The 70,060-nt window shown below is 51.8% G+C and overlaps 1 protein-coding gene and 1 long non-coding RNA gene across 9 annotated transcripts; one reads left to right on the forward strand and one right to left on the reverse strand.

Moving 5' to 3' along the window:
* Positions 1-5,399: 5,399 nt before the first annotated feature.
* Positions 5,400-40,171, reverse strand: ELN (elastin). Of its 8 annotated transcripts, XM_036225915.1 has the most exons (38): positions 39,789-39,814; positions 37,031-37,242; positions 33,228-33,239; positions 31,068-31,130; positions 30,119-30,148; positions 29,573-29,605; positions 27,484-27,513; positions 26,141-26,176; positions 25,569-25,661; positions 25,215-25,298; positions 25,051-25,131; positions 24,314-24,361; positions 23,311-23,382; positions 22,946-22,975; positions 22,371-22,442; positions 21,746-21,787; positions 21,268-21,327; positions 20,929-20,982; positions 19,504-19,599; positions 19,367-19,420; positions 18,564-18,791; positions 17,453-17,506; positions 16,802-16,933; positions 16,533-16,571; positions 16,064-16,150; positions 15,104-15,160; positions 13,979-14,074; positions 13,837-13,896; positions 13,109-13,240; positions 12,386-12,424; positions 10,792-10,935; positions 10,647-10,706; positions 10,295-10,402; positions 9,567-9,605; positions 9,300-9,353; positions 8,858-8,902; positions 8,435-8,461; positions 5,400-6,410 (listed from the first exon to the last, which is right to left on the reverse strand). In XM_036225915.1, exons 1-38 carry the CDS (start codon positions 39,797-39,799, stop codon positions 6,367-6,369), a joined length of 2,658 nt encoding a protein of 885 aa, XP_036081808.1. In that variant the 5' UTR covers positions 39,800-39,814; the 3' UTR covers positions 5,400-6,366. The 8 variants fall into 8 exon arrangements, with proteins under 8 accessions (XP_036081808.1, XP_036081809.1, XP_036081812.1 ...); XM_036225916.1 differs by lacking the exon at positions 33,228-33,239; XM_036225919.1 differs by lacking the exon at positions 23,311-23,382.
* Positions 33,053-38,717, forward strand: LOC118606713. Its single transcript, XR_004952578.1, has 2 exons — positions 33,053-33,256; positions 38,423-38,717. It is a non-coding gene; the product is annotated as an uncharacterized LOC118606713 (long non-coding RNA).
* Positions 40,172-70,060: the final 29,889 nt, after the last annotated feature.

Genomic DNA, 70,060 nt, shown 5'->3' on the forward strand with positions numbered 1-70,060 from the left:
TTTTTATCCTTCATTCTGTTAATGTGGTGTGTTATATTGGTTGATTTTTAGATGTTGAATCATCTTTGCTTTCCAGGAATAAATCCTACCTGGTCATGGTATATAATCCTTTTAATGTGCTCTTAGTTTACTAGAATTTTATTGAGGATTTTTATCAATATTCATCAGGAATATTGGTCTGTAGTTGTCTTTTAATCAATTGAAATATTTAGCTTGATTGAGGTATAATTGACAAATAAACATTGTCTATTTTAAGTTGTACAATATGTTTTTATATACATATACATTATGAAATGATGATCACAATCTAGCTAATTAACATTTCCATCACCTGAAAGAGTTGGTTTTTGACATAGGTGCTTTTTTTTTTGTAGTGAGAACACTTAAGTTCTGCTCAGAAAATTTTAAGTATATAATACAGTACTATTAACTAGTCGCTGTGTCGTACATTAGATCTCCAGAACTTATAATTGCATAACTGAAACTTTATTCCCTTTGGCCAACATCTCCCTATTTCCCCTACTTCCTAGCATCTGACAACCACCATTCTACTCTCTGCTACTGTGACTTCTACTTCTCTAGATTCCACATGTAAGTAATATGCAATATTTGTCTTTCTGTTTCTGGGTTATTTTACTTAGCCTAATGTCCTTCCAGTTCATCCATGTTGTTGCAAATGGCAGGCTTTTCTTCTCTTTTAAGAATGAATAATATTCTGTTGTACATATACAACGTGTTTCCTTTATCCATTCATCTGTTAATGGATACTTAGATTGTTTCCGTATCTTGGGTGTGGTGAGTAACGCCGCCAGAAACATGGAAGTGCATATATCTCTTTTAGATACTGATTGAATTTTCTTTGTTTGTATAACCAGAAGTGGGAGTTCTGTATCATGAGGTAGTTATGTTTTTAATTTTTTGAGACACCGCCACACTGTTTTCCATAGTAGCTGTTCTAATTTACATTCCCACCATCAGTGTCCAAGGGTTCCCTTTTCTTCACATCTTCTCCAACACATGTTACCTCTTGTTTTTCCAAAATAGCCATTCTGACAGGTGTGGGGTGATATCATTGTGGTATTGATTTGTATTTGCATTACCTGGTGAGTGGTGATGTTGAGTACCTTTTCATGTGCCTTTTGGCTATTTGTATGTCTTCTGAGAAAAGTCTATTCATGTTCTTTGCTTATTTTAAAAGCAGGGTATATGTTTTTTGTTTTGTTTTGTTTTGCTATTAGTTGTCTCTTCTATGTTTTAAATATAAGCCAGGATCAAGTGTATCGTTTGGAAATATTTTCTTCCATTTCATAGATTTTCTCTTTACTGTGTTCATTGTTTCTTTTGCTGTACAGAAGCTTTTGTTTGATGCACTATCACTTGTCTATTTTTACTTTTATTGTCTGTGCTTGTGGGGTCATATTCAAAAAAATTATTGCTTTGACCAATGCCAAAAAGCTTTTTCCTATGTTTTCTTCTAGTAGTTTTACAGTTTCAGGTCTTCTGTTTGTCTTTATTACATTTTAAGTTGACTTGTGCATATGATGTGAGATAAGGATCCAATTTCATTTTTCTGCATCTGAATGTCCGACATCCATTTTTTTCCAACACCAGTTATTGAAAAGACTGTCCTTACTCCATTGTGTGTTTTTTGGACCTTTGTTAAAGATTAGTTGATTATAAATGCATAGATTTATTTCTGGGCTCTCTATTCTGTTCCACTGGTCTATGTGTCTGTTTTTATTACTGTAGCTTTCTAATATATTTCGAAATCAGAAAGTATGATGTCTCCAGCTTTGTTCTTCCTGCTCAAGATTGCTTTGGCTATTTGGGGTCTTTTGTGGTTCCACATGAGTCTTAGAGCTGTTTCTATAAGGAAACGTGGGCTGAAGACCTTTTATTTTGCCATCTTGCCGATGTCGCATCTCTGTAGTTTTCTTTTCTTATAGTGTCTTTGCCTTTGGTATCAGGGTAATAATGCTGGCCTCTTAGAATGAACACGGAAGCGTTCTCTCCTCTTTGATTTTTTGGAAGAGTTTCAGGAGGATTGGTGTTAATTCTTCTTGAAATATTTGGTAGACCTCACCAGTGAAGATGTCCGGGCCCAGCTTTTCTTTATTGGGAAATTTTTTACTTCTGCTTTAACTTTCTTACTCGTTATTGGTCTATTCAGATTTTCTATTTCTTCATGATTCAGTCTTGGTATGTTGTATGATTTTAGGAATTTATCAATTTCTTGTAGATTATCCAGTTTGTTGGCATACAGTTCTTTCAGCTTCTTATTAGAATACATGTGATTGCATTTAGGGCCCATCCTGATAATATAGGATAATCTCCCCCAACCCAAGATTCTTAATCACATATGGGCTGAATTGTCTCCCACCCCAATTCATATATTGAAGTCCTAATCCCAGCATAATGTGATTGTGTTTAGAGATAGAGTCTTTAAAGAGTCAATTAGTTTAAAATGAGGTTATTAAGGTAGGCCCTAATCCAATAGAACTGATGTCTTTCTCAGAGGGACACAAAGATGCACAGAGGGAAGACAATATGAAGATGCAGGAAGAAGATAGCCATCTACAAGCCAAGGAGGGAGACCTCAGAAGGAACCAACCCTGCCTGCAACTTGATTTGGACTTCTAGCCTTCAGAACAACGTGCAAATAGATATCTGTTGTTAAAGCTGCCCAGTCTGTGGTACTTTGTTATAGCAGCCCAAGCAGATAAATACAGTAATATTTATAAGGCTCTAGTAATTAGGAACTGTGTATCTTTGGAGTTATTATCAGCTTAGCACATTTGCTTACTATCTCTCTACCAGTGTATGTAAATAATGAAAGCAGGGAGTTTATTGATTTTGTTTTAAAACAGTGTCTGTCTTCAGGGAGTTTACATTCTGATATACAAAGTCAGACAATAAACAGAGAAGGAAACTCTATGGTGCCACACAGGTGCTCTGGAGAAAAAGAAGGCAGTGGCAGGTGAGAGAGTGCTGCATGGGAGAGGGTACAGTTTGCTATTTTAGAAGGTGGGTAGGGAATGACTTCTTGAGAGGGTGACATTTGAATCAGGACCTGAAGGAGTTGAGGAACCCATGTTGACAGCTGAGGGAAGAGCATTCTGAACAGGAGAGAGCAGACATGGAGGCCTGCTGTGAGCAGTAGGGGGAGAGGGGCAGAGGCTGCTGCCTATATGATGAAAGAGAGGGTCCCTGGATGGCCTGGCTGTGGGCTGAATAGCAGGATGTGAGGTCAGAATAGCTAGTGCAACTCAGGTAGGGGCTTCAAAGGCCTCTGGCTTTGACCCTGAGTGAGATGAGTACAGTATTTTGAGCAGACGCATGACCTGAGCTGACTTATGTATTAAGAGGATTGTTTTGGCTGCTGCATAGAGAGAAGGTTGAAGAGGGGCCAGGGCAAAATTGGGCAGCCCAGTTAGGAAGCTGTCAGTAATCCAGGCACTAGCTGCTGGCAGACCAGGGCATGGCCCCTGGAGGTTGTGAGAAGTGGCTAGACTCTGGATATCTTCTGAAGGTAGCACTGCAGGATTTTGCTGGTGCATCTGCTCTGAGGAGTGAGAGGAGAGGAGTCAGAGGTGGCTCCAAGCCACCAGCCTGATCCACTGGAGCTACCATTTACTGAGATGGAAAAGGTGGGAAGGAGAGCATGTCTTTTGAGGATGGGGGGAACTGTGCTTTTCAGGGATGCTTATAAAACTTCCAGGTAGAGATATTAAGAATTAGCTTTGGATGTGCAAGTCTGCAGCTCAGGGAAGAGGCCTACGCTAGAGGTATTTGGGAGATGCTAGTGCATAGGTGGTATTCGAAGCCATGAACCATGCGAAACCAAAGCAAGGAGGCCCCCGGCTGGGGCCGGCCAATTTTTAGAGGCCAGAGAGCTAAAGAGGTACCAGCAAGGGATATTTTTGTTGAACAAATCAATGAATGATTGCATCTCCTTTGCCACTACTCTTGGGAAGGCTATTGCTTCTCACTTACTGTTACAGCAACTCCCTTTGGGCCTCGGTGAACCCACCCCTGCCACCTTCAGATCTTTCCTCCATCTTTCCTTAGCTCTACCTGGTCCCACCAGACACTCATGCTGTCCTGCCTGCCCTCTAGTGCTTTGCATGGGCTGCTCTCCCTGGCCCAAAGGCACGACATCCTTCCTGCTCCAGTCTTTGCTTGACAAATTGCTTTTTGTGCCCTACTATCCTCTAGAAAGCTATCCCTGAATATCCTCCCACCCTCTTTCTCTTTCCATCCCAACTCCTGGCACTGTGAGGGTCCTCGTAAACAAATGTAAGATACTCCAGTCTGCCTAGCAAATTCTACACACACTCCCAACAAACAGCTCCCTTGCCATACTTCTGGCTTAGGGGTGGGGTCCTTCCTCAGGAGGTCGGATGCAGGCACGAGGCCATATGGGCCATGGAAGTGGACTTGATGGTTTAGGAAGGGATTTTCAGAATCTGGTACCCAGAGTGTAGTTTAGAAGGGAATTGTAGGTATGTTCTCAGGCCCTGTGGATTTCTAGCCCTAAAGGGAGGAGGATGTCCCTGGGAATGGGTGCATCTAAGGGTGGTACTGAGTCTCCCAGTGCCACCTGCAAGATGACATTTGTTACATTCTGTAAAGAAGTTAAGTGGTGCCTTACATGGCCATGTGTTTGAGAGAGCCTTCCTTAGAGTGGACGTTTCAGAGGGAAATATGTCTTTTGGTTTTCTTAGGAGGGACCATTTCCCCCTTTCTGCATGGCTATTCACCAAGGCCAAGGGTTTGGTCTGGAGAACAGTTGATTTTGTTTCCTCTACCCCCCTAGCTGCACCCTCAGGGCTTGGAGGCCACCCACGAGACTCCGTGCTCAAGGTCTTGGTCCTATGGGGCGAGGGTTGGAAAAGGTATGGCTGTGCAGGTGAGGGCCACTATAGGAGACCCACCATGGGTGAGTGTATGTGGGGCTGGCTGCCCCACTTCTCCTACAAAGTGGCTTTTATTGTTAAAGGACAAGCTGAATTTGGAGAAGGATCATAAGCCAGAAGCCAACAGTAGGGTATTCTGGTAAGCAGCTTCCCCAAATACACCTTGAATATTGGAGGTTTCCCAAGGTTGAGCCCTGTTCCCTACCTGGGCCAGGAGCTGAAGGCAGATGAAAGATTACAAAGGAGGCCAAGACACAGTTTCCTTTAAAAAGTTTTCATTTATTAGTCTTTTCTGAAGCAGTTAATTCTCTTTTCTTATTAAAAAAATGTGTGTTTCATCCAGAGTTATACCAAAGTGATTAAAATGAATTTTCTACTGGGAATATAGCTTCCCAAATCAGAAAAAAAAAAAAATTCTTTTTCAATTAACCACAAAAATAAAACCAAGAGAGAACATCAACAATCAAAAATAATCCCCAAATATCCAGGACAAAAAATAAAATATTTATTGATCTATCACAGCGAGACACAAAGAGATGGGCAGGGCAGGGGGCGGGAAATGCTGTGAAGTACAGTGGCTCGAGGGAGGGACGGGGGATACAGTACTGCGTGGGGGGGACCCAGGTTGGGGAGGAGATTCCTGCCGCCCCAGCTGGCACAGCCCCTCACACCCTAGGCCCCTTCATAGGGGTGTATGTGGTGGGGCAGAGGCAGAGAACAGGCTGCCATGACAGTTTAACCAGGATGATGGTGGGAGCACCTGGCCAGGTAGTGGTGCCAGGCAGTCAGCTGGGGACAAGGATGGATGGACGGATGGACAAATGGGTGGATGAATTCCACAAGAGCAAGAGAGCTATTCCCAATGGGGTTCTTCTGATCCGAAGGTGCCCCAGATGTGGGGAATAGTGATTGGTGGGGGAATTGGGGGTCAAGGGGGCCAAGAGATGGTGTGACCGAATCCAGCTTGAGGTTTTCAATGCTTGGGTACCAACTGGACCGCAGCCAAGGGTGGGTCCTGGTGGGCAGAGGGAGGTGGGACTGCCCAGGAAGTTTCCGCACCATTATCAGAGGAGCCCCAGGAAGGGGGTTCCCCAAAGGGCTGCCCTTCCCTCCTCCCTCCGCTCAGGAAGATGAAAGCACCAGCACTTAGCACCAAGTTCCCCTGGAGATGGAGAGTATATGGAGAGGGAGCTACTGGGTAGGAAGTAGGCGGGGGCAAGCCCACCAACTCCTTGCCTCTGAAGTGTGTGGGGGGAGTTCCCGGGGCCCACTTGGCCACCGTTCTTGTTTCTTTGTCCTGTGGATTTCCAAGTCCGCCCGGCCAGCCCTGTCCCCTCCAGGGGTGGGGACATAGGAGGAGGCATGGGAGGGGTGTCACAAAGGGTTTACATTCTCCACCAAGCAGTAGCACCAACGTTGATGAGGTCGTGAGTCAGGGGTCCTGGGAAGCTCACTTTCTCTTCCGGCCACAGGATTTCCCCAGGCAGGCCCCACCTAGGTGGGAGAAGGCACATGCAATAGTCAGTCTGGCACCTCCTCTTTACTGCTCAAGCCGCTGCCCACTGACCAACTCCAATATCCTCACAGCGGGGAACTGAGGCTCCAAGAAGCCACTAGAAGCCTGGGCTCCGACTCAAGCCAAACTCTCATTGTACAAACTCCCACTGGACAGGTGGGTGAGAGCAGGGCTCAAGACGTGGTTGATGAAACCAAGGCTCAGAGAAGGGCATAGGATAGGGCCAGGTCTGGGAAGGACCAGGCTTGGGTAAGGTCTCTATACTCTGAGTCTACTGCATCTGGGAAGCCTTTAGCAAGCCACTCAGAGCAGCGCCCCCATCAAGGGAAATGGCATGATAAACACGAGAGTGCCTCAAATAAGTAAGCTGAGGCTTAAAGAGAAGGAGACTCTTACTCATCCACAGTCAGTAGCTGACCTGGGACTGGAACCCAGGACTTCAGACCTCTCCTGGGCAGGGTCTGACTGGTAAACCTTGTTTCTAATCATCAAGGCACATTGTCTGGTAGTGGAGACAGGGGAAGTTCCTACTCCTGCTGGAGCTCGACATGGCTCATTACCACCACCTGGTGGCAGTGAGCAGCCAAATGGGGCAGGGACAGGCATCCCTGTGAAGCTTATCCAGGATTTGAAAACAACAAAACAGGGCCCCAAACATCCAGGAAAGGGCCAGGCTAGTCTTGCCTCTGCCTCTCCACACCCTGGCCTCAACTGCCTCATCTGTGTATCAGGAAGTAGATGAGAGTGGAAGGGAATCCGCAGCCAGAGTGACCGCAGGGGCAGAGCTGGGGCTTCTTTGTGTCTCTTTTAGGTACTATTGGGAGGAACTGTGGGATGGTTATCTGGACCCTTCCCACACACTCCCAGAGACATGTCTGTGTCTTTGAGCAACGGTGTGGCCAGATGGTAGCCTCTTCCCACTCTGCCCAGCCTGGGCACTTGGGGTTCCCTTGCCAATACTTCAGATTTCCCTAACTCTAGGGCTCCCATTGTCTCATTCATTTTCTCTTTCTGTCTCTGTCCCTCTGAATTCTTTCCTTCTCCTCCTCCCTTCTCCTTCCCTTGGCTCCTTCCAGCTGGGGGTTATGTGGGCAGCAGGGAGGGAGGGAGGGACTGCCAGGGTGAACCTGGAGGGTCTCAGGCTCACTCCCAGATCTGATCATCTTCTGTCTTCGACAGAAGATGGGACGAATGAGGTGTCCAGCTCCCCTAGTCTCCCCAATCCCTGCCAGGCTTAGTCCAAACGTGCTTCTCCCTTTCCCAGACTGATGGGCCTCAGCCTTTGCCTCTGTCTCTGCCCTTCCCTCCTTGCCTCCTTCTGGGAGTTGGGTCTCTACTCACCTTGGTATCCCAAGGCTCCCAGGGCCCCTCTGTAGGGCTTGGGAGGTTTGCCTATAGAGGAAAGGGTGGGGGTTGGGAGGGGGGGCCAAGCTTTCACACCTCCTCCAGGGCCTGCTCCATGTGCAGGGCCTTGATCCTGCCACAGTGGGTTCTGAAGGCTTTGTAGATCATTTCTTGCACATGGAGGTTTGAGCAGCTCAGCAGGTACCTCCTCCCCGCTTCGTGCCCCAGTCAGCCCTGAGCCTGAGCCTTGCCCCAGTGAACATGCTGGGGTCAGGGAGGCTTTGGCCTCCCTGGACACGTGCTTGATGGACCTTACTCTTCTTTACAGTTTCTTTCCTTCTCTTTGGGAAACTGTCGATCTCTCCACTTAGGCCCCAAGCCCTGAGTTGACCCAAGTTCCTATCTCACACTTGGTGCCCAGTCAAGTGCCAGGCTGGGAGCTCCAGGAATCAGGATCTTTGCCTCCTGTCCTCACATCCCAGGGATGAACTTTCAGTTTTCGTGACTCCCCTGAGGCCTCTCTCAAGCCCCTACACCAGAAGGCCAGCTGAGGGTTGTGGCCAAACTAGCCACTCCCTCAACAAGACTCTCCCCCTGACCCCAGAAAAGGGGCTCAGGGCCTTGCTTGAAGTGGAGCCCCTCCTTCTTGCAGACTCACCGCCAACTCCCAAGCCCCCAGCTCCACCTGCAAGGCAAGGAGATGGGCTATGAGTGTGCCACTCCAGAAGCCTGCCAAACCCTCCCGGGTAAATGGGCCTCGCCTGAGAGGGGCCAGATTCTGGGCTTGGGTTCTGGGAGCCCTGACCTCTTCACTCACTGTGTTACTTTAGGCAAGTCCCTGGCACTCTCTGAACCTCAGTTTATCCCCTCTGGAACATGGCATTTTAGAAAAGCTTATGCTTCCTGGCCTTGCAAGGGAGGGAGAAAAGAATGAGAGGAGGCCTAGCCTCATGTAATCTGAGGTTATGGGGTCCATCCCAGGGTTTAGCTCATCCTTTCTGAGTAGGAGATGAAGAAGGGGAGGAGGAAGGATGGGACCAGAGCTGCCGTACAGGGCCCGAGGCAGGAAGCCTGGGCATACCTGGGTAAATAGGAGACAATCCGAAGCCAGGTCTTGCTGCAACTCCTGCAGGAGGGACTTGGGGTTGGCACAAGGCAGGCCCCACTCCAGCCTCAGCCCCTCTTCCTCTCCGCCCAGCACTACTTCCTCCCTACTGCCCACCCCCTTCCCCATACCCAGAGTGACTTTCTTCACGAAACTTGTCTCTACCTGGCATCCTGGTGTTGGGCCCCATAGCCTCAGCTTGTCAGCTTGGTCCCTGAGGCCCACAGTGTGCCCCCTCCTCTGATCCTGAGGTTTGCCCCTTTGCCCAGGACATTTCCTCTCCTATACTGTCCCCTCTATCCTCTCTCTCTCTCATGTCCCTGTGCTAGATGCTGCTCCAGGACTTCCCCTGCTAGCCCAAAAGGCCTCCTCTAGATCTGGGAAGAGCTGAGGACTTCATAGCAGAGATGGCCCCTACCTCCACCTGGGAATGGCCTGGCAGCTCCTAAGACACCTCCAAGGCCAGCGGCACCTGAGAAGAGGGCAGATGGGGGTTGGGACAAGGCACAGTCTAAGGGGCCCTGAGCATCCCCTCTGGGTTCTGGGGTTAGGGAGATCCTAGATAGGCCATCAGGCGTGCTTCAAGCAGGATTGAAGCCTGCGCCGAGTGAGGATGGGGCAGTCAGGATGGAGGGTATAAGCAGCCTGTGGGCCTGGGTAGGGGAGGGCAGCAGGGGTCACTCACCATATTTGGCTGCTTTAGCAGCTGCAGCAGGGGACACACCTGAGGAGATGGGGCATGTGAGGGCTCAGGTATATACTTTCCTTCCCAGAGTCATGTTCCTACCTGACCTGCTCACCATTTACCATCTGCCCACTGACTCATCCTACCAGCCTTCTACCCCTCCATCATCCATCCATCTTTCTAAAAGTCTATTACTCTGTATCTGGTCTTATGGCACACACAAGAAGAAAATTCAGGCGGGTTGGATAGGGAGACATAATGATGACCCAAGAAAGAGTAAAATGTCAACACAAAGCCCAACAGGATGGCAGAGACTTTGGGGAAGTAATTCCCTCCAAACTTTGGCTTTCTTCTAGAAAATGGACATAACCATTGTTATTGTAATAAACTTCCACTTTAAGTGGTCATGTTGGTTGAAGGAGAGAGGAAAGGAGAAGGTTGAGATCCCAGCTGCAAGAAGGAGCCCTAGCTTCTGCTTCCTCAAGGCCCTGTCTAAATGCGCAGGAGCCCAGAGAGGGGGTACGCCTGCCACAAACTTGAGTTGCATATGAAGTGGGGCGGGGGTGGGGGCAGAGAAGACAGCTTGAGCAAGGTGTGGCAAGGTGGGAAGGAAAGTCTCTGTCACTTTTTGTCACTCTCTTTCTCTGTCTGACACACACACACACACACACACGCACACACGCACACACGCACACTATGTACTCAGTGATTCCAGAGCAGCCTCTTACCTCCTAAGCCCCCAAGCCCTGGAACAGCTCCACCAGGCCCAAGCCCTCCAATTCCCAGTCCTCCAGCTCCAAGCCCGCCAGCTCCGAGTCCACCGGCTCCCCCCAGGCCTGTAGAAAGAGCTGTGCATTAGACATTAACTGGTGGAATGCTTGCTGCCTATCTCTGGAGGGCTGAAGTTTTTATCCCAGGACCCAGGGCCTTTGTGGGTGCACTGGGGCCAGGAGATGGGCTGGGCCCTGGGGAGAGGATGCCCTGAGGGCTTCAGGGGTAGTTCGTCGAATGTACTCCATGGTTAGAGGCGCCTCAAACCCTGTTGCCTGGTGGCAGCCCCCACCTCCAAACGGTTCTCACCAAACTGGGCAGCTTTGGCAGCAGCTTTGGTGGCAGCAGCCAAGGCACCAGGTCCAGCTCCTGGGGACACAAAGGGAGCTCAGGAAGTGACTCTCCATAGGTCAGTCTCCCTCCCCTCTCAGCCCATCCTGGAGTTTTAACTCACCTGCCACACCACCTGGGATACCTGCTCCACCAAGAGCTCCGGGCACTCCAAGGGCTCCGGGCACTCCAAGGGCTCCGGGCACTCCAAGAGCACCGGGCACTCCAAGAGCACCGGGCACTCCCAGGGCCCCAGGTACTCCTGCTCCTGAAGAGAGAAGATGGAGAGTCAGTCCCTCTATTTCTGAAGGAAATGGTCTCTCTGACCCAAGATCACTAAGCAAGTAGATAGGTGGCTGAGGCCATGTGACCTGGTAGAAGGAGCACCGGACAGAAGTTGGGCCCCTGTCACTAACCAATCAGGCAAGGACAGGCTCCCTTGAGCCTTGGCCTGCCTGCCTATCTCCTCTCCACTCCCCCACCCCGCCATGCCCACCGGGCTAGCACTAGAGCCAGAGCTGCAGTTGGCCACAGTGGTAGCTGAAAGCTGCCAAGGCGAGATTGCTAGTCTCAGGTTCTGACAAGCCTGGGTTCGTTTGAATCTTGGTTTCTCCACTCATTACAGCTGTCACTCTCTGAGTTCCAGAGCCCCATCTCCCTAAAGATGACGGTCCTTATCCCACTCACACTATGGGTGTTCGGAGAGTGAAAGAACGCACCATCTGTGAATGTACTCTAGTTCTGGACCACTGTCCGCAGCAGAGCTCCTGGGGTAGCAGAAGCAGGAGTTTCACAGTTATCAGTGCTTCTCATGGGTTAGCCTACTTATTATTCATTGCAACAGGAAAGGTGGGTACTATTATAATCCCCATTTTGCAGAAGAGAAAATTGAGGCACAGCAGAGGTTAAGCAAGATGCTCAAAGTCCCGTGCGCAGGGAATGGCTCTGGAGCCTGTGCTCTTAACTGCTTTGTTTCCCTGGTAATGTCTGCCAGACACAGGCCAGTGGAGCAGCCAGCAAGGAACAGAAGAGGGGCCCGCAGGTCACCAGGGCCGCCAGGAGTAGGGGCTGAGGAAACTGGGATTTTCCGAGGTGGAAACTGGCCCTAAAAGGACTGGCCACGGCCGGCTGGTGTTTCCCTGGCTGAGGCCCCGGCCTGGATCTCAGGAGGCCAGGAATGCGAGGGCCACAGACAGTGTGGGTCTGGCCAGCCAGGGCTGCTGAGTGCCAAGTGGAGGGGTAAGCATGTCTGCCACGTCCTCGTGGCTCGTGGCAGGCACAGTCATGCTGACAGGGAAGCGGGTGCGGGGCTGGGGCTCTGCTGGCCAGAAGGCAAAAGCCGCCTAGCCAACAGCAACCCTGGCCCCTCTGTGGCCCTGGGGCCCACAAAACTATGAGGGCCCAAAGGGCCTTAGGGACCATAGTCCTCACCAGGGTGGAACTGCTTCCAGGGAGGTTGCAAACGTGAGGGGCGTGTTTGGTTGTGGGGTGGGGGCGGAGGCGAGCTAGGCATTTAGTGGGTGGGAGCCAGGTCTGTTAAACCATCATGAATGTGTCTTAGAAACTGCCTTTTTCCATCCTGACCAACCCAGCCCTGTGCTGCAGGCTCTGGGCACTGGGACCTTGCTCAGAGGGAGAGGCATGGGGACCAGGTGCTGTCAAGGATGGTGGGGCAGCAGTGGAACCAACCACTGGGGGTCCTGTGGGGGGGCACTCACCATATTTGGCTGCTTTAGCGGCAGCCAGGGATCCAGGGACTGCGGAAAAAGGAGGGGAAAAAATGTGGGATGGTCAGCAGCTGAACTCTGGGCTTGGGGGATCTGCTTCCTCCAGGGAGCCCTCTCTGCCTTCCTTGACTTTCTTTGCTCTTCTCAAAGCCCTGAAGCCATGGCTTCCCATACAGGAGCTCACCCTGCCAGGCACAGAGGTCTAACCACGCCTCTGCCAGTCTGGCCTGGGGGTGCTTGAGGGCTGAACTGTGCCTCCTTCTTCCATCTGCCCCCTCCTGTCTCCTCCAGGTCCAGTGTGGTCTGCCTGAGACTGGGTGCAGAGCAGGCTCAGTAACCACCAAGTGAAGAACTGGAGTTCCTAGTGGCCCCTTTGCCAAGTACAGTGCTGACGGGGAGCCAGGCTGACCCACCCATGTCCACTGAGCCCAGGCACCTCCAGCCTCCTTTCCTGGATGTTGGGCTTCTTCTCACTTTGGAGCTCCATGATCCCTCCACTGAGGAAGTACCAACTCTGACATCTGATAGCCTGAGGCCTCCTCACCTACCATCCCCTCAATCTGTTACCCTAGTCATCTCTTACAGCTCAGGAGAACTGAATGGGGAATTTACTATGAGCACCCAGATGAGGTGTTTAGAGATGTTCTGGGAAGGGTGAAGTCTTCCTCCTTTGAGCTCAGGGGTCATTTCTGCTCAACCTAGAAGACCCCTCACCTGCACCTGCCCCAAAGCCTGGAACACCAGCACCAGCTCCAAATCCGGGAACCCCAGCACCAGCTCCAAATCCAGGAACGCCGGCACCAGCTCCAAATCCGGGAACACCAGCAGGAAGCCCAGCTGCAGCCCCTGGGGGAGATGGGCAGTGGGAATGGTGGCAACAGGCAGGAAGCATGGCTCTATGGGGTTGTCCTGCCCTGGGAACTGAGTCAGGCACCAAGGAAAGGGGCCCAGACCCACTCAGGGGCCTCCTCCCTCTTAATATGCCCTCTATGCTGCCACTGGAACGACCTTCCTAAAACTCCCACTGACCCCCAAGTCCGGCTCCTCCCCCGGCCAGCATTCAGGGCTGCACACTCTACACCACTTTCCTTTCCAGCAGAAACTCCCACTCTTCCCTCGTGGATGAAGAGGACTCCAGTTCTTCACTTCCCTCATTTAATTCTCCCAACAAATTTCTGCAGCAGATGCTCTCAGCACCCACATGTCATACGCGAGGACAAGAAACTCGAGAGGTCACTCAGCTATTGTGGGGCCCAGGATTCAAACCTGGTCTTTCTCACATCAAATCTACTCCTCCTCCAACCCCTCTGCCTGCTGCCTTGGGGTCCCCCAAGCCTGCCTGGTGGGACTGGGAGGCTGCATATCGTGGGGCTCAGCTTGGGTCACACTGGGCCAGCCTGGGCTTGGTGGGGTGAGGAGGGAAAGGCCAGCGGGGCACTCACGGAACTGGGCTTTGGCAGCTGCCTTAGCAGCAGATTTGGCTGCAGCTGGAGTCCCTGCTCCTAGAGGAGAGAGAGGGAGGTCAGGGACGTCACCCATGGAGGATTCAGAGGCTCCTCAGGCCCACTTACTCATTCAGCTCACCTATAACACCGCCGGGGCCAATACCAATGCCGGGACCCACACCAATGCCGGGACCCACGCCAATGCCGGGACCCACGCCAGCGCCAGGGCCTAACCCTACAAGAGTGAAAAGACTGATCTTTAACCCAGTCCCGACCAAGGAGGACAGAAGCCAATGGAAAGAGCAGTGAGCTGGGAATCAGGAGACTTGGCTTTTTATCCCAGTTGGGGCACAGACTTGCTGTATGACTTTGGACAAGTTATTTTCCCATGATGGGCCTCCTTCCACATCCCTAATATGAGGCATGTGCAGGACCAACAGTTCATAATCTTTGGAGGAGCAAGGACCCATTTGAGACTTTTGAGGGTGGTGAAGGCAGAATTATGTAGTAAAAGGAGACAGGCAGACCTGGGTTCAAAGCTCAGCTCAACCACTGTTTAGCTGTGTGACTGTGGGCAAGTTACTTAAGTGCTCAGAACCTCAGTTTCCACATATGTAAAATAGGATAATGATACCAACTTCATAAATTTGGTATATGGATAACCTCAGTAAATGACAGCTTTACAAACAAGGGGTTTGTCATATGTGAGTCAGTAGACATGAAGTTAAGATTTCTCTGAAGCCCTAGATTTTCTGATCTGAATCTTGCCGCCCTCGGGTCCATAAAACCAAGGCATGCAGACCCTCTGGCTCAGGGCCTGGCAGATAGTTGGACTCTAAGTTGGGGCTACTGCCATTTGCTTCAGGAAGGTGCGAGCACCCAGGGCTGTCAGGGTGGCCCTCAGATGTAGTGAGAGATGGAGATCTTTGTTAGGGAGCAAGAAACACTACTGTTGAGAGGGTTAGGAACCTAGATTTGCCCAGCCTAAGGTCTAGAAGGGAGGAAGACCCAGTTAGACTCAGGGGCGGCAGGGTCTTTGGGAAGGGTGGGGAGCCAGGTCCTGGGGGGCTCACCAGGGCCTGTCCTTGCTTTGCTTTTCTAATCAGAGACTACCCACACTCCTAAAAGTAAGCAGATGGGTCAAAAGGCCCAAGCTCAGAGTGTGAGAGCCTGAGGGAGTTGCCAAACCCCAGAGCAGGGGACGAGAGAGCAGTGTTATAGGATGAGCGTGGGGAGCAGATTCGACAGGGAGGTGGGAAATTACCAAACTGGGCAGCTTTGGCGGCGGCTGCAGCAGCTGCAGCTGCTGGGGTCCCTGCTCCTGGAGAGGTAAAGAGTAGAGATCAGAAAGGGGGTCTCTCTCCCCCACCCCCCATTGTGGAAAGACCTCCCAGAGTCCCCTTCTAGGGAACTGTTCTCTCTCAGAAGACCCTCTCTGGTGCAGAGCCTAGCTTGAGGCAGGCTGCTATGTTCCGGGCCTGATCCGAGGATGGCCCGCTAGTCGCACTGGGCATGTCCCTTCTTTGAGAAACTCTGAGATTGCGACAGTCTCGCTCCAGCTATGGTGGGGAGGAACCCAAAGTTGTAATTGGCAGAGGCCTAGATCCTCTCCAAGCCTCTGGCTAAAAGATTTGTGGAACTTTCTGCTAAAGATGATGTTAATTTAAAAAAATTTTAATTGTGCTTATATCCAAAACTATTGGAGGAAACAGCTCATTTCTTGGGGAAACTCAAAAGGGGAATTTTCTCCCAGAAAGAAGAAGGAATGCAGAAGAGAAATCTTCTGGTAGGAAAAACAACCAAGGAAGGTTGTTACTTAATCTCACTTTAACTCTTAATCTCTTCCCTCTGGTCTCTGACTAGTGGAGGAGAAAGAGACCAGGGGAATCAAAGGGTGGCACAAGCCCTCCCACCTGATCAGGAGCAGAAAGGCCCCTGGAGTAAATGAAGCCACCCAACTCTGGCAGAGCAGAGCTCCACTGCCCAGCTTAGTGACATCTCAGATGTCCTGAGTGTCCCTGGAAGGAGGGACTTGCCAGGTTCGTTTAGCAGACTGGAATCATATAAAGGATATTCCCTCCAAAATAGGGGACATTATTTCCCTCCTCTCCATCTCTGGGCTCAGTCCTGCCATCTGTAAAATGGTGTATGTGGCCTGGGTCAACTCCAGGGCCCTTTCCATGACACAAACCAAACCCTTCTCTGGGTTGGGTACACAGCTCACCTGGCACCACTCCAGCGCCCGGCACACCTGGTACTACACCTCCGGCACCTGGCACCAGGCCTCCCAGTGCTCCTGCTCCTCCAGCACCTAGAAGAGTAAAGAGCATCCAGTTCTGCTCCTGAAAGCACCCCATTCTTGAGGGAGCAGAGGAAGGGGGTGGGGTGGGGAACAGAATGATCTGCATTAGCTCCTTTAGTTTGCTGCTTTGGGGTGGGGTGATAAACAGGGCACCGATAATTTTACTGGTAGGCAATTGAAAAGAGCAGAAAAGTTAAGTGTGGCTTGGAAGATGGGGCTAGGAGCCATTTCAGTCCCAGAAGCTTGAGTGTGAGCTTGCTCTGTCTTCATGCTGGAGAATTGCTCTGAGTTCAGAGCCTGGGCCGCAGGGCAGAGCAGGGCAGGGATGGGGATAGAGGGGAGGGGAGGGTGCTGCCCTGGGCATGGGAGCAGGCAGGGCAGGGACACTTACCATACTTGGCTGCCTTGGCTGCTGCTGCCTGGGCTGCAGCTATGAGGAAAGGAGAAAGAGACCCTCAGAAAACTTGCTGGATCTCAGTAGGGCTGTGCTGATTGCTTTCCTGCCCCAAAAGACCCTGCAGGCCCTCCCTGAGCTCTCTCCAAACTTCTCCCAGAGCACACACCGAAGCCCAGTCTACACTCTCACATTACCCCTAGAGCCCTACAGAAGAGAAGCCCCCATGCTTCCTCCCGGTTCCCCCAGATGGAACTAGGGCTCACGGGAAATGCCATCTACAATGATGCCTCCAGGGACACCTCCGACTCCAGCTCCAAGACCACCGTAGCCAGGAAAGCCCCCAGGACCAACCCCATAAGTGGGAATGCCTCCAACTCCCACTCCGGCTCTGGCCCCTGCAGAGGGAGAAGAATCAAATGGAAAAGTAAGAGAGGCTGGGAGGGCCCTGGGGGATGCTGGTGGACTGGAAAGAGGTTGCAAGCCTACTCCAAGTCTGGTCCTTGAAAGACATGAAACCATAGAATGCTTGGGCCCCTCCCAGCCTCCTCTAGTAAGGCTTTACTGACACCCTCTCCCATCCTTCCCCCAACTCCTCTCTTCTCTGACTGGGGTAAGGACCCTTTGTTATAGAGACTGGGCAGGTCTCATTTCCTCAGCCAGGCTTGGGCTCCTCTGAGAGAGCCCTGGCCAAGGCGAGAGGTTCAGGGACACTTTCCCTACTGGGAACGCCATACTGGGACTTTACCATCACTCAGCCCCATGGCCTCACAATGAGAAACAACTGGGGAAGACGTCATCTTGGGACCCAACAGGTCTAGATCACAGCTTTGCCGGTGACTTGCAGTATAACCCTGGGCAAATGACTCCCCTTCTCTGGCCAGAACAGGGCGGGGCAGAGCTATCAGCACACTCACCATATTTGGCTGCTTTGGCGGCTGCTTTAGCAGCTGCAGCTGGTGACACGGCCCCTGGAGAGACCAAGGAGGACACAAATGAACTGGAGAGGAGGAGAGATGCTCAATATATATCTCCCTGTCCACCCATCTCTCCGGTCCATCCTCTTTTTATCTGTTGCGCCAACCCAATGGATGTCTATTCATCCATTCACCCACTCACATCTCCATCTGTTTATCTGTCTACTCAACTGCCCATTTATCTACCCATATGTCTATTTGTCTGTCTATCTTTGGGTTTCAGTCTACTCACTTAACCACTTAATTCTGTCCGTCCATGCACCCATCTATCCATCCACTTATTCACTCATCCACCCATTCACCTAGCTATCTGTCCAACCATCCATTTTGCATCTGCTTTCTACCTACCTATCTATTCATCTTCTCTTCCAATCTCGTGCTTATCTATCCAGCCAATCATCTATCCATCCATCGATCCAACATTCTAACAACTTATCTAGCCCTTCACCATCTGTCTTTCTATCTACCTGTTCATCTCCTCATCCACTATTTTACCCATGTATCCATCCATCTTTTACCTCATTATTCATCCTCTTATCCACCAAATTCTCTACTCATCCACATGACCATTCACCTACATACCCAGTTGTCCATCTGCCTATTTATTCATCTATCAATCCATCCATCCATCTATCCATCCATCCACCCATCCATCCACCCACCCACCCACCCATCTATCTACCATTTACTGAGCATCTATTCAGCTAATGGCTGGGAACACAGAGATGAAAAGGACATGGTTCTTTCCCTCAGGAGCACACAGACAGCCAGAAGATGAATTGGAGAAGACGATGCTGGCAGTAACTAGTTAGAAAGTTGTTATAACCCAAAAGGGAGAAGAAGAGTAATGGCCAAGGGTATGGGAGCAGAGGCTAGATGGGATAGCTAGGGAGAATCCAAAAATCATGGCAGTAGTTTTAATCTCTCTCATTCTCTCTCTCTCTCTCTCTCTCTCTCTCTCTCTCTCTCTCTCTCTCTCTCTCTCTCTCTCTCTCTCTCTCTCACACACACACACACACACACACACACTCACACACAGAGCCCAGCTCACCTGGAACTCCAACACCTGGGACTCCAACACCTGGGACTCCAACACCTGGGACCCCAACACCTGGGACTCCAACACCTGGGACTCCAACACCCGGGACTCCAACACCTGGTACTCCAACACCTGGTACTCCAACACCTGGTACCCCAACACCTGGGACCCCAACACCTGGGACTCCAACACCAGGAACTCCAACTCCTGGGCCACCTGGTACCAAGCCTCCAGGAGCTCCTGTGGAAAAAAAAGGATTGTTTTCTTGGCCCGGACTCTGTGGGCACCTCAGAGGGCCTCTAAGGGTATGGCTCCAGGACCTGTGGGAGTGACAGGTCCTGAGTGCAGGATCCCAGGTGGGCTGGCATTGCCTCTGAGTGGATTAATCTCATCTGAGAGATAAGGAGGGCAGAGAGAGCCCCTACAAAGCTCTAAGGGTTTGGGTCTGCGGGTGGGAAGAACATGGTCCAAATCTAAAGCAAAGTCAGAGCTCTCCACTGGACACCCAGTTGGTACAGCAGCTGTAGGTTGGCTCTGGGAGTAGAGTGGGAGGAGCCAGATGCTCTACAGAGGCCCCGCTGCTGGGTCAATCAGTGGAGAACAACAGAGATGGCCAGGCAGAGTGGGCAAAGGCAAGGAGGCAAACACGAGACATGTTTGGGGAGGTAGAATGAAGGCTGCCACAGATGGACAAAGGAGAAGTCCATCTAGCTTTAGAGGACTCGGGTCTCCAAGGCCATGCAGAGGCCTCAGTAGGCCCCAAGGGTCTGAGGGCAGGCTGGAGCCCTGGACTTGGCTCTCCTGGGGGCACTTACCATATTTAGCTGCCTTAGCAGCCGCCTTCGCAGCAGCAGCTGGAGTCCCGGCCCCTAGAGAGACAGCCACAGAGGGTGAGGTACTTCCCCGGTGGCTCACTCAAGGACAACCCCTCCTGCGATGGAACAGACACTACCTGCAATGCCTCCAATCCCAGGAATTGCTCCAACCCCACCAGGAATGCCGGCACCTCCAACACCAACACCAGGGAGAACTCCAGCTCCTCCAGCACCTGCAGGGTTGAGGATAGTGCAGATGTGGCTCCCAGGGGCATTTTAACTAGTACAATCTTCTCTGGGAATGAGGCCAGGCATCTCTGGCTGGGCTTGCCTGAGAAGGCCCCCACCCCACTGTTCTTTGACTCACCCCCAAAGTGTCCATTTCAACACGCTTATTAAGGGACTTGTATGTTTTCAGACAAATCCCATTCTAATCACTGCCACATACTGAGAAACCACAAGTGGCCGTTCCCCGGGCCAGAGGGGCCCCTGTAGGAATGTTCAAGGCTTCCTCTCCCTGTGTTCCAAAGACTCGGCCAAGTTTGTAATCCAAGCGCCTGGCTGCCTGGTTCTGGCAGCCCCTCACAGTCCTGATCTCCTGCTCCCACATTCCACCCTTGGGGGCCTGGAGGGAGGGCCTGTGGGGCCTCCCTGGGGCAGGCCTCCAGCACAGTGCTTCCCTCCACATTCTTGCCCCATTGGCTAGTGGCAGATGTCTTCTCTCCCACCACGGGCACAGGAAGGGCTCCCCTGGCACTGTGGATGAAGGTGAGGACTTTGGCCCCAGTGATGTTGCTCTGAATTGGAACTACCTGGGGCAGGCGTACAGATGCCCAGCCTACTCATTGCACAGGCACATATATGCTAGCCAAGGGATCATGGGCTTGAGGAGCTAGTTTAAATTTTTATAGTACACACTAAATTGATACTAAACTATTAAATTGTTAAAATGCTCATGTAGGTTCCACCTAAAATGATCATTCTAACCACACAGTACCCATTTCCTCTGCCTGGGCTCCTCCGTCCTATTTAACCACATGGCAAACTCCACCTATATTTTAAAGCCTGAATCAAATGTCATTTTCTCTGAGAGGGCTTCCTGATTTTTTTCTCCAGGTAATATCTCCCTCTTCTCGACAACCACAATGGTGCCTACAGTCTCCAGCGAGGCTTTTATTTGTCCTTCATCTCTGAGACGGATGGAGGGAAAGAAGGGGAAGGGAGGGATGGATAATTAGATGGATGAGTGGATGGATGGACAGATGGATGGATGGAGAAATAAATGGATGGAGAGACTGAGGAATGAATGAAGGAAAGGATGAAGGAATGGAGGGATGGATGAATGAGTTGATTATGGAGAGAGGAATGGAGAGAAGAGTAAATGAATGAATGGTTTGAGAGAGGGAAGGAGAAACGGGTGGTGGTGAAAAAGTCGAATAAATGAGGGTAGGGTGGGGAGGAGCTGCCTTGGTTAGTTATCTGAGAGGCAGGCTCTCAGTGATAACAGGCGCTGAGAGGTTGGGGGCTGGGGGCTAGCAGGTAGGGACTCCAGAGGTACTCACCATACTTTGCTGCTTTAGCTGCTGCTGCTGCTGCTGCAGCCTGGGGGCCAACTCCTGGCAGAGGGGAAGGGAAGAGACTGAAAACTGTGCCCCTGCACCTTCTTTTCTAGCCCGAGAGAATCACCCCATGCATGTATGAGTGTGGGTGGGGTGGGGGGCTTCATAGCCAGCAGAGGCTGACAGAGTTGCCCCACCCAGGATTCTTCTCCAGGCTCAGACTGGAGTCTGAATGAAGGGAGGTCTGGCCTGCTTTCTGGAGAGACCCTGGCCAGCCCCAGGCCTCTGGAGCTTGGATGATCAGTGCCATTTTGGCTGGCAGTGGGTGGAGGCTTTCCTTACCTGTCCCTGTTGGGTACCCAGCCTTGGCCCCGGCACCAGCCACTCCTCCAGGCCCATAGCCTGTGAAATGGAGAGGCTCAGTGGGCATCCATGCAGATCTCACTGAGGCTGCCCTCTTGCCCTGCCCTTCAGGGCCTGAGCTGCCCAGAGTCTCCACCTTGTCACTCCCAGCCAGAGTAAAAAGAAATTCAAACATGTGTGGGGAATGGTTACTTCCATTTTACACACTATGACACTAAGGCTCAGAGAAGAACCTGGTTCTCTCAAGGCCTGGCAATAAGCATAAGGGCCAGGATTGAGAACCAAGCTGTCTGAGTCCAAGTTCCATGTTCCTTCCTTAGGGATTTCCCTTTCCAAGACTCCACCCTGCCTCCAGCGGGGTGCTCTCCTAGCCCAGGGCTGGGGCTGCAGCTCCCTTGCCAGGACCCTGCATCTTGAAAGAGCCAGAAGCCCACTGGTCTAGGAAGGCCTTACTCACCGTAGGGCAGTTTCCCAGTGCTGTAGGGCAGTCCATAGCCGCCTGAGGAGAGGGTAGGGTAGGCTGAGGCGCTGCCCCACAACAGCCCCATGCCTTGCTGTGCTCTCACTACCTGGGTGGACAGACCTATTCCCACAGGTGCTGAGGCCTGATCGCCCTTTCCCCCAAGGGTCATGAGGGGATTACATAGTCTCTCAGGAGAGCTGAGAAAAAGAGGGCACCCCTGCCCCAGGGTCTGATGGGGCACCCATCCCACTACCAATTCAGGCCCTGCCAGGTTCCTAGAGTCTGAGTATCTTCCTTACTCCCCTCCCCAATAGGAAACATCTCATCTTTCCAATGAACAGTGTTTCTTATCATCAATACACATGGGTTCCCTTCAGGGCTGTGGGTCTCTGTGCATGTGTGTGCATGTGCATGTATGTGCATACGAGTGAGGCCAACACCTGCAACATGGCTTCCCCACACTTTCCTTTGCTGGCAACCAGAAGTGGGGTTCAGCACCCAGGTTTTCTGTCAGCCCCCACCAGAAACGCTGGTGGCCAAACAAGTACCCCTCACGAAGTTGTTTTCTCAGCAGTGAGACTCAGCAAGTGGTGCCTCTTGGATCCTCCTTCTGACTTACCTGGCAACTTGGGTGCCTTGATGGGGTACCCCAGTGGGACTCCAGGCTGCTGGCCTCCAAAAGGTCCAACTCCTGTGGGAACAAGAAATGCAAAATCAGGTCCTAGCAACTTGGGTCAGCAGCTCCTGCTAAGGCCCCAGCCTCAGTCTCTTTGTGCTCAGATAGAATGAGCCCCCGCTGCATCTGTAAACCATCTTTCCTAGAAGGCCTTCTTGCTCAATTGTAACCAGTCAGCTGAGTCCTCCTAGCACTGGGCCACTTCCTCTAGGAAGCTGTAAGACCCTCTCCCTCCTGAGTCTTGGGCCACAGTCGGGGCCTGCAGCCCTTACAGCATTTGGCATAGACTGGCCTCATGTGGGCTGCTACACGTGGGGGGTTGGGACTGAGGAAGTTGACCTGTGATTAATGCCACTTTGTGCTGAGGCCAGTCCAAAGACTAGAGCAGAAGGCATAAGAGAAATTGGAAGGGCCTGATGAGATTATGAATGCCAAACCCCTCCCAGGGCAAGAGCTCTTGCCTGGCCGGCCACCCTGCTGGTCTGCCCACCCACCAGGGGGACTCAGCCTCTCCTCACCTGGGATTCCAGCAAAAGCTCCGCCTCCACCTACAATGACAGGGAGCCATCACTGCAGCCCTGCCACCACAGGTGCAGGGCACTGAGGCACCAGCAGCAGGCACCAGGCAGCACCAAGGGCTTAGCTGGCCCAAGCAGTGGTCAGTTCTGCCCAGACCTCCCGGTTCATGCTGCCCTCGTACATACTCAGGGATTTCTGAGAGGTGTGCTGACCATCTCAGCCAGTTGTACCAGGGCTGGAGCATAGGGGTATCTACCTAGAGGGCCCCGAGCCTAGGCTCCTCACCCTCCACCCCCATTCCCAGGTCAGAGGGGCCTGAGGTTGGGTACAGAGTCCATGGGTCCCCAGCCCACGGGCCACATACCTGGGGCCTTGGGCTTGACTCCTGTTCCAGTGGGAACCCCAGGAAGTACCCCTATACCTGGGAACCGAGCTCCTGAGGGGGCAAAGTAGGGGCTGGCAGTGAGGGCTGGAAGGCAGGCCCTGCAGGCCCAGCCTGACACTCACACCACACCTCGGGTCACACAGCTGACCTCCTTCTGTACTGACCATCAGCAAGAAACACAGTTCACATGGGGTGGTGGCTGTTTGGTGGTGATTTTCCTTCCCTGTCTGACTCAGAAGATCTGAGTTTTAGTCCCATTTCCTAGTCATGTGAGTTTGTGCCTCTTTGGCCTTGTCTCTAAGCTGGAGTGAATGTCTAGCCGCCCTGACCACCCTCATCAGGGAAGGCAGGCAGTAAAAGCCAGCTGGAAGTGGGAAGCCTGTGCTCTTTCAGGGCCCTTGCTCGATGTGCATTCACAGCCTAACACATACAGCCATTTGCTGTGGCCAGGAACTGCATTTGCCAGTGTTTGTCGTTCCCAACTCTCCTATTTCCCCTGGGGCTGGGCCACCTCGGCCAGAGGGACAGAGGGAGGGACACCGTCAGCAGATTGCACAGAGCAGCCAGAGTCTGGGCTTTTGGGGGAATTCAGGAGGTCACATGCTGGGCGGGGTGGCCAGGCCCTGGCAGGGAGGGGAGATGATAGGGCAGCTCCGAGGGTCTCCTGCAGGGCGGGTGCTCTGGGCAGGCTCCCTGGTGACTCATGGCTTTTGGGAAACAGCTGGCCACACTGGGGACTTGTTGTGTCTTTAGAAGCCCACCTCAGGCTGTGATGATGCTCTGGGTCTGGGCTTGGGGTCAGGACTTGGGTGGGATGGGGGGAAGCTGACCAGCTCTTGTTGGGAAAGATGACAGGGACCTTGTGTCTCTTAGTCTAAGCTTTGAAGTTTAGGGATCCAAGGCTTTGGGAAGGGGGGCACCAGGGAGGCTGCTTGGGGCTGCTCTCCTTGCTGTAGGGTGCCCTTCTCTTTCTTGCCCTTACCCGTGCCTGGGAGCACTCCACCTGGGTATACACCTGGTAGCCCCACACCTGTGGCCAAAAGAATGAGAAGCCATGAACAGAGCTCAGTCTCCAGGAATTCCTCTCTGGCCTTTCCCCGCCACAGCTCCAGGGCTCATGAACCGCCCACCTAGCGCCCAGTGGGGACAGCCAGGGACTCATGTGTGGTAGCTGCGGCCCTCCTCCCAGGAGTTTCAAAAGGCATCCACAATCAGTCTGCGAGTATCTCCTCTCCTGGAGTCTATTTACATGGCCAGCCCAGCCCACCTCTGGGCTAACAGCTTCCAGATGTTCCCTCCCTGCTGTGTGGACTCAGGCAGGCTTTTGTTTAACCTGAAGTCACTTCCTCAAGGGCTTGGTACAGAGGAATGAGTACCAGATGGGAAGTCGGTGTACCCTGGGCCACCCTGGCTCTGCTGTGACCACCAAGGGCCCTCCGCACTGACTATTCATTCTGAGCCGCAGTATCCTCATCTGTCACCTGAATGCCTGCCACAGAGCCTGTCTCTGAGGTCTTTTTCTGCTCCAAGATCCTGGAAGAAGGACCTGGAGGTAGCCCGGGGGCCTCTCTCCCCCATTTCGAACACTGCGTCATGCTTTGGGCCTGGGTCTCTTCCCTGACCCACTGTAGCCAGGCCCCGCCCTTCCTGCCCAGTTTGGAGGTGAGAGCCTCAGCCCCTCCCTGACCCTATCGGTCAGTCCAAGGACTACACACTGACCCGGCACTTTCCCAGGCTTCCCTCCAGCTCCAACTCCAACTCCAACTCCAACTCCTGCTCCAGGCGGAGGCACCACTGCACCTGGTATGGAAGGGGCCTCATCAGAGTGGGTGTCACCCATGCCTGCAGCTTTCACCTGGGCAACTCAGGGCTAGCTACCATACCTGTAGACACTCCTAAGCCGCCAGGGCCACCAAGCCCACCGAGCCCACCGACACCGAGTCCCCCAACACCTCCAAACCCAGCACCTACAGGGCCAGGAACAGAAGAGGAGAGGGGTCATACAAGGAGCAGTGGGAGGCAGGAGAGACTTGGATGCACGTGGAAGGCCTGGTGTTGAGGTCTGGTCCTGCTATTACCTCCCTTGGAGACTTGGGCACAGCTGGTTACCTCCCTGAGCCCCACTAGATTAGAGATGAGGATCCCACCTGCCTGCCTCCCAGCAAAGGTTCTTTGCGAGGTAGAGAGCCCATGGAGGCCATAGGGTCTTATGGCATGTCCCGAAGAGTCATACTCACCAGCTTTGGCAGCTTTATAAGCTGCAGCAGCACCAGCTGCTCCACCAGGTACTGGAGCCCCTGGGAAGGTACCCGCAGGAAAGGTCCCAAGCCCTGATTTGGGGAGGACAAGATGAGGTCCTGAGTCCACCCAGCCCCGCCCAGGAATTCTGTAGGACTTCCACGCCAAGCAGCAGCTGCTGCTCCTAGGACTGAGTTCAGCGTTGGAGAGCAATATGTGCCTTACTGACAAAACTACAGGGCTCTTTCAGGGTCAAATGATCACACCCTCTCCTCCAGAAGCCTTCCTAAAGCCTCGCTGAGTTGAGCAACTCCACTGGGCTCCATTGGCCCCTACAGCCTCTTCTATCCAGCTCTCAGCACTACATAATAACAGCACCCATGACCCAGTGGTGACTCCCTCGTGTCCTGGACAGTTGCTCAGGACACATGGGCTCAGCATTGACCCTACTCCAGTGTTCAGGGCAGACCTGGCCCACATTCCCGTACTCTGACTGCTTCCCATACCAGGAAGATGCCCTGGGTTTGGCTCTGGCCCCAGAGGGGTGTCTTGCTTGGGTGTCAACACTAACCTGCCCCAAGGCCACCTCCTGCGAGCCCTCCAGCACCTGCAGGGAGAAGGAGACAGAGCCAGGTGAGGAGAGGAGACACTGGTGTGTGGGCATCATTCCTGGGCCCCTGGTAAGAAGGGTTTTATGGTGGGCAGGCAGGAACCAGGCGTGCTGTGGTCATTATGCAGCCACTCAGGCCCCCAAGCTGGCTTCAAGCCTTTGATACTCAGGGGTTGATCCTGATAAAATAGTAACTACCATTTAGTGCCATGTAGATATGATTGCATTGACCCCCACACCCCCACCCTCATAACACATCTGGGCAAGGCCTTGCTTTGCCTGGAAGGCCTGCCAGCTAGTGGGGGACCAAGTAGAGCTTTCTGTGAGGTCTGGAGCCCAGTAGAATCTGCCAGCAAGACCTCACCCCAGCCAGGCCCTGCCCTGCTCCCACTATAGCCCCCACCTCAGACCTCTCTTCTGCTTCCTTACAGGTGTCTTCTGGCTCAGCCCATTGTTCTTCCCCTGTATCCAAAGATTCTTTTGTCCCCCACCATCTATCTATCTGTCCATTTCGCCTGCCTGCAGTCCAAGAGCCTCCTTGCTTGCAGACAGATGCTAAAGTGTTTATGAGAAGTCAAATGGGTCCCTCTGGCTCTCTCTTTACCACATCTGGGCCCAATCGCTCCTTCTCCCCCTCCAGGAGACATTCCATGGCTTTGGCCAGGACTGATGGGCAATCAGGTTGGAGTTCACAAGCATGCTGGGTTTGTTTCCAATTATGTGAGAATCTCTCCTGCAAACACTAGTCCTGGCTACCAGGGTCCTGAGCTCAGGGCAGCCATTTCTGGGGATTGACCTCCAACATGGGGACACTGCCAAGCCTCGGAGAGCCTACCTGGCTTTCACTGGTTGTAGTCTCCCTCACTTTCTACTTGTGAGAGTTGGCCCTGTGTGAGACTCAGCCAACTGCTCTGTAAGAGGGGTTTATGCCTCAGGCCAGTCTCCGTTCCTGTCAGGCATGTTGTGGGTCAGACAGTGCCTGAGGCGTGCAGGGTTCACTTCCCAGCACTACAGGCCCTGCTCCTCCCCAGCTCTGTCAGGGGTTTCTTTCAAGCCAGGCCTGTTTCCTGAACTCCAACAGGGCAGGGGACATGTTTGGACCTCTCCTAAGCACAGAGGGGCTGGAAAAAGAAAATGAATACCAATAGGAAGTGAGAAGAGGCTGGGGTGGGTGGGGGTGGAGCAGGCAACCCCCCTGCAGCCATTTGACCTTTTCCCATACTTCCTCTTAGCTGTCTGGTCCCAAGGCCACCCTCTAGCATGACCAGACCTACCCCTGCTTGCCCGCCTTCCTGTGAACTCACCTGGCCCAAATGCTCCAAGGAGTCCTGCCCCTGGAAATGAGGAGAAGAGGGGTGAGATGCTGACCACAGCTGGGAGCCCTGGGGCCTGGTCAGCCCAACCCTCTCTCTTCCCGGAATCAGAGCGCTCTGGATTCAAATCCTGATTCCCTGCCGACTCTGCATGTATGAGCAAGTCGCTTCACCTCTCTGAGACTCAGTTTTCTTACCTGCGAAGTGGCCGTTGTATCCCTGAGCTGCCTGAGACCAGAGAGATTATGAGCAGAAAGCACCTAGTGTGTGCAATATGCTAGGGTGCTCGGTGGGTGTGCCCTGCTTCTTCCTGTCCTTTCGTGTAGGCGGCCGGCCTCCAGCTGGTTCCAAGGGTGTGGGTGTTGCTGGCTCCCAGCTGCCTGGTCCCCCACTGAGAGCCCAGGCAGGGCCACACGGAGCAGCTGCCAGGCCACCCACCCTCGACTTGCCAAGGGATTAATTGTTCCTAAGCACGACATACACTGCCTGTGGCCCGTTCTGTCTCGCCTGGGCAGGCCCGGACATCCCCATGGCCCGGATGTGGAGAGCTGCCTGGGGGAGGGGGAGGACTGTGGCTCTGTCCAGGCCTTTGTAGCCCAAAGTTCTGAGGCTGAAAGATGACCTCAGGCAGGTCATGGGATACGGCTCATTTTCATCAGAAGGAGATGCCCCAACTTTTCTTCTGGTCGTTCTTTCAGAAGTCTAAATTAAACTGTTCATTAATAAAAGCTTCACTTTAGCGACCATCCCTTATGGGACTCTGTACACAGTTTTCTCATTCTTCCCTCCGGTGTTTAATCACAACCTGCCATGTGCCCCTTGCTGGTAGTGGGATCAGCCAATTCCCCCTCTAGCTCTGCAGTCACAACTTCCACAATTTGGGTCTTCTCAGCTAAGCACAGTCCTACTCCCACACATTGGCTTATCTAGTCCTTTCCTACATTTTTTTCTACCATTAAAGACTCTGTGAACTTTGCCCACCCCAAAAGTAGGCAGGATCCAGGTTCTGGCAGGATAAGCAGTGAATTCCAAGAACTCCAGCCTTGCAGCTCCCCTAGACTCTAGGAAACCCCTATCCAAGCTTTCCTGCCGTCTTGCCTCTCTCTGGCCTGGCCTCTGCCCTAGAGTTTCACAACCCAGATGGGCTTGCAAGGAAAAGGAATCTGGGTCTTGCAGATTCATGTGCACTTGGATCATTGAACAGCAGGATTTCGTAAGAACTGTTGGCCATCCTTGGGCTTGGGCTTCAGAGCCAGGGAGACACAGAGCAGGAGAGGGGGTTCCAAGGTCACATGTGGAGCATTTCACACTGATGGGCTCATAAATCTGGACAAGGACGCCATTTCCTCCACCTGCTGCTTATCCACCAGCGTTTCCCGGAGGGACACGCCCTCATTCTTTCCCGGAGGTGTGTTCTTTGGACCTTGTGGTGGACCCTGGTGGCAGATCCGGCAAGGCCAGACAGATTTAGTTGCATCTCCTTCCTGAAAAACTCTATGGTCTGGATACAGCTAAAAGGGGCCTGGGATCAAGGAGGGTGCTTATCTGGGGCCAAGGTCAGGTTTTAACTTAGGGTTAGGTTCAGGGCTTGGTCTGAGGTCAAGATTCAGCCTGGGGTCAGGATAAGTGCTCATATTGTCATCAAGGTCAAGGATATGAGGGCCTGGGGCTATAGAGAGCTTGGTCTGGGGTCAGAGGACCATCTTGGTAGAGTCAGAGCCCCAGAGTGACATTCACAGGCTTGGTGGCCACTGGAATATCAACCCCTACCTTTGTCCTGAGCACCAGGGCTGTTTCTAAGACCTTGTGCAGAGGCGACAGGGAAGCTGGGCACATAGGCACTTGCAGGCTAAATGCTGGACATTCCTCACACAGGGAGGACATCAGCTGCCTCCAGCCTCCTATCCCTGTAGCCCTGGGGCTTAGCTCTAGCCTGCTCATACCTGGTGGGCTGCCTCTGCCCACCACCTCTCTCCTTTCCCTTTGCTCATTGGCTCCCTCCCTAGGGCCACAACTCTGTGGGCCCTCCCTTTCCCTACCTCCTGGCCTGCTCTCAGTGCCCTAAGACCTTAGGTCTTACCTGGCTTGGGCGGTTTGCCTCCAGGTCCCAGTGCTGTAGAGAAAAGAGATAGTAGTGAATGGAAAGTCCAGCCCACCAGGCTTACTATTTATCCCCACAGGACAAAGCAAGGGCTTGTAGGGTCTTACACTCCAAGTCCTAAAAGGGCTGTCAGGGACAGCCTTCTCCTTCAGACAGGGAGCTGCTGGAAGCCCAGTATCTAGGTGTCTGGTGGGAAGTCCAGCTTCAGCCTTGATTTGTGATTTACACTCTCTCAGGCTCAGTTTCTCAGCCTCCGAAGGAGACAAGGAGATGATGATACTCAGTCAGCCAGCATTCCAGGGATGTTGTATCGGATCAAAAGAAGTGTGAAAGAAGCAGGGGCCACCAGGAAAGAACCCTGGGGGAGGGGCTCAGGAGGCAAGTGGGTTCCAGTTCTCAGACAAATCTCCCCCGACTGGGCACTCGGTCTGGGCTTTCTGGGGTTCCAAGGTTTGAGACCCTGTGTGGACTAGAGTGATACCCAGACTCTGTTAGTGAGGAATGAGATTTGGTTTCTGAGCTCACCTCCTCCTCCCAAGCCTCCGAGACCAGTCCCTGTGTTGAGAGAGAGAGAGAGAGAGAGAGAGAGAGAGAGAGAGAGAGAGAGAGACATCAGTTCCCTTGTCAGATTAGTGCACTTGCCGGAAAGCCACTCATGGTCAAATCCATCACCTTCAGCGAGCCTCAGTTGCCTCATCTGTCTCATTGGGCCCACAGCCCTGTTTCAGCTCGAGCTGAGAGTGTGCTGGTAGCTCTCCTCACTTCCTTGTCAGTTCTTAACATTCAAATACTCTTTAAGTATTGAAAACATTACTTTTGACATTTCAATCTACTTTAAAACATTATGTGCTTCCCCCCCACCTGCCAAATTAAAAGAAAATATGGTCCCCTGATGCCATTGCTCCAAAATTCTGCTCATTTTCTTTTGGGGGGTGAGCTCCCAGTCTCCATCGGCACATGGCCATTGTTTTTATACTGTTTTTACTTTAAAAATACTTCACCATATTATGTGACAGATAATATATTTATACTTCTCAGTAACTTCATAATATTGCAGAGTTTACTTGATCACACTCTCCAGTCGGGTCGGTTTCTTGTTTTGCATTTTTGCAAATACCAACGAGGTGTTTGCAAAACACCTTGTTGCAGGTCATCCTTTTTCTCTTCTTTTCAATTATTTCCTTTAAATGAATTTCCTTGAGTGGGTTAATGGTTGAAGATGGTAAATGGCAGGGATGTATGATGAAGACAGCCACTTTCCTATAGCCTCACAAGCATTGTGTTTTATTTTTTAGAATATTTACCCTCTTAATAGTTGTAAAACAGCGTCACATAAATGACTTTTTAAAGTAGGAGTGACTCGTGGGTCCTCTATGGGAGGCATACCAATGTTCTGCAGTGTCAAATGTGCATCTCTCACGAATGCACTCATAATCTGCCTCACCGGGATGTGTGGAAGTTTCATGTACATTACCTGGGTAATAGAGTCCTCCGGGAACTCCTCCGGGAATTCCTCCAGGAATAGCCCCTGGGACCCCTGGAAGGAATTAGGAAGAGTCCTTTATTAGCCAGAACTAATAAAAGCATGATAACAACAATGATGACAATGATGATGATAATGTTGCATATCTACAAAGTAACTTATGTCAACCAAGCAATTTATATTTACGAAAATTCTCTCATTTATGCTCCTCGAAATGGCCCTGTGAGGTGGGAAGGGCAGGGATTACTAGCTTCATTTTAACAGATGTGAAATCAGGCTCAAAGAAGGTAAGGGGCATATCTGGGGACATGTAGCTGGAAAGAGATGGAGCCTGGATTCAAACTCAGGCCATTTCTCTCTTGCTAAAGAGGGCCTGGCATGAGGCTGGGTCTGAGAGCCTCTTACTGGGTAGCCAACCCTCTCCGGCCCTGGGATGTGGGAGGGGAGGCTGGTCTGCGAGTGAGCTGAGCGGTAAGGAAATGCAGCTGCTGCCAGCAAAAATGCAGCCATTCCCACACTGATAGGACAGCGTGAGGTCAGCGTCCTCAGCCACTGGGCAACAGTGGTTGGGTGGGGTTCTGGCTGTCTTACACAGGCCTGTCTTAGGAGGCGCCGGGCCCCGGAGGGGGACACCATGAATGAGCAAAGTGAATAGTTTCCTAAGGAAAAGTTAATTCATTAGCCAGGCCAGGGGCCATCCGCCCAGCCAAGATCACGAGTTCAGTCCCCATGGACCACTGAAGCTCTCACTGGGGAACGCCATGATGCTGGGCCCCAGGCCCAGGCCCAAGCACGGTCATGGCAAGAGATGAGCCCAGGGCATACCAGGCCCTAACTCTACCACCACAGAACGGCCCCAACCTGGACAAGCCTCCTTGCCAATGCCCCAGCCTAAACTCCAGCACTACCCTGCTGAAAAGGGCATGGGCGGGATTGAGAGACAGTGTGGGGCAGCTCTGCAGTGTGTCCAGGGGCCTCATGGACAGACATCTGGTCTCTGTGGTCTGGCAATGTTGTACAGCTGAGCCTGCTGGCCCCAGGGTTCTGTTAGCCTCAGCCACAGCCCAGCAGGGTACGGAATGCCAAGCTGTCACAGCCACCCTGTGCCAAAGTCCTGGCATCTCTTCCCTCCCTGAAGGCTTGAGGTCCCTCAGGGACTGCGATCCAGGCTTGGAGTGTGCAAACAATTTGGTCAGAGCCTCAGGGGCTCGAAGTGGTGGCCCCAGGAGGGTGGGCCTGCTGGGAATGAAAACTTCGGCCCTGTCATCTGCTGCCAAGTGCACACATGGCCTGCCTCGAGCCTTTGATGCCTTCCCTGGCTCTGGCCTCCAGCTCTGAGCACTGTCTGTTATGTGCTTTTCCCGGGTGTACTCCAGGCCTTTCTCTGCCTCGGCCTCTTTTTCTCCTCTCCGGCTCCAGAGCAGACTGCAGGAGCAGTGTAGGCGGGTGGAGGGAACAAGGGCTCAAGACAGACCCATCTGCCTCTACTTCTGGCTGTGCCATCTGTGTGACCTTGGGCAAGTCATTTAACCCTTCACAGTCTCAGTTTCCTTTTTATCAACGTGGAGTTGATAACTTCTAGCTTGCAAAGTTGTTGAGAATTGTCAAAGGATGCAAATAAGAGAACTATCTTGCCCTCGGCCTGGCACACAGTAATTGCTCATAAAAAAAAAAAAAATGATGATCTTTTGTCTCTACTTGGCTGCACAGCATAGGGCTTGGGGCCAGGTATACAGTAAGTATTCAATAAATGATGGATGAATTAGGTGGAGGGGAGGCAAGGATATTGTCTGCAGATCTGAGTGCCAACTGTTGTATCCCCAACCAGCCTAGGGGTCTCCCACCTCAGGCTGGTCTAGCACTTGGAACTGGATGAACCCCCACTTCCTCTCCTGGGGTTCTGCTCTCCCACACCAGCTTGTGGCCAGGCCCCTCCAGGGCTTGCCAGCTCCTCCTCTGCTTCCTCTCTCCCCAGTGCCTGCCTATCTGCCCCCAGCTCTCTTTTCTCCCGACTCTTCATCCCCATGATTCAAGTCCCAAGGTGGGTGCCAAACTCTGCCTGAACCACGACAGCCTGAGGAGCTACAGACTTTGATCTCCATTTTGCACCGAGGAAATGGAGAACACATAATGGGTGTAAAAGATTCCTACCTTGCCTCCTCTCTTCAAGTGCAGAAGAGGTAAGAATATGATAAGACAGCAGTCAGTCAAGGGCCTTTGAAAAGGCGGTAGCCACCTCTCATGTTCCGCTGGGTCGTCTCTCCTCCTTGGCCTGAGCAGTTCCTTCTGCCAGGAATGCCTTTTCCTCTCTCCAAGTCCTACCCTTCTACCAAGACTGAGCTCAGATTCTCCCTCCTGCCTTCTCTGAGTCTGTGGTTCTTACTGCTTAGCTGGCCCAAAGCAGCTGGCCTGGAGCGCACTTGTCTTGTTTTATGTGGATTTGGCTTGTTTCACTGGCTAGTCCAGGGTGAACTTGTCTCTTGCATCTTAAAATAATGATCCTAGACTCTTAGGGATCATAACAGTCTTCTGGCCTGGGCTGAAACTCCTCCTGCAAACATCCCCTGGTCCTCCTGCTTGCATGCATCCTGTGATAGGAAAATCACCACCTTCCGATGCTGTCAGCTCTACCTGCAGAGAGGTCTTCCTCCCGGCAAGACAGAATCTGCCTCTTTATCTCTCTAATTCTGCTTCCTAGAACCTTATAGACCAAGGCTCACCTCTCATCCATGTGCCCCTTAAACACTGACCTCTCTTTAAAGGTCTAACTCGAATATTATTTCTGCTGTGAAGCCTTCCTGAATTTCCTGGGGCTCCTCTGGGCACTCCCTCCCCCCGTCCTGCCCACTTCTTCCATCACTTCATGCTGCTCCCCACTAGACAAAAACATGGCACGAGTAGCAAGGGGAAAATTAAAACTTTATAAATGCTTGCTCATTACAGATGTCAATCAACCCAAGTTAGTAAATTCTGAATAAGAAGATACAGCATTTCAAAAATTCACATTCCCACAGTCCTCTTATTTGATACATTTATGGCAGATGTTTCATTGCCGGAGCTTTCCACTGGCCCTAGGAGATAAGTAGGGCAGGGATATTTCTCCCCATTTTAGAGCCAGGGAAAGCAAGAGCCAGTGAAATTAAGCGCCTAGCCTGAGACCCACAGCTGAACCCAGTCACACACAGGGCTTTCTGCCTGGATCCTGGGCTTCAAGTTCAAAGATCTGGGAGAAGTCTGTTTGGGAGCAAGCAGTGGGCTAACGGGCCTTGGCAGGGGGCTTTGCCAAGCTGAAGTCTAAAGGGCCAGCCTGGGGAGCAGATAAGACCACACGAAACTGTTTGTTGTTTGCATGGAGAAAGGCTGCCAACGGCTTTTCAAAAACAATCTGTCCTCCAGTGGGTGACTTTGTCTCCTCCCTCCCCTGGGCATGTCTGTCCTCCTGCCTTGGCCCCAGCAGATGTAGAGAGCCAGATTAATCCCTAAGCCAGAGATCCTTGGCCCTGGAGGCTCATTGGTGTCACCTGAGCAGCTTTGACAAAACTTCCATGTCCAGGTCCCTCCATAGACCAAATAAAGCAGGAATTTTTGGGTGGGACCCTGGCATCAGAATTGTTTAAAGTTTCCTCGGTAACTTCAGCCAGAGTTGAAAACCCCTGTTCCAAATAGTCTTCTGTTCCGAAATCAGAAAAAAACAAAACAAAACAAAAAACCAACTCATAGTATTTTTGAGGGATAGGGAAAGAATTATGCCCAATTTAGTTTTTTTTTTTTTTTTTTTTTTTCTCTCTCTCTCTTTTTAAATGGTGTGGGAGTCTGGGACAGCTGATCCTCAAAGCTACTTTTGACCCATCCTAACTGGGTCTAGACAACCCTTCCCCAAGAGCCACTTTCATGCCTCTACTGGCAACATGGTTCGTTGGAGCTGGGGAACTCATGGGGGTGACACTTCCTTGTGGTGGGGGAAAGCCGGGCTCCCCCAGGACAGCCAGGCAGGTGGCTCTGTGTGTGCATGTGTGGCCCCTCTCACTCCACAAACTCTCTAGACTTCGGTAGGCTCTGGGCACAAAACTGTGAAGGCCTCATCAACGCACATACCCTTTATTTGGACCCAAATATTCTACCATCTGAGACAGAGCAGAGAAAGAACAAGACCAGTTGAACATTTTACGGTATCACTGAGGGGACAAGAAGAGGGCACATTTTGCCCTAGGGCTTGTCCACCCTAGGGGACTTAGCCCCAGGCCTGCACCTGTTCATATGTTGCCTGACACCTAGCCCCCAACCCCTTATCCTTTGGCCCAGGGCAAAGAGCTGGCTAGTACTAACCTTTTGGGGTTGCCTTAGCCTGTCTGAGCCTCAGTTTCCCCATTTGCAAAGTGAAGATAGTAATTCTGAACTCTCAGGTTTTCTGTGGGCTATGAGGATTAATTGCCGTGCTCTAGGTAAAAGCTCTGGGAAGGCAGGTGCTTAGGGGCCCACGCCTTGTGACAGGGAGGTTCAGGCAGGTCCAGAGCTGTTGTTCTCAGGCAGTAGGATGGCTGGTCTTCTCCCATGCTGGGCCCCATCTGATGGTGTGCACGTCCCTCAGCCACATCCAGGCCCAGGAGCTGACCTTGGCTCAGGAAGCCCCTGCTCCCAGCAGCCCTGCCCAGCCAGTCAATCTCACGGAAACAGCTGCTGCTCCTGCCTGGTCCCCTACTCCAGCCCTCCTGCCTGGCCCTGCCCCACCCTGTGCCTCCCCAGGCTGGCCCCCACTGAAGGTCTGGTTCTCATGGTAAGGAAGACTCTCACAGGAACTAGACCCCACCCAGGCCGCCCCACCAAATGGCCTGTGAGCCTTTAACTCTCTTTTCACATGGTCAGGAGCACCTTCAGGGGCTTCCAGTGGGTCACTCTCAGGGTTCCCCAAAGTGTGTAGCAGCCCTACAGGGGGACCCTTGGGCCTGCAGCAGGACACACCTAGATGGTCCAGGAGTATCCTGAAGTCCACTCCAGCCTCTGCCATGGGCCACACTCCCTCTGCCAGGAGATGGACACCTTCTTCAGCTTCCCCATCTTCCCTCGTGTTCCATACTACAAACACATACTCACATGCATGGTCATACTCATAGTGACCATCTACACCCAGCGACACAACTGGACACCAGATCTCTCATGTGTAAATGCCTGTCGGGTGGCAGACTTTTGCAGATACTAAGAGGCACTTTTACAAATGCTACGTCCTTCCCACCAAAACACACAAATACATACACATACACATACACCTGTCCAGGGACGAACCTGTGAACAGACATTGATTCCCTCCTAGAAACCTCTTCCCCTATCTGGTGACATATTTAGGTATATAGACCTGTGCACATCTGTGCAATAGCTTGCAGCACATTCATGTGTGCATGAGCACGTGCATGTGCACGCACGCTTCACACACACATGCTCATAAGTCCTAGCTCTTCTCACCAGGGACAGACCACAGCAGCAGCTTTCCAGCTGGCAACCCCATAATAACCAACCCTGACCTTCTTCAGAGGGTCCTGACTTCTTGGAGGACAACAAACCTGCTGAGGTCACATAGCTCACTGTGTCTGGCCTCCAGCCCAGGACCCCTGTCCACAGGTGTGCAAACTGCCGGCACCTGCAGACCCAAGAATGTTCCCAACACCCCCACTGGGAGAGCCTCTGGGAGGGAGAAGGGGCCCTTCAGCTCTCTCAGGTCTGTAGAACTCTGACACTGTTGGGCCCATCCAAAATCGTGGGGTGTCTGTGTGACAGGTTCTCCCTCAGCACAGGCTGACTCCTAGGAGGGGCAGGTCCAAGGATCCAGTGGCCATGGGTATCCTGCCTGGGAATCCCAGGAGGCTGCCAGGGGTGAAGGGTGCCCTTGCATCCAGCAGCCCAGACACCTGGCCGGGAAGCCCAAGAGCTGCGGGCAGCTCCTGGAACAGGGTGAGGCCTACCTCCAGGCTTCGAGGGGTGGATGATGGACAGCAGGAGCAGGAGGACTCCGGGCCGCAGGGCTGCAGCTGTCGGACCCGCCATCTCGGGGAGAAATGCCCCAGCCTGCTCTCCGCGCCTCGTTTTATCCCCAAAGCGTAATTGCTGCCTCCTCGGCTGTGAGGGAAGGAGGGAGGGAGAGAGGGCGGGCGGGAGGGCCGGAGAAGGGGGAGGCCTGGGGGAGGGGGCCAAGAGAAGGGGGGCAATTACGAAAGGCCCCGCTCACAAGCCTCCCAGGCTGGGTCTGACTGGACTGTGGGCTTTTTTCCTTAAAACACACACTCGGGCACGCGTGCGCGCGCCGTGCTCTCACACACACACACACACACACACACACACACACACACACACACACACACACGAATTTTTCCCCATCTCTCTCCCGCTTTCCCTCTGTGGCTGTTCTCTTACTGCTGGCCCTGTTCCCGCCAGAAAGTGCGAGGGGGGCCTCTGCCAGGACAGCCCTCAGGAGAGGAAGCGGGAGGGAGGGCCCGGCAGCCCAGCCAAAAATCCGGCCCCAGCCAAGGCCTGAGTGGCCAGGCCCCCGCCCCTTAGGCTGGGCCCTAGGCCCAGTGCGGGGACACAGGCCAGCTGTCCCGAGCCTCTGCCCCCACCCTGGCCCTCCAGACTTCCCCAACACCCCCAGGCCTGGCCAGAGACAGGCCCTGCCCAAAGCTGGGGAAATGGGGTGTTGGGCAAGTCTGGGGCTGGGGCACAGGGCCAATGTCTGCAGAGGTTGAGGGGCTGCTGGCAGAATGGCTTGGAAGGTAAAATCATGTTGTTGTTGTCCCCTGGGCATATGGAAGCTGGAAGGGGGACCCTGACACACCACGGGGGTTCTATTTGCATAGATCAAGGTCACAGTCCCACATACAGGCCTAGGCAGGCCATAAGGTATGGCAAAGGTTAGGCTGGATCCCCCCAGGTGCCCTGTGAGGTATGGGGAGCCCTCCAAGACTGATAGGTGGCCCCCACCTGTCCCAACACGGAGCACTGCTAGCACCTAGACCAGCCATGGGAGCCCCCAGACTGCTGGTTCTCTCCTTGCCCCAGGAGGACACCCAGGATCGACATTTCTCAGGCGGCCAGGAGGGGGCAGCCCTGTGCCGGAACAGCTGGGACCAGCATTTCCAGGGCCGTCTGTTCCCGCCTAACTGAGCAGGATGAGGACCTTGGGGATTTTGGGGCGAGGGCGGGGCGGGGGGACGGGGAGGAGAGGGTCATGCCTCCTCGCCCAAGTGGGGAAGAAACTTGGGAGCCAAAGGGTAGGAGAGGGGAGCTGTTATTTGCCCCGTCACAGCCTGGGAGGGGAAAAGTAGAGGCTACAAGTTCTGAGAGCTTTCTCCCACACCCAGATGGAGAATGAGGAAAGGACACAACCACAGCTCCGAGGGAAGGCGTTTAATGATCTCCCCTCCAGCCAGGAGCACCGTAGCCCTCCGGAGGACTACCAGAGGCAGCCAGAAGTGGAGATGCTGAAGGCAGGCACTGGACTCAGGGGGGCCTAGGATTCGATTCTGGCTCTAACACATTATAGCTAGGTCACCTCTTTATAGGGCTTCAGTTTCCTCATCTGTCAAATGGTAATAAATATCTCTGCCTAGGAGTGTTATTGTAAAGATAAATAAAATGAAATAAGATGTGATCATATATTTTTGTACTGTGCCTGCCAAATCTGGAATGCTCTGTATTCATCTGGTGCTAATACTAGTACTAGTGCCACTACTACTACCACTGGTTCTGCAAGCACCACTCCTGTTTATAGAGTAACTGTTAGGCCTGGCTCTCTATCGGCCACCGTAAGACCCTGGACCATCCCTTCCTCTTCCTGCTCTCAGGTGGCAGGTGCTCCAGGAGTTTGGGAGGGGTGAGCATATCAGAAGAATTGTCTTGCAGCTGTGCTTGCATAGCAAGTATGCAGCTCCTACTCTCAGGATGTGTTATTTGAGGGTGCTTTGGGGATAGCCGATAGAGACCATGCACTCCAGCCAGCCCTTGCTGAGAGGGTAGGGGCTGCTCAGGGTCAGGGTCTGAGGCTCCGTGCCTGGGATGTACCTTCTGGTGGGGAGGGGAGGCCAGGGGTGCATCTGTGTGCCTGCCCCCTCCAATGAAGGGGGAAGGATGGGGTGCAGGGAAAGAGCTGGGCCCCACTCTTCTCAGGGCAATGACGTGGGCAGGAACCAGCTTTCAGACTTGCAAACCGCAGTCTGCTCAGAGTCTTTATTAATTCCAGGACCAAGAAAGAGGCTGGAGCCAGCGGAAGCCGGAAGAGGGCTCGCTTTGGGGGGATCCAGGAGAGGTGTGGAGGGGCACTTACAGGGATAGACTGCTGAGCCAGGCCTTTCTCTGCAGGACCAGGGCCCTGTGTCCCACCCCGCACCTGTATCTCCCCTCCTTTTTAGCATCCCATGCTCATTGCAGGAGCTACATTAACTCGTATCCAACAAGGCTCTGTGCACCTCAAACGGGGCCTCAGTTCAAAATCCAACCCATTAAACTGATTATCCAGAGCAATTTAACCCAATGCATTAAATACAGAATGTAAGAACTGGAGGATACAGTCATCAACCAACATTCTTTCATTCATTCACTCATACATTCAAGAAATTCAACAGTCCTCAACTGCTCTGTGCCACCTCCCTGCACAGCTATACAGATTAACGGAGGGTTCACCGAATTCTGGGCAGGCCTTGCTTTACCATTATCATTGATAAGCCTTACCTGCTGGGCATCCAGGTGAGTCACTGACAGGCCATCTCTGTCCTCAGCCCCTCCAGGTGCACTCATTTAGGAAAGACAGAACCACCAGCCTCCACGCAGCTCTGACAATGTCATTGTTTTTCTCAGAAACCCTCGGTTGCCTTCCAGGTGAAGTCCAGACTTCTGAGAATGGCCTTCAAGGCCTTGCACTACCCAGCTGAACTGCTCTGTCACTCTTCCTTCCTCCTTCCTGGCCGGCCTCCCTTCTGGCTAGTGCGGCTGCTCCCGAGTCACCAGGCATGTCCTAGAGGGCCGGGCACTGGACCTGCTTTGCTGAGGTTCCCTGGTCTCAGTTTCCATCCTACAGGCCTGTGCCCTCAGCATCTTCGCCCCTCAGGTCTCTCTGAGGGTCCTTGGTACTGGCCCCTACAGGTTGAGCTTGGTGCTTCATCTTATCCCCCACTGCCTGGTCATCAGTGAAGCCAGTTAGAACTTTTGTGCCCTTCATTGTCTAAGAGTATCAGATAATAAGCAAAAATGTGTCCTCCAGGAGATGGGGGCATAACCTGCTGATGTAGACAGATCTCCAGAATCCTGGAAGTGTGGTTTCTGTTTTTTTCCCCTTGTTACACGTGGTCCTTTTATCTGTTGAGTGCAGGATCCCTGTCTACATGGAACCGTGGACGAGAGAGAGAGAGAGAGAGAGAGAGAGAGAGAGAGAGAGAGACACCATCGCGGGCTGCCAGGCTAGCCTGAGAAGAGCTTGATGTTGGCCAAACCCGGGACCCTGCTGTGCTCCCTCCCAGTGAGAAAGTCTCCACTGTCAGTCATTTATGTCTCTGTGTGACTGAGGGTCCCTTCAGCCAGTCCCACAAAGTTAAGTTTACAGTAACAGGAGGAGCGTGAGTTTCTCATATAGACCCAGGTTTAAAACAGACATAAACGCTGGTTGGGTAGTATGGGTTCAAGTGTAGACATTCCAGACGAGATTGGGAGCATTCAGGGTGGTATGGCCGTAGACGAAGGGTAGACATTCTAGATGAGACAGAGCGAAGGGCCCCTTCACAGCGTTCCCCCACCCACTTGCCCTTATCTGTGAGTTCCAGCTGCGAACATTAAGGCCAAAACCTTCTCTTCCTCTGATTTAAAATTTTCTAGTAGCCATATAAAATGAAAAACAACATAAGGAAAATTAATTTTAATAATAAGCTATTTTTAAGCCAGTACATTTAAAATATTATCACTCGAACATGTAATTGATATGAACATTATTGAGATACTTTGCATTCTTTTTTGTACTAAGTCTTAAAACTGATGTGCAAGTTTCACTTAGAGTGCATCTCAGTTTGGACTAGTTGCATTTCAAGTGCTCATAAGCCGCATCACAGGAGTGGACAACACAGGTTGAGACCATGAGGGTACTGGTGAGGATGAGCCTGACTTAAGACAAGTGAGGAGGGAACACCAAATTGTTGCTTCTGCTGTTCAAAGTGTACAGGTAAGATGAAGCATGAGGATAAGGGAGAGGACCAAGAAAAGAGGGCCATCTCTGAGGGCCAGCAAGGAAAGGCCTGGATGCACCCATGACAGGCAGCCGCAGGGGAGAGGCCCTGCCCTCATGCTGGTGACCAAGCCAGAGAGGGTACCGCCTACTAAAGGGTACCAGGCAGCATCGGCCCAGAGCCAACACTTCGGCTAGAAAATGAGGAAGGCCTTCTGCAGCTAGTCTTTCCCCAGAGGCAGCCGGGACCCCTCTGACAGCAAGAAGCCAGGAAAGAAAGGGACCTGCCGCAGGGACAGGGGTCAGACTTCATTGGAGGTAAAGGGTCTGCAGCCAAAAATAGATGGGATGCTGCTGGCTTGGGCAACTTGTTGAGTCTCACTTCATCACGCAGGATCAGCCTGGCTGGAGAGGGGCAGGAGGCTGTGCTCAGAAGGGATTTGGAAGTTGGGGAGGGGGGCTAGAATTCCAGCACAGGCTGCTTCTGTAAATCCCAGGCTGGGGTGCCAGGAGCAGACTGCGGGTGCAGAGGAGGCCAGTGATCTTTCCTGTGATTGAGATGAACACTGATTAGCATGGGAGCTTGGATGGATCACTTAGTCATACCTGATAATGGTAGTGTCAACAGTCATTAACCCAGGGAAGCCCCGTTTCCTCTTATGGAGGAGTTTTCACAAGTCTTTGATATTGAAGGCTTATGTCTATAAGAGTCTGGGATATAGCAAGTGCTCAAAGGTGGGACGGGGTCCATGATGCCGTCTCAGACAACCGAAGCAGACAACTGAGGTGGGGTCGGGGACAGACTGGGATGAAGCCCCTCCCACAAGTACCACCCCCACTGCAGTCCTGGGTCACCCCAACTCCTGAGCCGTGTCTCTGATCCAGCAACCTCTGCACAATGGCTGCTTCTACCCGGGCCTGGGTGTTTGTGTGTCTGAGTCATTTGTCAGTCTGGGTCCTTGGCGGGTGTGAGCCCAGGATTAGGGGGAGTAGAGGGATAGGGTGGGGTGGGGGCGTCCTGGACCGGTCGTTCTGCCCTGTGCTGTTCCCACATCATCTCACAGGCTGTCCACTGCAGTCTGGGGGGAACACAGTGAGCTGGGTGCTCTGTGCACCCCTCCCCAAAAGACTTAGGATGAGCAGTCCAGAACACGCCTCTCATTTGACACTTGACAGTTTACAAAGCACATCTCCATTTGTGATCGCAGATATTATTATCCCAGTTTATAAACACGGGGTTAGGAGCCCTGTCTACAAACCCTGGCTGCCAGAAAGAACACTCTTGGTATCTCCTTTAGATCTATTTAATCTTAACCTTGAGCCCCTGTCACATGGGCAGGCAGCAGTAAATTCCACCCCAGTTACTGGGTCTCTGCCTCCACTTTCCACCCTAGACCAAAATCTGTCTCAAGCTTGTGGGGCCTGGAGAAAGAAAGGCCCTGGCCACAACGACCCCATTCTTGGAGCCTCTGTGCCTTTGTGTACCCTGAGACTGTACTGAGGCTGGGGAGCCTGGAGCCTGGGCTGTCTCTGGGAATGCCAGCAAGGAGCAATTCGCTCAGGGTACCCACAGCAGATTCTCTCATCCTCAGGGCCTCCTGCTCCTTTAGGATATTCACTCAAAGAAAAAAGTGTTCGGACTGCTTTCGCTTGCAGCCTAGTGAGCTGCAGGAGGAGCAGGATACAGAATGGACACACAATATTCATGACTCAATAAACCATCCTGCTACCGAGGTAAGGAAACGGAGCCTTTTGGAGACACATGACTGGCCCAAGTTTACCCCAAGGCACTGTGGCCTGGAGTTGAGGATTTGGGGGTATTTTACCCTGCCGGCCATGCTGCTTTTTGATGGAGCAATGGCCCCAGCTTTGGGGTACATCTGGAGCAGGGACTTCTCTTCCCTGGGCTGGGCAGTCCAAGGGTTCCAGTGCGGGCTCTGGGAACTGGTGGTCTGAGCTGTCCATGCTCTCTCCTCCCCTGGCCCTGGCCCAGGCACCCTCTGCCTGGCCCACAGCAGTGCTCCCTCCTGCACTCCCTTATCACCTTGCCTCCTCCGGCCTGCCGTGCCCAGGAGCCCTTCCAAGAGCCTGAACCAGGAACACGGCTGGGTGGGGAGCTTTCTTCCTTCAGGGTTCTGCCAGTCTCCATCCCTACACCACGTTTGGCCACTCCCTGCCCCGGATAGACCCCTCCACCCATGCCCGGAACCCTCAGCTGGCCTGATCTCTGTGGCGCCGGGCGGGTCCCACAGGGCGGCCAGGGCAGCTGCCAGAATACAGGGTGGGAGGCAGGCAAGGCTGGGCCAGGGGCTCCTGCTGAGCCTAGGTTATCTAATCCCTCATTCATTTTGCTCTCTACATTCCTGAGCTGCCTGATCTGGCTGGGCACTGGCCTTGAGAGGGGGCATAGACAGGGCACCAGCACCTGCAGCCCTGGGAAAGTGGAGGCAATCAGGAAGACTTCCTGGAGGAGATAGTGCCAGAGCTGAATCCTATTTCCTTCTCTCAAAGAAAGATGTGTTCTGGGTGGTGTCTGCAAAAGCAGGAGAGCGAAGCCACCCTGACAGAGGCCGGCCTTGGCCCTTCAGCCCACCCATAGGCTGCCTGCCTGCTCAGAGGAGCTCTGAAAAGCTCAGATCCTAGCTATCCCTGTCCTGGTTAAAGCCTGCCAGTAACTGACTCTGGGAGAATGCCGACCCTTCCTGCTCGGGCCTTCATGTGCTAACGACACTTTTCGAATTGTAGTCTATGACCCATTGGTAGGGTATAAAATTAATGTGGTGGATGAGGAACATCATTTAAAATTGAGGGAATAGAATAGAATAGAATAGAATAGAATAGAATAGAATAGAATAGAATAGAATAGAATAGAATAGATGCAAGTGTAATACATGTGACCAAATCGGCCCTGTGCCTGGAATCTTTTGTCTGAATTACATGTATTTGCATGTGAGTACTGGATTATGATGAATTTTTTTTTTTCTGTATGTCAGTCAGAAAGTCTGAAAGACACCATTGCAATGACTGTTTATAAATTCTTCTTGCCCTCTCCACTGGGGCTGTTGTCCTGCTCATGGAAAGGAGGCCTTCTCCAAAGTAGGCACCTACAGTGTGGGTCAGTGAATGTACAAATGAACAAATCAATGGGAGTGGGGAGGAAGACCCCTTTGCTACATGCCTCTCTGATCTCCTACACATTGTGCTCCTTCCAAGCTGATAAAAACTGGAGTGTTGGCCCCCAAGCTTGGGCTGCCATTTTTCTGGGGTACAGCATGTGCTTGCTCCTAGCCCCAAAACACTCCACACTCCCCAGGGGCCTCCTGAGAGGACATCTTGGGGGAGATCGGTGATTTCAGGGTGTATTCCTCAGCACCCTGAGGGTAGAGGCAAGACTGCTGGATGAGCAGGGCTCCAGGCCCTACCCACCTGCTATCAGGGCAGACCTGGTTTTGTGTGGTTTATATAATAAGGTTCTGAATAACATTTCATTTGAATCCCAAAGCTTGAAAAATCATGAAAACTACCACTCTGTTGGGAAGTCAGGGTCCTCAAGAGACAAGTGTCCCATTCCTTGACATGCTGCAATCACTGTGGGATGCTGGGTAAATTCTCTTTCTTTGGGCCTGGAGCTCCCTATGAACAGTAGGGGATATAGACTGGACCAGTGGTTCTCACCCCGGGCCATGCATTAGAGCCTCCGGAGGTTTCTCAGTCCCGCTGCCCAGGCTGTGCCCCAGCCTGGAATCTCTGGGGCAGGGCCCAGGTGTTATTATTTTTACAGCTCCCAGGGAGCTTCCGATGCATAGCAGAGTTTGAAAAATACTGGACTAGATGGTCCATCTCTGCAGGTGACCCTCCCACAGGGAACTTAGGCTGTTCGGCCAGTGGTTCTCAGAGTTTAAGGAGCATCATAATCATTGGTTCTCAAAGTGTGGTCGCTGGACTAGCAGCATCTACTCCGTATGAGAGCAAACTTGTTAGAAATCTCTGACTCAGAAACTCTGCGGTAGGACCATGGCCTATGCTCCAACAAGCCCACCAGGTGATGCGCATTTAAGCATGAGAACCACTGGTCGAACCTTGATCATCAGACTGCTCTGCATGAAGGTCACCTGTATCCTCCAACCACAGCTTCTGCTTCTGGGGAAAAAGGCGGAGCCACCAGAGGTGTTGGAGGCGTTCTAGTTTCCCCAGGCTGCCATAATAAAGTTCCACAGACTGGGTGACTTAAATAACAGGAATTATTGTCTCAGATTTCTGGAGGCTGGAAGACTGAGATCAAGGTGTGGGCAGGATTGTTCTGAGGCCTCTCTCCTTGGCTTGCAGATGGCCACCTTCTCCCTGTGTCCTCATGTGGTCTTTTTTCTGTGTGCCTGTCTTAAATCTCTTCTACTTACAAGGACACCAGTCATATTAGATTAGAGCCCACCTACTGACATTATTTTAACTTAATTATCCCTTTAAAGACCTCTCTCCAAATATAGTCACATCCTGAGATACTGGAGGTTAGAGCCTCATCATATGAATTTTGGGAGGTTACAAATCACCCCGTAACAAAGGGATGGTGGGAGACTGGGAGAGGGCTCCCTCTATAGTGAGAGAACATTCTAGAACTAAGGCCTCCAGATGTTCTGATTCCTTTCCTGACCATCAGCATACTCATTGCACCCTCTCCTGAAAACAGACCCTCAGGTTCTGATTCTTGCCTGAGCTTGAGGGGTGGGATTGAGGGGGTGTGTGCACTTCCTGAAATAATATGCAAAATGTTCTGCATAGGCAAGAACTGCCCCTGCACTGACTTCTCTTTGGGGTCTTTCCCGGTTACATTGTACTGCCAGATGATCTGAGTATCCAGGTGGGTGTATGATTGTTCTCATCCATTTCTTTCAAAATATTCACACTGAGCTGCCCACACTTCTCCCATCAGCCTAGAATGTGAGACCCCCTAGTTCCCCAGAACCATGTATGTGAGAGTTCACTGGTGTAGAAAAAAAATCTGACAGTACTAATCTCAAACCGAGGGCATCAGGCAGAAGAGTTACCATGTAGGGTCAGTCCAGGAAGGCTTCTCAGAGGAGGTGAGATGTGGTTTAGATTCTAGCCTGTACTGTGCTCCTGCCACCTGCTCATACTGCCTAGAGCTTCCATGGCAATAACTGGTTTAATCTCCAAACAAATGCAGATGTGCTGTTATCCTCTTGTATCAATCATATATTTTTATTCTGTAGTTTTGATGACTTGACATCTTGGGGCATTGTTGACCCCAAAGAGACTCCCCTCCCAGGGCTAACTAATTCCTAGAAAAAGCAAACAACTTGCTTAGGAACATGCCTTTCATATATAAAGCAACCACCACAGAGTCTACATCCCAACCACTTCCTTTATGGGTTCTCACGTACAAGGCCACTACTCACCTGCCCCAGTCACCCCATGGCCATGTATTAGACAGCCAGGGACAGGTCCTATGCCCAAGAGCCTACTGGGCTTGAAATTATTCAAAGCAGTCAGTCTTAAATTGCTTCCCCTGCTTCCCCTGTTCCTTCCCTCAGAAACCACAATAAAGGCTCTTGGTCATGTTTCCTCTCCCTCCCTCCCGACCAACACTGATGCTTCCCCATGTGGCTGTGTGTAGAGTAGATCCTTGGAATGCAGAAGATGTCAGCAGGAACACTCCAGGTATGGTGTGCCCCTTCACTTGGGATCTGTAAGTAACAAACTCTCTTTCCAATGGCAGTCGTTTCCTAATCTGTTGGTCTTGCATTACCTGGATAATAATAAAACCTATATTTTAAAACATTCTCCTCCTATTTTTCAAATGAGTAAACTGAAGCCTAGAGAAGTTAAGCAACTTGTCCCAGGTCCCACAGCCACTAATGGCTGAGTCAGAATTTGAACCTTATTCCAAGTCTAGAGTCTGCCCAGGTTCTGTCTTCAGACAGAACAATCCTGGAAGGAAGTAGAGTAGGGATTCAGAGGGGGCTAAGGCAGGTGTCCTGCAGCTGGCCCTTTGCGCTGGGGATCCTCCCATGCTGAGTCCATGGCCCTTTCTAGGTTGGTTGGCTCATCACTTTCTCTGTTCTCTAGTCTCTGTCCTATCTCTGAATTATTGAGGGGGCCTGGAGAGTAGCGGGTGAGACACAGATTCCCTTGAAAGAGGGGGAGGCAGAACTGCCCTAAGCCTGGCCCTCCATCTGGATCGCTGGAGTTTCTATTTCCTATTTCCAGGAACTTCCTGGGGGCTGGTGCTGTGTTTTGACTCCTTTGTGTCCCCAGCACCACCATGGCCTGGCCCAGAACACACACCTGGGGAGTAGGAAAAAAGTGAATAAATGTGTGTCCTCTACTCTCTGTCCCCCACTCTTCATCTGTCTCATTCATTCTCTCTCTCTCTCTCTCTCTCTCTCTCTCTCTCCACGTGTGTCTCTCTTTCTCCTACCAGTCTCAGTCTCTCCATGTCTTCTGGTATCTTTCTCTGCCTCTCAGGGATTTACTCCTGCAAGATCTGAGGCTCTCTGGTCCCCATGTTTGCTTTAAGTTGTTTATCCTAAGCAGACCCAAGTGCCTGAACTCTTGTTCTAGGCCCCAGAGGAGGAAATGCCATCAGCAGAGTGGTCTCCATATTCCCTGGCATGGATTTTAGTTTTCAATTCTGGGGGAGACAAGTCCTTCCTCTTCCTAATGTTCCACACTCAGAATCACCAGGGAAGCCTTCCAAACCCTGCTGATCACAGAAAAGGAAACTGGGGCCTGCGGTGGAGGGATCATTGAGAGCAAGTGGGTCTGTGTGTTTGTCTCTCTGTGTCAGTCTGTCTGTGAGTATGCGGCATGTGTGTGCATGTTGTCACATTGACTTGCACAATGATATCTCCTTACCCAACAGCTAACTCAACTTCACAAGAGAATTTTAAAGTGAAAATAACACACACAGAGTAAAGTGCACAAACCCTAGGTGTGCTGCTTGAGGAGTTTTACAAGGCTACATATCCATGTCACCACCCCCCACATCAATGCATAGAACATTTCCAGAGCAGCAGGTTCCTCTTGCCCCCTTCCCAGTCAGTACCTACTAGAGCTGATCACTCAACTGATGTCTCTCATTGTAGATTAGTTTTGCTTGTTGTTCAACTCTATCATGGGTTAAATTGTGTCCTACAAAATCTATGTTCGAGTCTTTATTTCTAGTAAGGAATGTGGCCTTTGAAGATATAATCAAATTAAGATAAGGTCATATTGAATTAAAATGGGTCCTAAAACCCACAACTGGTGTCCTCATAAGAAGGCCATGTGAAGACACAGGGACACAGAGACATACAGGGAGAAGACGACCATGTGAAGATGGAGGCGGAGATTGGAATCAATCACCTACAAGCTAAGGAACACTATCATGGCCGTCAACCACCACAAGCTAGAAAGAGACATAGAAGGATTCTTCTCTGGCACCTTCAGAAGGAGCAGAGCCCTTCCAACACTTTGATTTTGGACTCTGGCCTCCAGAACTGTGAGAATAAATTTATTTTGTTTTAACATGAAGTTTGCGATGATTTGTTATGGCAGCCCCAGGAAATGAATACACACTTCATATAAAGGAATCCCAATGTATGTATGTGCTTTTTTGTGTCAGATATCTTTTGCTCATATCGTGGCTGTGAAATTTATTCGTGCCGTGTGTTCATTCTTTTTCATTGCTGTGTAGTATTCAAGCTTAGAAATATACCACAATTTATTTACCTATTCTAATGTTAATGTACATTGAGATCGTTTCCTTTTATTTGGCTATTATGAATAATGATAGGAATATTTCTGTCTTTTTGTTGGCATATGTTCTCATTTCTCAGGAATATAGAGCCAGGAGTAGAATTGCTGGGTTTTTTGGTAAGTATGTGTTTAACTTTTTGAGGAACTCCCAGGTAGTTTTTAAAGTGGTTGTACCATTTTACATTCCCACCAGCAGTGCACGAGCGTTCCAGTTCCACATTCTGTCGATACTTAAAATTGTCAGTCTTCGAATTATAGCCATTCTGGTGGGTGTACTGGGGTATCTCATTGTGTTTTGACTTTCATTTCTTTGATAAGTACTAATGGTGAGCACCTTTTGGACTGGAGTATCTCTGTGAAGTATTTGTTCAAGTCTTTTGTCCATTTTTAAAAATTAGGTTATTTGATATTTTCCTGTTGATTTGAAGCTGTTCTTTATATATGCTGATACAATTCTGTGGTTAGTTATGTGCATTAGAAAAATTTTCTCTCATTCTGTGACTTGTCTTTCTTTCAATGTTGTCTTAATGAAGTAATGAAGTCGAATTTATCAATCTTTTCTCTAGTGCTTGTGTTTTTTTCTGTCCTGTTTAAGACATCTTTGCTTACTAAAAGGTCATGAAGACATTCTTCAAGAAGCTTTGTAGTTTTACTTTTCCCTTTTAGGTTTGTGATCTATTTTGATACAGGAACACTTTCAGCCTCAGCAAAGCCAGGCCTCAGCCTCTCCGCCCAGCCCCTCCCCAAGCTTGGTGGGGAACTTCTTCCCTTTCGCATCGCCAGCTGCACTGCCTCTTTCACTGGCCCCAGTGCTTCCCCGGCCCTTCCTCCCAGCCCTGGAATTAATAAAAGCTCTGAGCTGCCTGTGGTTTTCAGGCCGAGCACTGGTTCTAATCTCTGTCAGGTTGCAAGTAGGGTCTCCCATCCCTTCTCCATATGCGCTTCTTTTCTCACCTAGGGTGGGACAAGCTCACCCATTCATGCAACTCTGAGGGTCCCCAGACCGGGACAAGGAATCTCTAAGGAGCTTCCTCTCCTGATCCTTCCTCACTTCTCCCTAAACCCACCCTACAGCTTGGGCCTCCCCAGTCACTTTTCTCTACTTGTTCATAGATTTACAGACTGGAGTTGCTCATCTCATCTCAAGATAGCAAACAGGTTCCATCACCAACCATGTTTGACTGGCAATGGCTGTCTGAAATGGTGTTAGAAAGAATTCTAACCAGGTTCAGCAGGCGCTTGGTAATGTCTGCCTGGGAGCAAGAGGTGCTCTGCACATGGTGCCTTTAATGTTTCTGGTCTAGTCTAAGTCCCTTATTAGGATTAATCCAAAGACGAGTTTAAACGATGCATTCAAGGGGACTCAGCTATTAACTGAGATGGTTTAGAAGCTTGGGTATTATCCATTCGACAGAGGCACTTATTCATTTATTCAGCAAATACTGACTGAGCACCTACTGTATTTTAGCAGTAGTATATTTCAGTGCTGGGCACAGAGGATGTAATGGTGAATGAGACTTTGACTGGTCTACCCCTAGTTCCACATGATTTCCTTGACTCTAATATTTGATATAGAATGAATGACTCAGGGTTCTCATATAATGGTCATTTGCCATCTGCCGAGCCTGCTATTGTTCACTTCTCCCTCTCCAGCCCCAGTCACTGGGGGAGGGATTATCGTACAATTTTTTAAAAAACCGAACTTCATGGGTAACTGGGATTCCATAGTTGAAATGTTTCTCTCCAGGTAACTTTCAAGAAAGGGGTTCATAAATGAGGCCTGTAAACAAATGGGTGTAAAACCCTAACTGATAATAGTGGACCAGGGGGCTCTGGGATTTCTTTAATTGGACTGTTTGGGGACTGCTCAGGCATATTTCTGTGACAGACCCACTGTCCTGCCCAGCTGCATCACCTTTCTCCCTCTGAGCTGGCCTCAGGGCTCTCGGCCTTTCCCCAGATGTACACACAGAGAAACGTGTACACAGACACACATCCACACACACAGACACACGCGAACATGTACATGGACAATATACATAGACAAAAATATATGTATAGTCTCTCTCTCCCCCCTCTCTGTCTCCGCCACGCCCTCACCCCAAGCACAGTAGTTAAAAGCCAAGGTTCTGGGCTCACATATCTCAAGTTCAAATGCCCACTCTCCCACTTTGAGCTATTTGATCTTGGACAAGTTACCCTCCCTTAGCCTCAATTTCTCATTTCTTTAGAGAGGGTAGTGGGGAGGCATCAAAGAGCATGTTGCACATGTCAGTCGTAGGGTAGCTGCCTAACAAATGTCAGCTACTGCCCGCCCTGCAGCCCCACTCAGATCACTGGCTCAGGGCTATGCCAACAAACTGGGACAATGAGGAGGTGTGTGGCCCGGCCTTGGGGCTGCATAGAAAATTTGTCTCCATGCCCCTTACCCAACACTGAGCTGGGGAATGTGGTAGAGGTGCAAGCAAGGCCCATTAAGAAGGGAAAGTGGGAGAGAGGACCAGGGTTTTGCTCTTAATCTTCTGGTTCTTTCCCTCTGGGAAAGTCCTAATTTGTTTCAGAAATATAAAGGAGCAAGGTCTGAATGTTTTCTGGACCAGGTAAGCTGGGAGAAGGCTGTTGTGGCCTCCACTGGACAAGAGGAGCCTAGGAAGTGAGCCCAAACCCTGCCACAGATCCACTGACCAGAGCCCAGCTGGGCCCCTGCTGTCTGCTAAGGCCCCATGTTCTGTGCTTTCATCATGTCTACTGCCCTGGCTGGGCTCCGGCCAAGCCCTCACTTGCTGGCAAGGGCCAAGCAGAGGCCGTGCCAGGCTCAGCGGAGGCCCTTGGCCAAGAACAGCAGAGCCGTTCTCAGGAAAGCTGGGGGATTAAGCCACAGGCCTGTGGAGACTCAGGTATCCACCTCCTGCTCCAGCCTGGAGATGAGGGGTTGGATGACCTCACAGCAGTCAAGGGCTGTGAAACAAAGGGACTGTCATGAGCCACCCACCTGGGGATGTGGGGACACAGCATCACCTGGGCCAGATCAATCAGGGGACCACCTTTGGGGAGGAAATGAGACCACGTGGTTCCTGCCTTAAATCAGCTTAGCTCTCACAAACTGGAGCACCCTCTCCCCCAACCCCGGCCAAGCCCCTGACCCTACTCCAGACTAAACTCTGGATAGCAGTGGCCTAGCTCCTCTCTCTGATCCCAGGCCGAGCCCTGGGTCATAGTGCGAGGGGTAGATTCAAGTTAGAGGGTCAGGAGCTGTCGGGAGCTGCCTGTGTCTGCCTGCCGAGCAGTGGAAACACCCCACTTTCCTCTGGTTGGAGGCCTGAGAGTCTTGGGCTCTGCTCATTTTATTCCCATCTAGAGTGTGTTCCCCCTTTCTTGTACTGTCCAGATCCAACCCATCCTTCCAGACTTGCTTGCCTCTGGGAGTCTTCTCTGACCCTAGGCTGAGTGGCAGGCTTCCTCCTGCTCCCTCAGCCCCTTACTTCTCCTGCTTCTATGACATTGACCACACTGCACTGCCAACATCTGCAGAAACTCCGTCTCCCTCGGGGCCTCCAGGGCAGGGCCCCCTCTTCCCTTAGCTCCCCAGCCACCTTCTTTTGACCCTAATGGTCTTGCTGCCCTCTGTGCTGGGCCCAACTCTGGATGTGCCCCACTGGAGCAGGTGGCTGCCTGACCAGGCCCCATCCTCTGTCTGGGCCTCCCCTAGGCCCCTCCCTATGGGCCCAGGAGGGTGGGGGTGTCTGTAGGAACGCTGACTCAGATGTTATTTTGGGCTCCCCTTGGGCCCAGCAAGCTCTAGGCCCTTAGGCCTGTTTAGACGGCTGGGCCGGATATGACCAATTCCAGGAGTTTGGGCCCCCACAAGGCTGAGTAAGAGATAGGCCAAGGCAAACGCCGGCTGAGCAGGGGGCAGACAGGGAGGACAAGCCTGGTCGGTCAAGGGAGCCAAAGACTGACCAAGGCCCTGCCCACTCTGGCCTGGTTCTCAGCTCCAGGGGTCTCAGCTGAGGCCCTGAGCCTGGGGGCTGGTGCACTAGGCCTCGAGACATCGTTCTCTGGTAGATTTATAATCCCGGAATTGCCCTAATTAGAACACCAGTCAGAGGGTGTAACCTTGACACGCTTTGCACAGATAAACACACATGCCCCCATGACAGGGGCCTGAGGCCTAGGGAGGGAGGGACGGGTCCAGTTCGCATAGAGAGTCCCATTCCAACAAGGGCTTCTGACCCTGAGAAGATGGCCCTCCTTAGAACTGCCGCCTCAGAAGCTGCTCAGCTGAAGGCCAAAGGTGGATGCCCTGGGCTCCCATCCGGGCTCTGTTCCTCGTGTCCTGTGGACCCTGGGAAAGCTCGTCCCCTCAGTGGGCCTCAGCTTCCTTGTCTGTGAAAGGGACTGTTTGGGCTCTACCACCCTTTGTACCTGGGCACCCCATGAGCTTGTGGGCCAGGACAACCCTTGGTCTGCTGTTCAGATGTGGGCCACCAGACAGGGGCAGGTGGTGCCTGACTCTTTGCCCTGAAGTCATCCCTTCTTGGCCCCTGCTCCAGGCTCCAGCCCAGAAATGTTTGAGGAAACATGAAATCCTTAAGCTCTGTCCACCATGTCCAAATTGAAAACAGAAGGGACTGGAGGGTTTCTGTTAACTCCTGCAGAGCAGACAACAAGCCTAGGGCTGGGGTCAGGGGTCCAGATGCACCTCCAGGGCTGCCCCCTCTGCAGGCTTCATCAATGGTACATTCAGAATTGGCTGGCAGGTGGGTGCTTGGTATCAGCCATCCATCCTCACACCTGGGTCCAGCAACACACAGACCTGCTGCCTCTGTGGGAGACTTTTCTTAGGGAAGGTGGGGTACAAGGGAAGGAAGGGCTGGCTGCCGCGGAACTGCTGGCCACTGACACTCTCCCGACATCTTGGTGGCCCCAGGGAAGTGCACCTATCCCTGAGGGCTGGGCTGGGCTCCTCACTACAGAAGGAGGAATACAGACAGTATCCCCCACTGCCCAATCTTTTGGTCACCCACAGCATAGGGACAGGGACAGTGAGACTAGAGGGCCCTTGGGGTAGGAGAAGCTGGGCAAGAGATCAGAAGGAGCTTCCCAGGGAGGGCCCTGTGGCTGGCTTCTGTGCTCAAAGCAGGAAGAAGGAGGGATGCTTTGGCCACAAGAGACCAGGAGAAACAAAGACTGGTGCGTCCCTGCCGTTGTGAGGAGTAGGCATAGGGATACTGGTGACTCCTTTCTATCCTGTTGCTGCGAGCTGCCTAAGCCAAGACCCGAAGTTTCTAACTGCAGACCCTTCAGAGTTGGGAAAGCCTTGGGGGAGCCCATTGTATGAAGGGTAAGACTAAGGCTCAGAAAAGCGTGGCTTGCCAAAAATCACGTGAGTGTGGCCAGTATGGGACCTGGCAGCCATGAGTCTTTCTCCCAGACTCAAAGACAGTGCCTGGCCTTGGAGGAGCAGTTTACCTTCATTCTTCAAAAACTACTCCTCCAGCCCCCAAGATCCCAGTGTCAGAGATATTCCTACCTGGTCTCTCAGGTGGGGGCAGGGGTTGGCTTACCAGGGGCCAGACCCCTTTTGACTGAGGACACGGCTGGCCTGGGGAGCCCAGTGTTCCGGCAGCTGCCCAAGAATGTGGACGGCAGTGTGGACAGCCGTTCTCGCCACGTTCCCAGAGCACGCACCAAGGAAAACATGGAATGTTTCTTGGATGACACAGTCTCCATCCAAAGTCATGCATTCCTGCGGGAGGGCAGTGAGGAGGGGTCTTGGCTGTCTGCAGGGGTGGGTGCTTTGCTGCAGCACACATTCCTGTCTGCAGACATGTGTCCTTGGGCTGTGCCTACAGCTAAGGGAGTGTGTGCTGGATGCAGCATCAGGTGACTGTGCCATGAGCATGCAGCTCTGTTCCTGCCCACATGGGCAGTCAGCAGACACCAGCTTTGTGCACATGGCTGATGTTTCCTTCCCTGGGCACTCAGCTGGTGCCTCTCCCCATTCCACCTGGACAACTAGTATGACCCTGCCCACATGTGTCCTTAGCCTTGAAGAGGCAGCCGGTGGAGCCCCTGCCCTTGCACACACTGACATCTCTCTTGTCTCTGTGTCTTGATTGGATACCAGCTGGTATGTCCCCTGCCTTGTTCTTAAAATGGACATATCTTCAACTTACTCTAGACATAAGGTCATTTGAGTCAACCAGCTTGGGCTCTACCACTGTTTAAGTATGTCCAGATACGTCTCCCCGGCCCCCCTAGCCTCAGTTTTCTCCTCTGAAAGTGGGCCTAGGCATACTCTGCACCTGACCACTGTGATCAGGATAAAGGCCAGAACATTTTTTGTCCCTGGACCCAGGACTGGGTTTGGTAGGAATTGTGCTGAAGGCCTGATCCTTTGACATCTTCTCAAAAGGAGGGAACCTCTAGACTCGACCAGGAGATTCTGAGTTCTCGACAGCCCAAGGTGGAAGTCAGGGACCCAGAGAGGGCACATGTAAGTCCATAGAGAGCCTTCAACAAAGGAGAAGCAGGCTGGCTGGCTAGGGTGCTGAGTACTGTGATTGAGAAAGCTGGGATGGAGTGGGGGGGGGAGCTTAGAGAGATAAGGATGACTGGAAGAGGGAGTCTATGAGATGGGTTTTAAAAGTTGAGTAGGAGTTCGCCACCGGATCAGAGCAGTGAAGGACTTTAGAGACAAGGCATAATGTGTGCAAAGTCCCCAAGGTGCTAGAAAGTGTGGGACACACTCAGCGAGGTGCAGGAGGCTGGGGAGGCTGGGCTTGAGAAGGGCTATGATGAGCCAGAGGAGAGACTGGCCTGATCTGGGGGCAGTGAAAGAGAGCCTGAGGAAGTTACGAAAAATTCTGGAGCAGGTTTGCCTTGAGATATGATGCCAGATTGGGCAGAGTTTAGTGATAAAGGAAGATCTCTGTGGGAGGGATGGTCTGAGCAGTGATGAGGAGGTGGCAATGTCGGGGAGAATGAGGAGTCCAGGCTGGCTAGTGAGGAGAGCTGGGCCTGGCCCTGGAAGATCCTGCTGCCTCCTTCCATCCAAGATGGCTGTCTTGTCCTGCCCTGGTCTCGGTGTCTCCAGATGGTACAGGGGAGCTGAGGTATCTGCAACCCGCCCCCCACCCGCTGTTTACATCGCTCACATATTTCTAAGCTCTTATCTCCAAGGGTCTGTCATGAGTGCCCACCTTGCCAAATGGTCCCATCACTGCTTGCCTCATAAATCATAGCTGCTTCTCCCCTTCACCTCCTTGCTCCTCCCAGTGCTACCCTCCCCACCCCGAGTCCTGGCTAGCTTGGGAGGCAGGGAGGGGCTCACAGGCGAGCCTAGAGCCTGCCCAGGAACTCTTGGATCAGCAGATCAGATGTCCTGAGTGACCTGGTTCTCAGGAAGCATCCCCAAAGGTCTCCAAAGACTGCTCCAATGGCCATCCCCCTTCCTGGCTCCTGAAGGAGTGATCAAGCCTGCTGTTCCCTGTAGAGGACTGACTCGGGATGGAGTGGGGAACGGACAGATCCCAGAGGCTGGACACTAGCCTACACCATCTTAGAAACTCAGAGGCCGGTGTCTGCGCTCCGCAGGGCGTCAGCGACACCATCGCTGCTCTTCCGGGCCTCACTCCCCTCGTCTGTGAAACGCGCACATTCACTCATCCATTCAACAGGTATCCTCGGTTCTGCAGTTCGGGTTACCTATGGTCAACCATGGTTCGAAACTATTACATGGCAAGTTCCAGAACAAACAATTTGTAAGTTTTCAATTGCACCCCATCCTGAGTAACGTGATGAAATCCCACACTGTCCTTCTCCATCCTGCCGGGGATGTGAATCATCCCTTTGTCCAGTGTCCTCACGCTCTGTATTAAATAGCCCTGCCCCTTAGGCACTTAGTAGCCATCTCAGTTATCACATCAGTTATCAGAGAGGGAAAGAGACCATATCCACGTAACTTTTATTACAGTATATTATTATAATTATTTTATTTTATTTAATCTCTTACTATGCCTAATTTATAAATTAAACTTTATCATAGGTATATATAGAACAAAATAGTACCTGCAGGGTTCGGTACTATCTCTGTTTTAGGCATCCACTGGGGGTCATGGAACATATCCCTGTGGATTGGGGCAGGGCTACTGTACTGTGCAGCAGGCTTCAGGCATGGAGATGCACCAAGCAGAGCCTCAAACCGAGTCCACAGTCTAGTGGAGATGATAGGCAAGGACAGAGGAGTGCTCCGGAGTGTCTCATGGTCCAGGACCAATGGCGAGTGGTGAAGCAGGGGGACTGAGGTGGAGCAGTCAGTCCTCGCTGGCGAGAACAGGATCACTTATAGAGTACTTGGGGCCAGAAAGATTCATGAAGGGAGTGTTCCAGGGGGATGAAGGCTCAGAGGGAACAGTCTGGGGACATGCCCACGGTTTACTCTGATGGAGTGAAATCCTGGGGAAGAGGCGTAGGTGTCAAGAAATGAGGCTAGAGAGCTCAGCAGACCATGAGAATGAGGCCAAGATTTTGCCTCAAGGCCTGGAGCCCTGGTCTGAGGTAGGGAGCATCGCGGTCAGATCTACATGTGCCCTCTGACTGCCACATGGAGAATGGGCTGGGGGAGGTGGAAAGTCTTGTTAGGGTCCTGCGGACAGCTGGGGGAGTCGGAGGAGATCCAAATCAAAGGTGCTGCTCAAGATTGGCTTCTGACTCAAAGGGTCACAATCGCCTTCACATCTGCTTGGCCAACTTGGAGGAGACTGGCTCATTCCTGGGAAGATGGTTGCCATTCGGGCCCTGACAGCTCCCCATGATTGGACCTATCTAGGGCCCTGTGCCAGCCCAGGCCACATGTGCAGATATTAGTGACAGTCCTACATCTGTCTGTTGTATCATACCTATTGGGCCACAGTCCCGCTCTCTTCAGCCTCCCCACAGAGTGGAGGTACACTCAGCCCCAGCCAGGCTTCGTTCCCAAACCCCAGACCCGCATGGCCAGTTGCTTGCTGGATGCCTCCACCAGGATGCTCTCAGGTGCTCACATGCCACACGTCCAAATACTTGTCCTCCTCAGTGCCAGCCTCACCATCCGGTGGCCCAAAGTCTAGTCAAAAGGCTCTTCCAACGGAGGAATGGGGTACTCCGAGGGGAGCACGAGGTTGTGGGAGCCCAGAAAAGGCACTGACCCTGCTTTGGCAGTTAGAGAAGGCTTCCTGGGTCGAGTGTTTAGGGGAACTTTTCAGTGGAGTCTTTGAGAACAAAGAGAAGTTTACTAGTCAAAAGGGACACAGGGAACATTGCAATTAGGGTAACCACAATTCAGAAAGCGCAAAGCAAGAAGCAGCAGGCTTTGGGTAGGGTGCATGAGAGTGGAGAGTGGAAAGAAACTGGGTAGGGAGGCCAGTGGGCCAATCCTGCCAGGCATGAAATGCCAGATGGAAGAGTTAGAACCGTTCCACGGAGGTAAATGGGAGCCACAGGAGGTTCAAAACAGGGGGGCTGCTGCATGATCAGATTTGCATCCTAGAACGACCCTTGGGGCATTGCCTCCTATGTGTAGCACACCACCCAGCGATACTGAGGGCTGTGGGGTCTGGGAGAAGACAGGACAGAGGGCCGAAGTAGCTTTACAGAGCAGGTATAGCTCAGTCTGGGCCTCAAAGGAGGAGAGAAAGGATCTCTGGACAGTGGTGTCTGGCCGCCATCTGTCCCTGCACTGGCACAGATGCAGGGCTTAGAGAGGGAACGCATGTTGGTTAAGTGGTCCACAAAGGTGTCCTTTCTTGGAGAGGCAGTGGAAGGTTTGGGCCTCCGGCTGTGCCTAGGCTGTGCCTCCAACCACGCCCCCTTAGCTTCTCTTGCTCAAGGCCTCAGGGCCGCCTCAAACAGGGCCCTGCCTGAAGAGGCCCCCTCCTGCCTGGAAGACGACTGTTTGCCCCCAGCACCTGCACCAGGCTTGCTTTCCCACTGCACTTTCTGGAAAGGCCCAGGGAAGGCCTGGGGCCCATCTCTCTGGCATCTCATTCTCTGTTGCCCAGTGTCAGTGACATCAGGGCTGGTAGCTCAACAGAACCCCACCTCCTGCTCACCTGAGACTACCCCCTGCTCTCGATTCTGGGAGGACAGCAAGCCCAAGGTGTTTGTTCTCTCCAAAATGCTCCCTCTAGAATCTTCCTAGTGGTGTGCTCTTGAGACCACAGGCAGGGGAAGGGGAAGAATGGAGGAGGCACAGATGTTGCCTGCATCAAACAAACACACTGTCAACTGCATGCAACAGCTTCAAAGAATCTCAGACATAAAAGGGCTACATATTCCAGGATTCTATTTACATCAAGTTCAGAAGTAGGCAAAACAAGTCCATGGCCAGAGAAGTCAGAAGAGTGGTTATTCTGGGTGGGAGACTGGGAGGAGGTGTAAGGGAGCTTTTGGGGGACCTGGCAGAGTTCCACATGTTGATCTGGGTACTGTCAACACAAATGTGTTCAGTTTGTGAAAGTCCACATTTGATTCAGTGGAAATTCACATATGTTTCGTGCATTTCGCTATATAAATAATATAACGCTGTGATTAAAAGTTTAAAAATTAGTTGCAGTATTTTAATATATGTATGTATATGGAATAACAAACCTATGCCTGTCTATCAGACATTATCTCTTCGCTCTGTGTATCTGTATGTTTGGGAGAATCTGGCTAATGCTTTTTTCTCAATGCACAGCTGAATTCTGTGCTAGAAAGCGGGTGGAGGGAGGTATGGACTATGGATCAGGTGCCCTCACCCCCCACTCATCCTGGACAGAGACCCACAGACCTGGGGGAAAGGGAAGGGTTTTGAGGGCCCTCCAGCTGCAAAGATAAACAGTGGCTCTGGCCAGAGGTGATGACCACATCCCCTTCTCAGTTCCTGTGAAGTGGTACACAGAGGCAGAACAGGCTGTAAGCTCTCAGGGCCAACCTACACACCCCTGAAGAAATATTTGTTGACCAACTGCCTGCCCAACTCACAGACTGTTGTCCCCACTGGTTAGGATGTCCAGAGATAGACTGGAGGACACACTCTCTTGTTCCAGTTATCAAGAACCTTCTGGAAGAGATCAGTCAGCATAGCTGACATCAATTCAAGGACAAATGAAGGGAGACAAACAGTTGGACATTTGCGCACACATGGTCACAAATACACATGGACCCCCACACACCAGGCTGGACCCAGCTGTCAGGCACCCAGAGGAACCGCCAAACTCCAGGACCCAGAAAGACACAAAGATACACACTTATCCTGCTGTTGGGAGGGACTCATCCTATCCTGGACTCAGAGTGCCTCCAGGGCAGGGGTGGTGCTTGTGTTGGGTGACTCTTTGTCAGACTACTAAAGGAACGTGGCACTGATACCTAAAGTGCTCCAGGGAGACACCCAGGTGGAACATTGACTTACGCTGGGAGAAGCAGACACACCCTCACTTCTTCCCTCCACAGCGTCTCAGTCTGGTGTGTCTTGGCTGGAAGGGGCTGGCTCCAAAGAGCAGTTGGGGAAACCAGAGAGGATTCTGGGAGGCGCAGGAGGTGCAGAGAGAGTGCCAGATATGAGATCCTAATCTGGGGCCCTCTGCTCCACTAGGCAGACTCACGTGTCCCTGTTCGCCTCACCCCAGCCACCTCTGATGACACGAGCCTTTCACCAGCCTCAGACCTAGAAGCTAGCTAGGGTCCCTCAAGGGCCTGCTTTGCTTCTTACTCCCACATTGAAAGGGCAGCAGCAGCTTTGTCAGGGACCCCAACCTCTCTCTGACCCCTGTGCTATCTCCCTCCTCCCTCCCACCCTCGTCACATCCCCAGTCCTGACCTCATGTCTGCAGGGCCTGGGCGCGGGTGAGATAAGGAGGGCATTGCACGCGGCTCCCTCCTGGGTACTGACAGGAAGGGTGGACCAGGCCGCCAACCTTGAGAGCGCCCATGACTCACCAGGTGGGCAGGGCCGAGGCTGGTGTCCGGGAGGAAAAGCCACTTCCTTTGGATAAGGCCAGAGGCCAGCCATTTTTTTGTATTATGGTTTATGCATTTGGGGTTTTGTTTCAAGAAGCCTTTCACCACTCCTGTTACAAAGATTCTCCAACAGTTTATTTGAGCAAAGTTAGGGTTTTGTTTGTTCGTTTTTGTTTTGTTTTGTTTTCACATTTAGGTCTGACTTTAATCCATCTGGAGTCACCTTTTTATGAGATATTAGGTAGAGATCCAGTGGTAATTTTCCTCCATAAAGTGAGTGCATTTTCTCAACCCTATGAACAGTCCGTCCTTCCCTGTGGATGTGTGGTGTGTTAAGCTTTGTCTTTGTACTTGCTTATCCGCCTTGTCACTTGTTTGTTCTTGCCCTCTTACCTTACTGTTTCCCTTCTAGCGGCTTTGTAGTATGTGCAGCATCGGGCAGAGCAAGCTCTCCCTCTTAATTCTTTTTTTGCATTCACCCAGCCATTCAAGAATCTGTATTCTTCTGTATATTTTAAAGTATATTAGTTTCCTGAAAAATATCCAGCTGGAATTAGAGATTTTGGTTCAATGAAGGACCCATGGACAAAATGACAGATAGGAGGATGATGATGTTTGTGATTTCTAAGCAATAAGGACTTGCGATCTGTAATATACAAGGAATGCCTGCAAAGTAGGGAGAGAAAAACAGCAGCCCCCATAGAAAAATGTGCTAAGGGGATGAACTGGCAATTTGCAGAGGAAATACGAGTAACTAGAGAGCATAAGAAGAGACGTTCGAACTCACTTGTAATCAGAGAAATGCGAATTAAAACAATAGTGAGATATTGCTTAACATCCCTCAGACTGCCAGGTAACTGGGGAGCTGAGTAACGTGAATGCTGGCAGGGAGATGGGCAGACGTGGCCACACTGCAATGCCATCTAGCAGTGCTCCATTAAATTAAGTGCACGTATACCTTAAGATCCTGCTCTCCTGGCTTTCTCCTCAAGGTACTCCCACCCAGGCCCACAAGGGGACTTCCACAGCAACCTTGTTTGTGGTGGCAAAGGGGGAGTTCCCCTGGGTGGCCAGTACAGGGGTTTGGGTGCAAAATGTGGCCATGCTCACCATGGGACACCAGGCAATAGTTCAAAGCAAGAAGCCTGGAGGAGATAAAACGATGTTGTTAGATCTTAAAAACAAAGCACTGAGTGGAAAAAGTAAGAAATAGGGCCTCTAGCTCAATTCCATTCATGCAAATACCCCAAAACAGTGAAACAAGTTTTTAAAAATTGAGGTAATAGTCACATAACATTAACCATTTAAAAGTATACAATCCACCACATTTAGCACATTCACAATGTTGTGCAACCACCACCTCTATTTCTAAGATATGTCATCTCTCCAAAAGAAAATTTGTGCCCATTAAGCAGTCACTCTTTGTCCATGTTTTACAAGAATGCACATGGATCAAAGGTCATGCATTAGAATAATTACCTGTGTGGGGAGGGAAAGGGGACCAAAAGAGACCAAGTAAGTGAAATCTCTGTGTTTGAGGGTCATAAAGAGATTTAAAAAAAAAAATGTCAGCTGGAGGTTCAGATTCCCTCAACTCTAGGCACCGAGGGAGCAGAGATCCTGGAAGAGAAAGACCTAACGGAGGGCACCCTCATTTCTTCCCACCCAGGCAGAGGGTAGAATAGGCTGAAGGTGGTGATTGGGAATGGGAAGGAGATGGTGGGGAGGAAGCAGGCATCGTGAGGTGGGCGCTGAGGGCATGGACGACAGCAGAGGTGGACCGCTTGGGGGTGCACGGTGTGGTGTGGTGGGGGAGATGCAAGTGGAGGAGGCAGGAACCTGAGGGCTGTGTCAGGCCACACTCTCTGCTGGTCCCCTGGCTCCAGGATGGAGCAGGGCCTCATTTTCTGAGCAAGAAACTCAGACATGTGGTTTGCCAGAGATCTTTTTGGGGGAAGATTTGAGAATTTATTTATATGAAAAGTCCTACCAAGGCATAAACATTCTGGGCCTTTGCACAGGCTGCAGGCTTAGTTGGAATGTTCTCTCCAAGCTCCACTTCTGCTCTGTCTGCCTGGTGAACTCCAGCCACACTTCTTCAGGAAGCTTTCTCTGGCCAGTGTCCTCTCCCCAACCAGTGGTGATCGCTCTTCCCTCACATGAAGGTCTCCTTCCGTTTTCATGTCAATCTTCCTTCCACCCCACTTGGAGGGGTTTCTGCAGGGCAGGAGGCTGCCTTGTTCTTTACCAGCGGCCCGATGCCCCACAGGGCTCAGTGAATGTCAGGTCCATGGATGAAGCATGGATGACACATGGATGTTTAGTTATACCCGTGGGGACTTGGGTCCCCACTTGGGTTTCCACAGTTGTTTCTGCTGGTTTTGTCTTGCCAGCACCAAATAATTGAGGTTTGAATTGAGGTGGCATCCAGGCCCCTCCTCGGCTCTCCTGAGCTATCCCAGGAGGCTGGAACAAGCCTATTCTCTGCTGCCAGAGACCCAGAGGCCTGGGCCTGTGCACTCAACACTCACTCTGTCTGGGCAATCAAGACCTCAGACCCCAGAAGCAGAGTGGAGACTAGGAGAATCAGGCTGCCACATCAGAGGGCTTTGTGACAAGGCCCAGGCACCTCTGTCCACTGCAGCTGCCCTTGGTTGGCCAGAAGGATGGAGGCGCCATGTGCAGTCCACCCCTCCCCCCTCCCCCAAGGCCAGATGGGGTTTGCTGCAATTGAGGCTCAGCTATAGGCCACTTTCAGACCTTCCATGGACCCAAGGGATCCCCCTGGCAGCTTCACAGACCCTTTCTCTGAGCAGGGCATTCTTCCCAGACAAGAGGCCCGTCTAGGCCAGTCTGGGGGACCTGTTCAAGCCCCCAGTTGGGGAATGTGAGGGAAGGAATGGAATTTTTTTAATGGATGTACTTTAATTTTCTGTACGACCAGCTCCCAAAGTCGCTGCTCCCCTCCTGGCTTGGCAGCACTGCCCGCCTCGTGCTGTTGACCTTGGCTGTGGGTTTGCGGGGGCTGGAGCTCTCACACCATAAATTCCTGTCTTCTAGGAATCCAGCCTGGGAAAGAAAGGAAACACGAAGGAGAATATTTGATTAACATTTTTCCAACGTGACCACATCACAGAGACGTGTGGCCGGAATTCTCACCCTGGACTGGGCGGGGCGAGACTCGGCTCGTGCCCAGCTGTGGGAAGGGTGATCTGGGCTGGATGCCCTTCTGGCCTGAAGGCAGACTAGCATCTAGGCTGGCGTTGCCCCTCAGAGTGGACAGTTCTTGGATAGAGCACGGCCAGGTCAGATACCTGGGATTCGAGGGCCTGGCAAAGCTCAACTTTGATATCAGTGGTTCCAGGGGCTGTGGCTCTGTCCTTGTTTTAACCATCTAATTCCCACTCTGGACAGAGCCCATTTTGACCTCAGACTGAATTTTGACCCTAGACTGAATTTTGACCCTGACTCTGGACTCAGACCTGGTCCAAGGTCTGCAATGATCTTTGGCCCCAAGTCCACAATCACCTCTGACCCGGACCCAGCCTGATTCTGGGCTTTCCCCTGTCACTGAGTTCTCACACAGAAATCCTTCATGCCTCCTTCACTGACCTCAAGCTCTGAGCCTTCATCCTCTGTCTGAGGCTAGCTTTATGGGACTGTCTTCAACCTCACATCACCAAGTCTCTGGTCATCTGCCCACTCTCCTCCCCAATCCAACATAAGGAAGGTCACTTTGACCTACGTGCACCCACCTGTGCCTGGCTCTTTGCCCCTCCATCTGCTCTACAATTCAGCCTACCCACCACCTTCGTTTCCAGCACTTTTCGTTTTTTCGGTCCCTTCTCATTGACATTTAAACATTCCATTGACAAAAGAAAAAGAAAAACCTCCTTGAACCCTACTTCCACCTCTGGCTGCCCCTAATCTCTTGTCTCCCTGTCACAGCCAAACTCTCCAAAAAGCTGTCTGCACAGTTGTTTCCACTCCTCACCTCCCTCTCACTCCTTAGCCCGGTCCAGTCAGCCCCACCCCCTAAACCACGCCGCCCAAATGGCCTTCACCGAGTTCAGCGGTGACCCCATGGAGCCCAGCCCAACTGGTACTGTTGCATTTTTTAACTTACTTGCCATCTCAGTGGCATTCAACATTGGACCACCCACTCCCCAAGATCTGATCTTTCTGGGCTCCTAGGACCCCACTCTGCTCTCCTCAGTGCAGACTGGCAGAGTCATCTCTGCCTGGTGGTCCCTTGGGCACCATAATCTCAGTAGTCCAAACCTGGACTCCTCCTTTTCCCCGCAAACTGCTCACCATACAGTGCTCACTACCAAGCAAATCACGCCGTCCCTGTTCCTCCAACCCAGGCCATTTTCCATACCCTGTCTTCGGTCCAACCCATCGCTATGCCCCAGAAATCTTACCTCATGAGTATCTCTTACCTTTGTCCATCTCCCCACTTCCACCTTGTTGCCGCACCCGTCACCGTTCCAGCACTGTCTTGCTATCCCCGCTCACCCTCACCTCCTTGCAGCTCACCACTTCTCATCACCCCCTAAACCACCATTGTCCCATCATCTGTACTCCATCTTACCTCACCACCCCATCAGCACCACCCTCCTCCCCCTGGCCTCCCAGAGCCAGTCCAAGCTGCCATTACTTTTCATCCAATTTAGTAGGCTGGTTTCCCAACTTGCATATCCTCATCTATTCCTGTCCCCTTTTAATCCACCTTGATCTTTAAAAAATGCCAATCTTATCACATCGCTTACCTAACACCCACAGTAACTTCTCACTGCCTATAGGATAACATAAAAAAATCCTTTCTGGGTCCACAGGGCCCTGTGTTTTCTGGCTCCAGCCTCCTGCACTAATCTCGCAGCAGGCTCTCATTTCAACTCCACCCAGCCATCCTGGATGCACCCGAGTGTACCATGTTCCCCTCTCAGCCAGGGTTTGACAACTCTTTCCCCAGAGCCCTCTTTGCCTTGTCTTTCTCCAGCTGTAACGTTTGCTCATCTGCTGGCTTAGCACAGATATCACCTTCCCCAGGAAGCCTTCTCTCATTCCCAGAGTTGGTCTGGGGTCCCCCATTAGGCTGTCATGGGACCAGAGGAGCACAAACCACATGAGTCATCATTTCCTGTCTCTGTAACCTTAAGTTTGGAAGCCCCCCAGGAGCAGATTCTGTGTCTGGGGGCCTACCACTGTTTTTTTCTGTTCCTAGCACACCACAGAAATTCAAAATGATTTTTAGAGTGAATGAGCATAAAGAGAGGCCTAAATGTGTACAGGTTCCCCACTAGACTGTGAGCTCCTGGTGGGTGGGTCCTTGGCTCACTTCTCTTTGTGTTCCCAGGGACTAGGAGAGGACCAGATACAGAGGAGGGGATGCGAGAGTTAGCTGACCTAATGCATCAATAAAAAGCAGAGGAGGCATTGGGGCTGGGAAGGAGGAGGGGCTGCTCTCCTAGAAGTGGTGCCTGATGGACACAGAATGGTGAGCGGGGAGGGAGTCTAGACACCTGAGCATTTCGCCTTTGCAGAGACCAGGAGGTGAAATGGGAAAGTGAAGTGGGCCTGGAGGGCAGTCTGGGGAAAGGAAGAGTAGGTTAGGGGACCTGGGAACACCCCAGTCAGGAAAGAGGGTCACAGCACCGTGGCATGAAGAGGGCCCTCATTTGACCAAGGAGCTCTGAGGCCCAGAGAGGGTTGATGGCTTGCCCAGGGTCACACAGTGGCTGCTGGCAGAGCTGAACTCTGGACCAGGATCCTGACTGTGGGACATGGGCTCAGCCCCCAGAAGATTATACCTCCCTTGGCTTTGGCCTTTACTTCCTGCACTCATATAATCACTCCTGGGAGCCCACCTGGCTCTCTTGGAGCCTCTTCTCCCCTCCACAACCAGCTCACAATCCCTCCTACCCTACAATCCACTTCAGCTCTCAGGAGCTGCCTCTGCCACTGACCTCACATTCTCCTGAGCCCTCTAACCTCTTCACCCGCCCCAACCAAGCCCTGCCACCCTCATCACGCACTTGACCCTCGATCTTTCTGTAGCATTAGCTTCCATTTCCCTGGGTCTCACAAGCCGTCCTTTTTATCCCCACTGCCAACCCTGTCCTGTATGGGGATTAACGTCCCACCCCCACCCCAACTCATCTATAAGTTGTCGTGGCACCTATTGAAATGTGGGCAGGGAAGGCAAGAGTTGGAGGGTTTTTTCTTACACCACCACCAGATAATCCTACATTTCTTCTGAAAATATACATGGGTGACTGTTTGGGTTTTTTTGTAGAAATTCAGGACAAGAGGAGAAATGAAATGGAACAAGACCTGCGCATATTGGTACTAAGAGCAGCGTTTACTCTGTGTTTGCTGTGTGTTGGGCCCATGCTGAGTGCCTCACGGGCATTATCTCGTCACATGCTCACTACGGCCTCTTGTGAGGTTGTCTCTGGGGAGTCTCTACCACCACCTTCACCTCATATTTCAATTTGAAGGCGCTTCACCTAGAGGACATTCCTGTCTTCTCTCTACTCTTGTTTCTCCTCCCCCAGGACACCTGTATTTCCTGCTGTGCTCTATAGTAACTTTATGGGGGAAGGCTCTGCCTGGCAGAGAGAGATGGAAGACGTGGGGTGTCTGGTCTACCTATTACAGGGTCCAAGTCTATTTAAGTCAGGGATGAGGGTAAAGATGCCCTTTGTTTCTTGACTTGTTTTACCAGTCATCACACTTTTTATTTCTTTTTCTTATTTTATTGCCAAGGCTACGCCCTCCGCTACAATGTTGAATACCAGTGGAGGCAGCAGACAGAAATAAGGCTGATGTTTATCTCTGTCAGGCTGATTCCTCTCTCTCTCTCTCTCTCTCTCTCTCTCTCTCTCTCTCTCTCTCTCTCTCTCTCTCTCTCTGTTTGTTCTGAATTTGTGAGTGAGATGTCTTTTACAGGCCTCCTAATACTTCGTTTTACAGATGAAGAACTGTGAGGTAATTTGCCCAAAGTCACACATTTATTAAATGGCAGTTCTCATATAAATCCCAGTCAGTTTGACTTCAAAGTCCATAATCTTAACCATTATGCTATAGAGCCTTCAATAAAACATATTCTAAAAGAACAATAATTTGACAGTGGGGTACTAGAGTAAGATCAGAAATATACACCATTGGAATAGATACAAAGGAGCAATTATATATAAGAACTAATTATACATAAAATTCAATACATGGTAAAGCAAGTATTATAAAATTAATTGAAAAGTCAGCAATTCAGGGTGGAAGAAAATTAGCTAACACTTTATATTTAACACCGAAATTATCTCCTGGCAGATGAAAGAGTTAAAAATTATATAAATAAGTAAAAATTCTATAGTAGCTAGTAGGAAATATTGAAATCTTTCTTACTCTCTGGAAAAGCATTTATAAGTTTTCCTTAACTTCCTTAACTTTTCTTAAACTTCCTGAGGGGTTTATAAGTTTCCCAACAATAGAAGAAATCACAAGGGAAAAGTTTATCTTTTTGTCTATAGAACAGGGAATGTGTGGGGAAGGGAAAGAAGAAGGATTTCCTTAGAAGTGCCTGTGGGAGACAAAGCCACAGTGACCAGCAGTGTAAATGATCTTTGAAGACCGAGAAACAGACACCAACATACTGTTGCCACGTTGCTGGTGCCTGGAATCCCCTGATAGCCCTTGGATGCTCACACAGGTCACACTCCAGGGCACACTCACGTCCTTAGCTGCGCACTAGATACCTAGTTTGCACTCACACACCCTTGCACTTCCATAGGCACATCTCTTGGCTTCACTTACCCCATTGGTCTCCTGCAAATATGCTCCCTTGGGGAGCTGCCGAGATGTCCGTACACGTGAAGGCATGTGCACACCCGCTGGGAAGATGCAGCCAGTGGCTGGGTGCAGGCCAGGGTTTTATCTGTCTGCACAGCCTGGGCCACTCTGGGTGGCCAGCTCATACCAGAGCATGGCAGCTGAGGGCCCTGCCAGACCCACCAGGCAGTGAGGCCTGAGGCTAACCTAGACTGGCCCAAGGGGAGCCTTGGGCCCAGCTTACCCGCTGCCCTGCTCCAGATTCTGCTGTCCTCTGTACCCTGGCCCTGGACCACTCTCCAGTCCAAGTGGTACCACACATCTGCACCTGCTCTGAACCCTGTCTACTGGCCCCGAAGGATGAGTGGGTTGTTCTAGGCAAGGACACAAGGTCCTGTCATCCCCTTCACGTGCAGATTCAGCTCTGTTCCCCAAGCCTATCACCTTCTCAGGGGACCCCAGGGAGCAGTGCCCACGACCTCCCTCTCTGCCCTCTCGGTCTGCTCCCGCCCACCCCACACTGCCCTTTACCTCTTTGCAATTGGTCCAGCCCCCACCCCCAACATCTGCCCGAGTTCAACCACCAGACCCAGACTTTCCCCTAGAACTTGAGTTCTACCCAAGCTCTGTCTGGAGCTTGGCTGAGCCCTTGCCCCATCTCCAGGCCAGACCCCCTGCCTTATCTCCAAGGAATCTACCCAGAGCTGAGCGTAACACCTGGCACTGAGTAGGCCAGCAATCAATATTTGCCACATAAATCAATTCCTTAACATTCTCCTCAAATAATCCAGTGAGTTCCTTAACCCAACCCTCTGCCTTGTCCTTAGGGGTAGGCTTCTTTGGACCGGGAGATGAGAACTTGCTTGATGCAACTCTGTTCCTGACCCAAGCCCCCCACGCACATATGCAATCCTGTTTGCCTCTCTCTTCCTCAGGGAAGGTGTATCCTTTCTAATTCAGAGTGCCTCTTCCTGGACACACATAGTAGAGCTCCAGCACCACAAGGTACCCTGGACATTGCCCTTTCTGTTGTCTTGAGGTTTTCTGGAGTTTTCTGTAGGCCTGGCTCGCCCTGGGCTGTAGCCACTCTGTGCCATTTGCCAGCCTGGGGCCTCCCACCTAAACCCTTCCATGTTGGGCATCCTCGTGCCTTCTCTGGTGTGCGTATTTCACTCTCAGTGCTCGACTCTGGGTTTCAGGGCTGGACTCTGGGTTTTGGGGCTGC

Source organism: Rousettus aegyptiacus, unplaced genomic scaffold (assembly GCF_014176215.1).
Source record: "Rousettus aegyptiacus isolate mRouAeg1 unplaced genomic scaffold, mRouAeg1.p scaffold_m13_p_8, whole genome shotgun sequence".
Classification (NCBI taxonomy): Eukaryota; Metazoa; Chordata; class Mammalia; order Chiroptera; family Pteropodidae; genus Rousettus; species Rousettus aegyptiacus.

Bases quoted from the DNA above. Each gene is read 5' to 3' on its own strand.
- ELN (XM_036225915.1), bottom strand. The intron at 25,662-26,140 runs GTTAGTGTTGAC...TCCCCAAATCAG, and splicing joins AGGAGGTGGCCTTGGGGCAG to GGCTTGGGACCTTTCCTGCG. The intron at 8,903-9,299 runs GTAGGGGCCATC...TCCCTCCTGCAG, and splicing joins CAGGCCATTCCCAGGTGGAG to GAGTTGCAGCAAGACCTGGC.